At 37.9% G+C, this 66503-nt stretch overlaps 2 protein-coding genes and 1 long non-coding RNA gene across 3 annotated transcripts; all 3 read left to right on the top strand.

Annotated features, from left to right (window-relative positions):
- The first annotated feature begins 6229 nt into the window (after window positions 1-6229).
- LOC140141781 (uncharacterized) lies at window positions 6230-43964 on the top strand. The gene is made up of 5 exons (XM_072163648.1): window positions 6230-6388; window positions 30775-30945; window positions 31662-31799; window positions 40486-40608; window positions 42395-43964. The coding sequence occupies exons 1-5, from the start codon at window positions 6230-6232 to the stop codon at window positions 42599-42601; spliced, it is 798 nt and encodes a 265-aa protein (XP_072019749.1). The 3' UTR covers window positions 42602-43964.
- An 11-nt stretch (window positions 43965-43975) lies between these two features.
- LOC140146471 (uncharacterized) lies at window positions 43976-52192 on the top strand. Its single transcript, XR_011858253.1, has 3 exons — window positions 43976-46556; window positions 46602-47743; window positions 51344-52192. It is a non-coding gene; the product is annotated as an uncharacterized lncRNA (long non-coding RNA).
- Window positions 52193-54430: 2238 nt separating this feature from the next.
- Window positions 54431-56784, top strand: LOC140141769 (uncharacterized). Its single transcript, XM_072163640.1, has 2 exons — window positions 54431-54818; window positions 55010-56784. Exons 1-2 carry the CDS (start codon window positions 54431-54433, stop codon window positions 56782-56784), a joined length of 2163 nt encoding a protein of 720 aa, XP_072019741.1.
- The last annotated feature ends 9719 nt before the right edge of the window (window positions 56785-66503 follow it).

Here is a 66503-nt window from a genome sequence, read left to right as displayed (position 1 = left end):
TGCTTTATCTATTGACTTGCCGAATGTAAGGCAAAGCAACACTGAAAAGCAAACATTGAAGGAACAAAATTCAACATCTCTTTTACAAAATGCAACAGCATTGCCAGATCAAGGAGTTTGTACAGTGTTTGTAATATGATCAGCATGACAAACAGTCTGCAAAGGAGACTATTCTCTGAAATTTCATACAAATTTTCGTAACAAAATGCTCCAAAAATCACACTTCCGGTCCGAATTTTCCTAGCTAAATAAGTAACAATCAAGAACGATCATTCAAAGATCGCCCCCTCAAATTACCAGCTCCAGCTCCATTACTCAAACGATGTAGCAAGAGAAAGTAAAAAACATAGGGAAATCTAGAAACTACAAGTTTGACTATAGGCCTACTTTGTATAAAATGATTTATTACACTCAAGGAAACAAATGGTTTACCATTTTAAGCTACATTTTGCAGAAAACCCCCTTGCATTCAGGAAATCAGTTCAAAAGATATGAGCAGTTAAAAAAAATTCCAAAACAAAAGGAAACAAAAGGAAATACTTCCTTTGTTTAGCTATATCAAAATCAGTCGTACTATAATGTGGCAATGAATTGGACGGAAATGTAAGTTAGAATTATAGGATTTGTCCATGCAATTTCGTGATCATGACATGCCAGTTTTAAGCTTACCTAAATTACGATGCATGGATGTATGCTAACATGCTATTGCTACATTTTCATGCATTTTGGGAAAACAAGGGGGAACGCGAAAATTTTGAGCGGTCGCTCGGTCCCTTAGCACTCTTCAAACTTATTTGGCTTCAAATAAGATCGGGTCATTACATGTTAAATACATACACAATTTTGTAAACTTACAATTTGCACTAGCCATATGATTCCTGGAATGGACATGAAGTATGCTTTGTCAAAAGCAATTCTGCCACCACCAGCTCCGCTACCTTCCACAGCATATTGTTGGGTAGTAGTCTTAGTAGTATGACTAGTAGGGAAACCTGGGTCTACTGGGTCTGCCATAGCTCACTCACACAGGTACTTGTCTTCACACACCTGAAAAAGCCAGCATCAAAAAACGGTTACCCTTTGTTATTCTGAAGGGTTGTCATTGGGACCCGTACCCGTACTCATGACGGGTCCCAATACTACAAGTCTGAGAACTGCTATCAAAATCCCTCTAAAATTCCATGTGCGATTGTCTCATCACCATAAAAAATCATATATTTGGGACAACTTGTGAAGTATACATGTATTCTATGATGTAGAAAACATATTTATGTTTCTTTGACCTACATGTTCTTTTAAATTTCTATGTAAAATATGTATTGTGTTCTAGGCGAATTTGGTTGATTTGTGTTAATTAAGGTTTGCCTGGCATACCTAATGTATGTAATACCATACCGTAATACTATCATGACTATAGCTAAAATATTAGTTTCTCGATCATGAGAGCTCAATAGGCACGAATAGGCACAATTGCGTCGGCGTACAACGCCTACCACGCACACTTTGGGTAGCGCTGCATTTCCTGTGCGTGCACAATCGATCGCGATATTGTGTCATTCCACTAAACTTGCGACAGTACGCAGTGCACGCAGTACATTCTCATGATCGAGAAATTATTATTTTAGCTATAGTACCTGTAAAGGGAACCCATACCGCACAGTGTCGTCAACCTACACACAGTGTCATCGACCCTATATCTTCATGGCAGGAATCGCCATGGTAGGTTGAATCCACAGCCACGATTAGCCATTTGGTTCAAACCTTTAAAGCTCTTTAAAACTAATAATTAGTCGAGGGACATAACTAAGGCTACTCACAAAAGCCGGGTAATTGATCTTGGTTGTGCGTGAATAAGCTTGTATAGGCCTACCCCATTGAGGTCAATGGTCATCGACTTTTATACTGCCTACAGTGAGTGCAGCTGTACTACACGCTATAGTCCATAGGACCAACGCAATATAAAATGGTCAGATTTTGAGTTCAAAGCGCACGGCCAATGTTCAAAGCGCATTCTAGCGACTATCATATCTGTTCAACACGTATTTTCAAGTGTATGAGACCACATCTGGTTTCTTGAGAAAATTCATTTGCGGAGATATTCATCAATTTCTAACCCAGTATTCGAAGATTTTCGTCTGATATCAAAATCGTGCATAGCAATTCACGTGTATCGATCCCGTGTATTCATTTTAGTGTCTCTGCTCCACCAAATAATTATTAGTCAGGCGGTGTCGGTGTGCTACATTGTAGGCTATATGATAAATATTTTTTCCCTGAAATGAATCACGTCTTAATACGTTGGTGAGCGACGGGCGATTGGTAGTTCACCGAACGCAAGATTATGATCTTGCCAAATAAAAAACAAACAAACGCAAGATTCAGAAAAGGAGTCCTATTTGATTGGCTAGAAACCGATCGCTCAGTGATGAAGTACAAACTCAGAGATGTAGAGATGTATTCAATTACATTTAAATCATATAATTAACGCAGATAAAGAAAGTTGTATAGTTGTTCACTGTGCAGTATTGTATTATAGACTTGTGATTTAATATTCTAGCTCTGTAATAGCCAGTGTAACAGCACTGCCACTGTGGTCTGAGCAGAGTGGGCTATGCATGTTGTTTCCATTTATCAGGGATGTGAGAGTTCCTCTTTTCAGCTGATTTCCTCTTTTTTTTTGCTATGTTTTTTTTATTTTCAGCCCATATTTGGCGTTTTTACCCTGATTTTACGCTGTTTTTTAGTGATTTTCCTCGTTTTTGGTCAGTGGCGTAGCTAGGGGTGGGCAGGGTGGGCGGCCCGCCCACCATGGAAAAACGGGGGAAATTTTGGAGGGAGAAGGGAAAAAAGAGAAAGGAAAGGGGAAAGAAAAAAGAAAAGAAGGGAAAAAAGAAGGAAAAAAAAAGAGAAAGGAAAGGGAAAGAAAAAAAAAGAAAGAAAAAGGAAAAAAGAGAAAGGAAAAGGAAAAAAAAAAGAAAAAAAAAAAGAAAAGAAGGAAAAAAAAAAAAAGAAAAAAAAAGAAAGAGAAAGGAAAGGGGAAAGAAAAAAGAAAAGAAGGAAAAAAAAGAAAAAAGGATAATGGATAGAAGAGAAAAGGAAGAGGGAATGGGGAAAGAAAGGGTCAAGAGGGAAGGAAAAGGAAACGTGAATAAATATAAAAGAGGGAAATGAAACAAACAAAAGGGAAGTCCAAGAGGGATGGGGGGGGAAGGAATTGGGAAAGGGAAACGAAAGAGGAAAAAACAACTTGCAGGTTTATTGGGGGAAGCAATTCATGCACAGGGGGAAGGACTGTAAGAAAGGGAAGAAATTGAAATATATGAAGAAGGACAGGGAATTTAAGGAAGGGGACGGAAACTTAATTGAGGGGAAGTAATTTAAGTGAGTGTTATGGAATGGGGAAGGAATGAGAGAAAGGGGAAGAAACTGGAATATAATGAAGAAGAAAAGAGAAGGAAGGGAAACTTAAGGAAGAGAAGGGGAAGTAATTTAGGGGGAAGTAATTTAAAGGAAGGGGAAGGAATGAGAGAAAGGTAAGAAATTGCGAGAATGTAAAGAAGAAGGAAAGAGAACAAAGGGGAGAAAGGGAAAAATGTATGCAAGGAGGCTGCTCCACAAGGTATATAAATACCCAAAACCCATGAGCTCCCTGGATCCCCACCAGGGGCCCTATGGCGGGCCCCTGGACCCCACGCCTTTGAGCGCTACGCTCCATTGGGTTCCACAATTGGGGGGAAATTTTTTGAGCCTTGCCCACCCCGGCAGAGAGGGCTGGCTACGCCCCTGTTTTTGGTCTGTGGCCTCTTACACCCCTGATTTATAAAATAATTATAATTCTCAAACAGTTGAATATATCACATTATTAATGTACAATTTAAAAATGTTATGGTGAAAATACAGTAAAATATCTGTTTAAAGAAAACAGCAATCGCAGCTGAGTGTATTGAACTTTAGTGTATTGAAAACAAAACCTGCATTTTACAAATTTTCTTGTAATGGCAATGCCATATTTGAGGTAGCCTACCGTACTGAGCATTTGCAGATCATATAAATGTGTATCAGGGACTGCCTTTTGAGGAGAGTGAGAGCAATCGCTCTCCACTGCTCTCCTTAAATCCGATATAGGTGAGTGATTTTTAGCTCTCCTTAGTTGACCATTCTCTCCTAACATTCTATTGTAAGTGCCCTAAACAGCTCTCCTTAAAGGCTCCAGAAGAGCTATTTAGTGCTTTCCTGCAATTTCCAAAAGACCGTGTATGAATGGAAACGTTGCGGTATCCAAGGGTGAAAATAAGAAATATTGAACCAGGGGCTCCTTTTTACACAAAATGGCCCTGGTTCACTTAATTGAACATGGAACCAGGGCCACTTCTAATCAACAAGGGGCCAATATTTGTTCTGAATAAGTTCATCATGCATTTATGGCTATGGAATTGAATTTTTGGGTGTAATGACCAGGGGCCAGTTTCTGAAGAAAAGTGTCCCCTGGTCAGCTTAAATTTAGATGGAACCAGGGGTAATTTCAGGGTTTCACCCTTGGCGGTATCTCATATAGTGTAAGTGATATGTTTAGCCTGAGTCGCTCGGCCTATCTCGAACAAAATCGCCATGCGTAGCTTTTGAAGAAAGAGTGGATTCGCCGTACTATCAGTGCAGCAATTTTTGACACAAAGATATAGGGATGATGATGCTGTGTACCATAGTAGCTCTGGGGCAGCACCTAGATACGAAAATACCGATAAATGATGCGACTGTTTTGTCCGGTTTTTTAAGTTTGCGTTGTGAACTAGTACTGCACAGGGATGAGGGATCTATGTGTAAAAACATTGATTTTTTTATATGGGTAGATCAAAGTATGTAGAGGAAAGTTACGGTACATTGAAAATACAGGTAAGCCAAAAATGCGCCACACAATTGAATAGAATTGTGGCACTCTAGAGGAGAGGTCAGTAACGTTTCATTACACATGATCTTCACTCCTTTACAATTTATACAATGCCTTACGTCCTAGGGTGTGCTACTGGAATTTAACAAACCTTTACCTTGTCAATTTGGGGAATAATGACCTTTCGGAGTGTGATGTGCCCTGAGTCATTTAATTTGATGATTTATCTTTGTTTACAAAGTTACATGAGCATGACATTTTGGGGAATTCCCCTCTCAAATTGAGCAAAACAAGTTGAATCATATCTAATTTGGAATACTTGGAAACCCCCTGAAAATGATGTAATGGGATTTCCCCTCAGGAAGTGATGTAATGAGAAAGGTTAATGTTATAATTAAGGCTTGGGGAATTCCCACAATCATTTGGCTATTACTTGGGATTTCCCAGGGCCTGATATATAAGAAAAGGTAAACATATTTCTTCACAGTTAATAGTGTTGATCTGGGCTAGCTAGCTAAAATGCTTACAGTCCAATTCCTTCAAAGAAAGGAAATTGCTAACCAGAATTAATTTATGTAGTCAAAGTACTACTATTTGCCAGTGTTGTCGGAGAAGATCTAGAATACGTCCAAGAACGTACTTCTTCCAAGAAAGGAATATATATTCTTCTGCCGATTTGCTGAAGTATGGTTAAAGGAGCAACACAACTGTCAAAATAAGTGGGGACAACTGCATCGCAGTCCTGCTTCCTGAAGATATTGTGTGAAAGGTGGAAATAGCACCAAGTTTGGAGAAAACGGCACAAGGAGTAAAGAGATTTGGAGAACTGCGCAAGGGGTTTAGCATAGGAGAACGGCACAAGGAGTATGTGGATTTTATACGCAAGGATATATAAACACAAGTGTACAAAGGACTTTGCTGATTTTCGCAGGACAAGTGAATAAGGATATATTACAGCAGTCGTCCAGAACATTGCAGGAACTTTATGATCGCCAAGAAGAAAAATGCTGGCTAAGTAGAAAATAGATAAAGAGTGATTATTTTTGATTGTGCATTTGTTATCATATATTGTATCAATAATAACGTGCTTTCAATTAAAGACTTAGATTTTGTTAGCATAATCAAACAGTGTATTTGTGTTGTGCATTCGTGTGAGTTCGGGTAAAAGGTGATTTTGGCCTTGAGTCAAGTACGACTCGTAACAGGAGTAATGAATTTTTGAACCAATGACCTTTCGGACTAATGAACCTTCAGAATGACAACCCTTCAGAATAACAAAGGGTAACCGTTTTTTGATGCTGGCTTTTTCAGGTGTGTGAAGACAAGTACCTGTGTGAGTGAGCTATGGCAGACCCAGTAGACCCAGGTTTCCCTACTAGTCATACTACTAAGACTACTACCCAACAATATGCTGTGGAAGGTAGCGGAGCTGGTGGTGGCAGAATTGCTTTTGACAAGGCATACTTCATGTCCATTCCAGGAATCATACGGCTAGTGCAAATTGTAAGTTTACAAAATTGTGTAGGCCTATGTATTGTAAGTTTGAAGAGTGCTAAGGGACCGAGCGACCGCTCAAAATTTTCGCGTTCCCCCTTGTTTTCCCAAAATGCATGAAAATGTAGCAATAGCATGTTAGCATACATCCATGCATCGTAATTTGCCACATAGTACGACTGATTTTGAGAATTGAGATATAGCTAAACAAAGGAAGTATTTCCTTTTGTTTCCTTTTGTTTTGGAAACTCTTTAAGTGCTCATATCTTTTGAACTGATTTTCTGAATGCAATGGGGTTTCTGCAAAATGTAGCTTAAAATGGTAAACCATTTGTTTCCTTGAGTGTAATAAATCATTTTATACAAAGTAGGCCTATAGTCAAACTTGTAGTTTCTATGTATTACATGCCGGGATTACATGTTTTATACGGTACCAGAAAAACATTCAGGCAGCTTTTTATTTTACTGTGACCTAGATGTTGTTTTTTTTGTTTTAGAACAGGTATACATACATGTATAAAACTTTTCCACAAACATTTTTTTAAATCCTACCTACATTGTACCGACTCTTTTTTTTTTTTTTTTATGTTACAGGAAACAAAACATTATTTTTGTTAGGCAGACAAAAACTAACAAACCAAAATTTGATGACGTCCTACATGTATAAATGAAAGTACTTTTGTTGGGAGGATGATCCCCTCCCTCCCTCCTTGACATAATCTTTGTGAAATGTTGAAAATTCCTACCCGAAGCTTTGAAATGCTATGTACTTGTCAAAAAATGTTTGAAAATAAATGATTTTTGATTTTTTAGCACATTTGCAACGCAAATGATGCTATAGCCATGGTCTAGATTTCCCTATGTTTTGACTTTCTCTTGCTACATCGTTTGAGTAATGGAGCTGGAGCTGGTAATTTGAGGGGCGATCTTTGCATGATCGTTCTTGATTGTTACTTATTTAGCTAGGAAAATTCGGACCGGAAGTGAGATTTTTGGAGCATTTTGTTACGAAAATTTGTATGAAATTTCAGAGAATAGTCTCCTTTGCAGACTGTTTGTCATGCTGATCATATTACAAACACTGTACAAACTCCTTGATCTGGCAATGCTGTTGCATTTTGTAAAAGAGATGTTGAATTTTGTTCCTTCAATGTTTGCTTTTCAGTGTTGCTTTGCCTTACATTCGGCAAGTCAATAGATAAAGCACCAATTTGGGCTTGTGCTGTCTATAGGCCCCTACTTCTGTGCATGAGCCATGAGCAAGTAGTGTCTCAAATTCTCCAAATTAGTGCAAATTCAGAACTACATGTAGCAAAACTTTGTTTATATCATTGGCACTGACACATTTAATGCTAGTCCAGACTTTGTGTCTTTGTAACATATTTTAATATGTTAAAACACCTTTCTACTTTTTCAATTAACACATTTGAAGCTACAACATTTAATGGTATATTGGTCTTGCACAGATCCTGTACACTGTAAATATAAACTTAGAAATGTGAGGAAAAGTGATTGACTATAGCAAGGAAGAAATTAATGTCCAGACTTGATGTCTTTTTAACATATTAACACCTACTTGTTAGGTCATTGTTAAGGTGGTGTTAAAGGCAAGGTTTAGGGAAATCATGAATTCCAACATTTTTGCAAATATCTCCAAAACCTTTCATGATATACAATCTCAAGTGAGTTTGTACTTATGTAGGGATATGTTGGCCATGTTATGAAGGTAATAAAACCGTTGCCATGGTAACCAAGCAGTTGCTATTGGCTTCTGACCAATCACATTGAAAGTTTTTTCCTGTGAGTATACTCACATGTTGAGTCATGTTCCTGCGCACATCCACTGATTTTCCAATAAAAAAAATCCCAGTGGAATTCCCCCTGGGGGTCAAAGTGAAATTTTTGTTTTTTGGCCACAGATTCCACTGTTATTTCCACATTACTTACAAACTTTTTACGGGAAAATCAGCAGAGGTCATTCGTGGTGTTCTTGAACGATTTGACACCATTTCCGAATTTATTTGGACATATGCAATTTCAACCATATTCATTCATTTATTTCCATATATAAAAATATCCAACTACATCAAAAATAAAGAAACACAATATGGCGGAAAAGGCAGGAAGGCCAATAAGGCCTGAGAATTGCCTTTCCCTGACGAAAAAACAAAACAAAGATTATGAAATCAACAAAAATAAATAAAAATGACTAACAGACATGACAGATTACAGTGCTCGAGAATGGCCTAATTGTACTTAGAGATAAGTTTTTGTTTAAGCTGTTTGCGGAAATGTTTTATGGACTTTGAGTCTTTAATTTTTTTATCTAGAGAGTTCCAAAGTATGAGCCCGCTCGTTCGAATGGAATGGTCGGAAAAAACTCTTTTATTTTTTGTTAACTGGAGATCATTATTTCGTCTTGTCTGGTAGTCATGGATGTCTGAACGTTTTGTAAAATACCCATTAAATGAATTGGGTAACTCATGTATGGAATTCTTGTACATAAATACACCGAGTTCAAGAGAATACATATCTTCTATATTTAAAATGTTGTATTTGGCAAATAAAGGTCTGGTATGACTTCTATAATGACTATTAGAAATTGTTCTTATTGCCCATTTTGGAGTTTGGTCAGTTTATCTAAATAAAGTTTACATGTATTCCCCCAGATTAGAATTCCATAATTGAGGTACGGCAAAATAAAAGTACAATATAAGGTATATAATATTCGATCAGGAATAAAGTGTTTTAATTTGTTCATGATACCAATATTTCTCGACAAAGTTTTGGAAACGCAGTCAATATGACATTTCCAGGTGAGGTTTTCATCTATTAAGACACCTAAAAATGTGGTATGTTTCACTCGGTCCAATAGTGTGTTGTCTAGGACGATGTTTAAATCTTGCTGCACTTTGACTGATGTCATATGAGGCGTTCCTAATAACATATAATTTGTTTTGCTTGCATTTACTGATAACTTGTTTGCTCTAAACCAATTGCTTACTTCTTTCAATTCAGCATTCACGACATTTGTTTGATTTTCAATATTTTCATGCGAGTAAAGGATAGTGGTATCATCAGCAAATAGTATAAAATATTAGAGGTACTAGTGGTATCATTAACATATAATATAAAAAATAGTGGACCTAATATTGATCCTTGCGGAACACCACATACAATATCTTTAAGTTGTGAGTCACACGTGTTGTAGGATACATATTGCTTTCTATTACTTAGATCATTTGTAAACCATTCCAATACCACACCACGAAATCCATAATGCTCTAATTTATGAAGAAGTATTTTGTGGTCAATTGTATCAAACGCTTTTGATAAGTCAAGGAAAATTCCAATAGTTGTTTTATTTTTGTCCACTGCTGTATTAATTTTATCCACCAGCTGTAATATAGCCATATAGGTAGAGTGGTTGGATCGAAATCCAAATTGTTTGTCATTAAGGATTTCGTGAGTATCTATGTAGTTAACACATTTATCAAATACAAGTCTTTCTAAAATCTTTGAAAAACATGGTAAAAGTGACACTGGTCTATAATTGGAGAAGACTTCAGCTTCTTGTTTTTTGTATATTGGTATAACCTTAGCTATTTTTAGTTTTTCAGGAACAATACCTGTTGAGATTGACATATTAAATATGCTTGTAAGAGGTTTTACGATTTCCTTAGCTACTCTTTTTATAATGAAATCTCCTATGTTATCATTACCAGCACTTTTATTTTGGTTAAATTTATCAATAATTTTTATAATATCCATTTCCACAATTGGTCTCATGTACATGCTACTAAATCTTCAGTGGATCATGAAGGTAATCATAAAATTTTTTGTCGGAATCTTGAATACTGGATGCAAGTTCCGGGCCTACATTTACAAAAAAATCATTAAATTGATTTGATATATCGTCAGAGTTTGTATATATATGTTGCCATGACCATTCTTAAATTTATTCTGGGAAGATTTCTGCCTTCCTCAACCAAGAATATTATTTATTGTATTCCATGTTTGCTTCATATTATTCTTGCTATGTTCGAATTTCAAGAAATAATATTTTCTTTTAGCTTTACGTATAAGCATGTTTAATACATTTTTATAGGTTTTAAATTTTTGAAGTCCATTTTGACTTGGGGAGTGAAGATATTGTTTGTATAATTTATTTTTCTTATTGATACTTTTTAGTAGGCCTTTTGTGATCCAGGGAGACATTGGTTCCTTCTTTCTATTATTAGTGCATTTCTTAAGTGGTACGCATTCGTTATATAACTTATCAAAAGTTTCTAGGAACTTATTGTAATCGTCATCTACATTGTTGTTATCAAGAACTTCCTGCCATTTAACTTCTGATAACCTCTTTTTAAATTTTGCAATATTATCGTCAGTGTGATTCCTTTTGTAAGAAATTCTTTTAGAATTATTAGATGGACTAGTTAGGGTATTACGAGTTGTTAACACAGTTGGTAAATGATCAGTTATATCGGTAACTATTATGGAGGATTTAATAATATTTTCATCATTGGTTAAAATATTATCAATTATTGTTGCAGTAGTTTCAGTAATCCGTGTTGGTTTGTATATCGTAGGTAATAAAGAATAGGAATAAATGAGTTCAAGATAATCATGAGTAGGTCTATGGGTATCTGATTTTTTCTCTGTATTCAGTTTCTTAAAGACGGGCTCAATATCTGTCATGAAGTCATCAATAGACGTATGTGCTCTATATACAACTCCGACTACAATGTTCTTAGCATTATTACATTCAATTTCAATAAAACAGGATTCGTAATTACAGTTTGCAATACAAAGATCTTTTCGTAGTTTATAATTAATTTTGTCAGATACATACATGCATACGCCACCTTTCTCTCTTGCAATTCTATTTGTATATTCTACTTTATACCCAGATATGTTATAAAAGTCATTTGGTTTGTCTTTAAGGTGAGTTTCTGATATCCCAATTACACTAAAGTCATTCTTCAATATATTAATGCATTCTTTGAGCTTTTCGAAATTTTTTGATAGGCTTCTAATATTAACATTTAGGAAACTAAATTTGCCAATACTAGAATTAGAATCTGAGGAAAACTGTTCAGGGGTAACATATGAGCATTCATGACTCCTTTCCGTATCATCATTTACTACATCGTTATATCTTTTTCCGTTGAATTACAATCAAATCGTATAGGATTAAAAACCATTTTATCATATTTTTTAGGTCTACCTCAGTAACATTAAATTGAGGATTCTCGTTTAAGTCATTTGCATCTTCTTCAATATCTGAATCAGGAATAGTGTTGTTTGAGCACTTTGAGCACACCCACTCTTTAGGATTTAGACATTTTAGTTGTTTTGGCTTGAGTTTTGTACATTTTTTGTGCACATATCCCGTACACCTTTGGCATGATATAACTTTGTGGCATTTTTTTTACAATTTTCGAGCACACAACACAGACATCACGAGTATTTAAATTAGAAACAGACATAGAAAAATATATAAATATACACAAATATAAATAGATTAAAAAATCAAAGGTTTATGTAAAGTGAAATATGAGGATTGCTAGTGTGCGGACAAGGTTAAGCCGATTTTGAGGCGTTACCACCGCAGCCATTATATTTAATACAGGGTGTCCCAGAATGATCTGTACCGGGAAAGATGGAATTTTTTAGGTATGAAGGGCATGTTGAATGGTCATATTGTTTTGCATTTTAAGTTCTACATATATTTAGCTTTCTCAGATTTTTAGATTTTAAAAATTGGACGTTTTTAGTAGAAGTTATAGAAGATTTCGTAAATATGATGAATTCTAAGTTTTGACAACGCAACCTATTTTGAAAATCTGTAACATTACTAACCGTTCAGCACAAAGTTATTTGGAAAAAGTTATGCAGGTATTTTAGTTGTGCCCTGTTCATATTTCCACTAAATAGCCGAAATCCATCTATTATTTATGACGTTACGAATCAATCATTATATGGAATTAAGGATTTGTGGCCTAATCCCATTCTCTCTTTGGCGGTAGTTTTAAATATAGTTATTGTGGTCCATGTCATTTGAAATGCTTGCAGAGATCGAACTGTTTGTGGTACAGAAAAGACGGCTCCTTAATTTACTGTACAGCAGCGTGGATTTCTTTCAAAAACTTACTGGCAAACCGGCAGCTGTTGAGACGCAAAGAAGATTCATTATAGACGATAGTGTATAACGTAAAGAAGTTTGACGAGCACGGAACTGTCAGGAATCGGCAGAGTGAAGCTTCAGGTACTCGTAAGACTGTAAGAACTAGAGCGAACATTGCAGCTGTCCGGCAAGCTTTAAGGCACAACCCCAACAGTAGTCGTCGTTGAAATGCTGTGCCAAACATCCCACGTTCTTCATTTAATCGTATCGTGCCATTTTTCAAAGGCATGCGAGTCGTTTTTCATTGATTTTACATTATTGCATGCCACGCCAAAACAAATAAAGGTAGCGTGCTGAAATTAACAGAATAAGTAGGAGACATGTCCAACATTATAATGCTGATATCAAAAATAGATATACTGCCCGTCTTCTAATTTTAGTTATTTTTGCAAACACGGTACAAATCATTCTGGGACACCCTGTATATTCAAGTAGTAAATTGTATGAAGTTTTTAACGGGTTACTTGAGCTTCTTCATATGAGAGCAGTATCCAGGGCTGAAATTTCTCGGTCCCTGGAGAGCAATAATCAGAGGAGGTAGGGTGCTGAAAACACTGCCGAAAATTAAAAAAAAATAATTATCTTCTTCTGTGCCAATGATGAAAACGATCCATATATCTTAAATTTGCATTTTAAACCACCTGAAGTTGTAAATTTCTCAGTATCAATAAAATTACTGAGCAAACATAGATAATGGAATTATATGTGGAGCAAATTAATACACTTAATTCTAATCAGTTAATTCCAATCATTTACAATCTGATTATATTATCTTCTGTGTCAAAGATGAAAACGATCCATAGATCTTTAATTTGCATTTAAAACCACCTTAAGTTGTTGTAAATTTCTCAGTATCAATAAAATGACTGAGCAAAGACAGATAATGGAATTATCTGTGGAGCAAATTAATACTCTTAATTCCAATCAGTTAATTCCAATCATTTACAATGTGATTAAAAAAACTAAACTCATGTATAAAGGGCTGTAACTACAGATCTATAATACACTGTAAATGAAAATATCATAGGAAAGAGCAAATTCTACATGTTTCAATAAAAAAAAATTGATGTAACTGCTCACAGCAAACCCAAGAATAAAACCACCCATATTTAGCGGCACACAAAGTACACAGGTTCACTTCCCACATACCTAGTTTATGCATATTTTTAACATAATGTGACATAAAAATGAACAAATATGCTACAATTTTTATTGAACCTTACCTCTGGCAAAACTACATTTTCCCAGATTATTGTGCAATATATTATATACTTGTATGGTGCAGTTGTATACAGGTTACTGTATATTGGTTACTATATATTGGTTATAGATGGTACATTTAACTCCACAACTTCAAAAAATACGCACTCACACAACAAAAGTCCTAACATTCCCAGCAACCAATTCCACACAACTCAACCCTATAAAATACCTTCAACTATAAACTACAAACCAGCAAACATGAAACAATCCAATTATACCAAATCTACATTTCCTGCCCAATGCAACCAGCCAAAAACCTGTCAATAGCACCAAATACACTAACAAATATCTACAATCAATAAGAGAGGTACACCACTAACCACTACATCTCAAATTAACTTGTCAGTATTTGTGCAATTTCACTGGTGCTTATTTGAATTCTGTGATGTCTTGAAGTAATTTGGCAACTCAATTTTAGTATAATATTGTATTTCTAATGGATTTTATAGTGTTTTTTAAATGTGTTTATAATTATGTTCTGTGTAATTTTAGTTCTTTTATTTGGTGTGTGTATAAGGGACCTCATCTAGTGGGCCTGCGTGCCTGTTCGGGGTTGCCCTTTTGCAGCACACGCCGCAATTTGATATTTTTATGTGCAATGAAGGTAATAAACTAAACTACACTCTTTATCACAGCCCTGCCAATAAACTAATAAAAATTAACAACTGCACTTACAAACAAGATAACAAATAAAACCTGCACACAACCACCAACACAATGAATTTCAATTTCTGACCATAACCCATAACAAATGTGCTACAGCACCATTGGTGCTCTTGTTTTTAAATAGTTTCATTTTCAGACCCCAACAGCGTCCTTAAGGCTGGTCACATCTCTGATCCCTGGTACATATATAGTGCGAGTGTACAGTGATGTATGTATTTTTATGGAATCATTATTCGATTATTACCATGTATTTGTTCATTGAAATTGTGGTTTCCTCACAGCCAGCCTTATCAGTTACACATAGCTTTATCTGTGTCCTGCAATGGGGTTGTGAAATCATACTACAAGAACTTAATCTTCCACACTGGGGGTGTATGTTATAGCACAGAGCTGGAAGTTCCAGGATCTGTGGTTATACAACTTTTTGTATAGTCATCCATTCTGGTAACCCATTTCACACCCCGTGTAGAAGATTAAGGTCATGTTATCCATAGGAGTACAGATTTCAACTGGAATAGCCCCTGGTTTTTGGATACAAAACTTCACACTGCTTGTTCTACCACATTTGATTACGGTACAATCCGGGGTACAATATTTAATTAGAATTTAGTCATTTCAAGGGAGTAACTGTTAAAGTGGTAATTTTCGTGTGTGTAATTGTTCGCCTTTACCAATTTTGAACTATATTGCTCGTTTTTAATTTCGTGATTTTTGAGTTTTCTTTCATACATTTTGTAGACCTACATACATGTATACATCAAAAGAACATTAGCGTGTTTTTATTTGCTGTGTTGCGCATGAAAATAATGTACCACGAAAATTTCCACTTTAACAGTATTTTAGAACTTAGGAGATTTTGTGGGGATGGTGAATTGAAATTTTTAGGATGTTAATTATGTTTTGATCATGATATGATACAGCAGAAAATGAAAGTTTCTGAAATATTTTTATTTTATTTTGACAAAACAGCAGGAGTTTTGAAAACAGGGGCTAAATTTCGACGAGAATCATAGAATCGATTCTCGTAATGATTCTCGTAAGATTCGGTTGCGAGAATCAACTTCTATCATTGTATCATACAGTAAGTGCATCGACTATGATGGATTTTGATTCTCTCAAACCAAGACAACATTGAGCCCTGGAAAATATCTTTTAGGAAACTTGAACAAAGAGTCTATAACTGCATGTATTATAGAATATGAATGGGGCTATTTTAGAGTGAATTCTATTACCCCCATGACCCATTATTCAAAATCGCGCACTGTGATTTGTTGAAACGCGTCACGTGACAGACCATTAATTAGCGATAAAGTGTCAAGGGCAACGAACTTTATGTTCTTCTATCATCATAGCGCACAGCAGAGCGCACAGCACACCTGCTTATGTAGGGGAGAATGGAATGTCACGGGTGTGTTATTGTATGTGTATACCTGCTTATAGGGGAGGATGGAATGTTAGGTTGTGTTTTTGGAATGTGCATACGCTTTGGCTACGCGTATGCGCTCCACCTTGAGGTAAACAACTTGAAATATTTGGGCAAAAAATTTGATATTTTCTCTTTAAATCACACTATTTTGTGGTAATAGAATAGAAATAAAGGGTGCAGCATTATCCTTTACACGCAAATAATGTGTCCTCGGCAGTAAAACGTTTAAATAATGGGTTCGGCTGCGCCTCACCCATTATTTACGTTTTACTGCCTCGGACACATTATTTTCGTGTAAAGGATCATGCATTACCCTTTATTTCTTAAATAGATGGTCATTTATGCATTGGCCTTCAGGGTGGGTGCATTCTTTAAGTGTCTTTTAGGGAAGAATTTTTAAAAGAGTCGCCAAAACAAGATGGAAAAGGGTGAAAACAGCTAGCAAAAACTGTAAGCGGAATATCCTATATTTTGTACCCATAAAAAATTAAAATCTGAACTCTTACATCCCTGATAAATAATACAGAGCCTAGAGAAGTTTGACAGTCCAAGACATAGACAGCCCATCGTGGGACTTTTTTCAAACAATTCAGGCTACCGGGCGATCATGCATATCACGCTATGCATGACTGGCAGATGATTGGCCGGTAGCCTGGATTTGTTGGAAAAACGTCCCACGATGGGTTGAATCTGCTAAGATGCAATGGTTACGTGCCCAGTCTCCCGTGCCAGACCATACCATTTACTATATAGGGAAGAATTGTGAGGTTTGTGGGGAAGACAGAATTGAATACATGTAACTCGCAATTTAATAGCTAACAGTTACAAGAAAATATTCTGGGTCTGACAAATGACCTGTATTGTAACGCGGCTGGGCTGCGGGGTGAATACTGAGAATCCGGGACCTGGAACGACTGGACAAAAAGACAACTGTACGAAATGCCATCTAAATGGTGAACTATTCTTATTGAGCAAATTTCACTGGCTCTTAAAAATATTACTCATGGCGGGAGCTTTCGACTGATGCCAGCTTGTCTATCAGTCTGGCAATTGAGCAATTTAGGCCAATCAGAAGTCAAATTTCTTTGTGATATAAAAATCAATAAATAAATCAGAAAAATAATAGGCTTCAAGTTCAGCCTATTTAATTAATTTTGAAGTCACTGGCAGATTTTCCACGTACTTTCCTTGATTCTGAAGATAGAACTGCACAATTGATAGGATAAACAGGAAGTTCCTTTTTAATTCATAAACGATGAGTGTGCCTTTAATCCATAACACCTAAATTCAGAGCACAATTTCATGCCTGAAATTTAGGCCTACCACCAATCTGCATGACATGCATGCATGCACGCACATCATAACGCAAGGCCAAGCTTAGCTTTTCTAGAAGACTAGGAACTCCCCTTTTATATTCTGTCATAATTAAATTAAGATGATTAAACCATTGTTTTATCAGTCACGATGAACCAAGATGTCCAAAAGAAGCAGAAGGCCTAAGTAAGCTTAAACTTTCCAGGCCACCTACAGGCGCTAAAAGGTGCAAGGCTCAGCAGCCTAGGCCATCTAAGCTTAACAATTATGAAGATTTGTGACTGTAAAGATGCTAAAAATAGTGCAGTTCCATAGGCCTACCTTCGATGAAGACAATTAAGCATTCATGGGAACCAAATTCGCAAAGCGGAGAAAGCTAGCCTTGAAAAAGGCTCGATATGACGACATGTACACAACACAGGAGCCTACCCTGCTGACATGGCTATCGTCTGCTACATTTTGACCACCATTCAGTCTTGGCTGAATGTTCCCATAAATTGCGTTAAATGTCTTCCATATCGAAGCTGAAATTTAGTGAAACAATGTCAAGGAAAAGCGAGGCTACGGCAGTGAGTGGCAATCACTTCCAATGCCCGATGAGTCTCATTTCAAATCTGCTGTGACGGAGCTGACCAGGGGCGTGACTGCCCCTGGCAGCGTCAAACCAAAAAGTGAGCAATTTTGGCGAGCAGCCGCTTTTTATAGCACTTGAGCAATTTATCGCGAAAACACACACAAAACGAGACTTGAGTGAGCAGAAAAATCAGTTTTCCAAACTCGCGAGCAATTTATCGTCCTTTCTCGTGAGCAATAAATAGCACATTCTGCTCATGAGAACTCACTCACCGAAAAGGTTTCTGATTGACTGAAAAACATGAAAAACGAACGCTGCGCAAACCCAGACAAGCGAGAATCCGACCATAGACATCCCCAAACGGGGTCGATCTCCAGAATGAAAAGCGAGTTGCCAGGGCTGCAAATTTGACAGAATCTTTACTAGATTCAGAGAATTACACCCAAAATTGACTAAGAACTGGCAACTAGTAAACAAATAAAAACTTTCCTTGATCGAAAATATGCACGAAACACATCATTTTAAATCAATTAATTTAAAAATTCATTTTAGATTTCAATGAAAGTAATTTTGATAGTATTTCCACCTGTGCTTTGCTATAAACTTTTATTAATTTGAATAAAAGAATTTGGATCATGAAAATCTGGCGACAAAATCAGTGACTGGTGAGTAATACAATACTCTTCATTCAGTAAGCTTATAAAAATGCATGACCAGCTGCAGAACATCAAAATTGAAGACGAATCAAAATTGATAAATTTGGTTATAAAATCATGATAACTAGTCCTAGAGAGATAGGTACGTGTAACAATACAAAAATAAGACAATAAGCCTCACACGAGCTCAAATAACCAATTTTAGAGAATGAGCGAAAATCTATTTTCGTTACAGTATTCAGCTGGGGAAGGGAGGCAACAAGAAACAGTATGGCACAAGTATATAATAACAAGCATAAAATTTTCCCTTATAATGGGTCCTGTGGTTTCTGTGGGATTCTGGTTGGGGAAGGATGTGACCGCAGTACAGTAGCGTGAGGGAATAATTTCAATTTTCTGGACACCCCTGGACATTGCCTTTTTAAATGTCTCACACAGGGAGTGTTAATTTCAACTGGGGTTTCCTGAATGGGAGACTCCATTTGAAATCTACATCCCTGAGATTAAAGTCAAGATTGGATAGGCCTAGTGCGTCTATTAAAAATATAATTTTACCCAAATATGGTTTAGTTTTAAAATTAAGATTTTTTCCCCAAGTGTTCGGATACTTTTTTGGCGCAGTATACTGGTGCAGATATATAGTTGGTTGGCTGCATGGCTGCGCTCTGCAGCTTGAACGCATTTAACCAATCAACTTCAATGCAATAACCGATCAACTTCATTATTATGTTTTCAGGGTTATTAGGAGTTAAGAAAACCTAATAATGATAATATTGATGGCTTATTTCGCATGATACCATAACATATCGGATTCGTCATACAAATATCGAACTCGCCGTTGGCTCGTCCGATATTTTTATGACTCATCCGATATGTTATGGTATCATGCTCAGCCATCCAATATTATATCAAACTTGGTAGGCTGATGAAGTATGGTGACTACATACATGCTCTATGTAGTTTTGTTTCATGTTATTTGCATAAATTAATTAATGAGCATATTTGCATGTTGTGCCTAAATGTCCATCAATTCCACTCTGCAGCCAACATCTAATTATTAACTTCTATCATGTTAGGATCATATTTAGATGATCTATGGATGGTATAGCAGTCCAAGAGAGTGCCAAATATGGATCAGGAGTATTACATAATAATACCCTGCTATGACAATAGCTGCACTAGGTTAATCGTATAATCTCCTTATGTGGTTAGCATGGCTGGGCCAGGAAATCCACAAGGTCAGCCAATGTATGTACATGTATTCGGTACATGTGCCATATCTTTTACAATGGGTGATAAATTTCTGGTTTGTTTTATTTCAAAACGCAAACGTCGATATTCTAAAGCTTGGTCCAAATGCAAGAGAAGAACCAACTCTAGTAATTTATGTGGTTTCAAATTATATCGGCTGTTGCCTTTTTGATAGAAATGGTGTTTGTTGATGTGCACAGTTTCCCATTAGATCATAACATGCTGTTGTACATCCAAGGTCAAAGGTCTTTTAATCCATATTTGGCGTTGTTCTGGGACTGTATAGGATAGAGTACGTGTATGATCATCATTTGTGCTGTGTAGTTTTGTGTCGGGTTGTGTGCATATCTAAAGTTGTACTTTTGGGCTTCTAGGGGGCATGAGTTACACCTCAGTAACCTTATGAGGCGTAACAATGCAAATTAAATGTCAAAAAATTGAAATTTGGGGTGATTCATGGATATTGCTCTATTACTTTTACCTGTACAGTTTACCTTTCAAAAGTACTAATGAGTGAAAGCAGGATTGAAACTTGAGTGATTAACTTTATAATAGCCTCATTAGGCTAATTCAAACTGATTAAGACCCATCTGTGTGCCACAGTAGAGTTTCATATTTATTTTTAAAAGTTTTGCTTGACCATGATCAAGGTCCATTGGTTAACCTCATCACCACATGACCACTTGGGATGTATAGTCTTCCAGTAATGTCCATACTGCAGTTACTGTCCGTTTTCCTATACACAATACACAGTGCTCTTTCCCATTGACGCGTGACCTTTACAAATAGCCCTACGTTAAAAGTATGGGGATATGACTAGTTAACGTCGCTGTGTGAAAAATAACCGGCCAATATTAAAAGTACTCTTCTAAAGTTCTAGAAAATATAGTTTTTTAACATGTCCTAAATTTTTAGCTAATTTAGATGTTTGGAAATATTCGTACTTTGGTGTTTTAGTTAATGTTATAGGTAATAGTACATTGCCTAGTTAACGTCGCTGTGTGAAAAATAACCGGCCAATATTAAAAGTACTCTTCTAAAATTCTAGACAATATAGTTTTGTAACATGTCCTAAATTTTTAGCTAATTTAGGTGTTTGGAGAGGGTCGTACTTTTGTGTTTTAGGAAGGACATGTAAACGACAGATAACACCAAAAATATGAAGAAATTATTTCCAAACCGTGTTAAGTCAAAAATCATTATGGTGCTCATTTTCAAGAATGCTGGTTTACAAAAAGCACGCCATTGTCTCATTTCGTGAACAAAAGTACACATACCATTGTTTCCTTTCGTTTCCTTTATAATCGGTTACCCAACTGAAGCTATGAATACCAGCTTTATTGCGATATCGCACATGAAAACAGACACTTGTGCACAACCAGAGAAGATCCGATTTAATCAGTTGAGCTGTTTCAATGAGTGTTATCTTGGTTTAATAGCTTTTAATGGGGTTAAGTCCTGCAAAGGTCGAGATGAATTCTACTGTAGACATGACTGCATCATGATAGGGTTTTTTTTTCAGAAATTGGACCTTTAAAAATAGAAAGCCACGTCTGGTGAGAATCAGAAAGTTGATTCTTGCAGTGATTCTCCTAGACTACCCCGTAGTCCACTTGCCCATTGTGCATACTCTGGATATTGTATTAGCTTAAAACTCTGATTTAATTAAGGGATCTAAAATGAGCGTTTATTGCGTTTCGACAGTATTTTTGTGGGACATGAGAGCACCTCAGACCTATCGAATTGCATTCTGAATACGAAGCATGTCTTTCTGATATCAAATAATTTTCATTTTTGAAAATCACAATATAATACAAATTTTATGACAAATTATAAAAATTTGATATTTTTCAAATTTTTGATATATAACAGTCCTCGAAGTAAATTATATAAATCTAATGATATATTCTTAAAGTGTATGTAGCAGGGAGGAAAAGCCGACGGTCAATTGAAAATTTGGACCTTTCATATTGACCTTTTTTTTTTAGGTGTTTTGGGAAAAAAAAAATCCATATCTTCAATACGAAAGGTCAAAATTTTCAATTGATCGTCGGCATTTCATCCCACCTACATACACGTTAAGTATAAATCATCAGATTTATAAAGTTTACTTCGAGTACTGTTAAATATCAAAAATATCAATTTTAATGATTTGCCATAAAATTTGTATTAAATTGCGAATTTCAAAAAATCTAAATTATTTGATATCAGAATGACATTCTTCGTATTCAGAATGCAATTCGATATGTCTGATGTGCTCTAATGTCCCAAAATAAATACTGTCCAAACGTTCATACCCCAGCCCTTAATGTGTGCACAATTGATAGATATTCACATCTGATCAGTCACCCTACTCCCTCTGTTTGTTAGCTTCCCAAGTGGACTACTGACATTGCCTTGCGGTTAAGATTTTTAACACGGGACTCTATGGAGAGTTAGGCCAATTTCTGACCTAACTAAAATTGTCCATGATGTAATGCATCTTTAAATGGATCTGCCTTGTGATTGGTCGCCCATACCTCGTTATGGTTTAAATCGTCTGGGCCCGCGCCATTACCATTAACTACACCGTAAACAACTGTCTGTGGTATTTGCGGCGCTTTTGTGTTGACGCGAAAGTTAATCTCTCATCAAACATCTAGCGCGTCCATGCTTAGTACTTGTGGTTAATGGACTGATATAAACAAGTATGCTTGACAGTGTGTTTTTAAAGAGCAAAGTCCAGGGGGTAAAGTTCTGCTTACAATTCAAAGTTCATAGTCGAAATTTCGGGGTTCGCTATCAATAAACTGAGCTGGTAGATTCCAAAATTAGAATTGTTCAGTATTAAAGTGAGCCGTTATAATTATGCAAGATAATGTTGCATTCAATTACTTTTATTGTCACTAATCGTCTGATATTTTTAACTCTTTATGACCATTTTACTATTGAATACTTTAATTTTAATAAACATCAGTATAATTTTGAGTTCAACGAAATGGGTTCATCATGACTAATAATAACATATTTTTAATAAAATTCGACTATGGCATAGTCTATGATTCTCCTGAACTTAAGTTTGTGAGAAAATTGATTTGCCTAAAATCATGCTTATTCTACATGCCATAATCTCCCAAGGTGAGGCTTAAGAATTGATTCACACCAAATTTGACGACATTGGACCCCTGGGGAAAAAATGATGATGAAAGAAGGTATATTTTTACAGAAGGGCTTATTTTTGATACCTTTAGTTTTGGGAGATGTAAATATTTCCATAATTTGACAGGTTTTTCAATGGGTAAAATGGCTTTGTTCTTCCATAACTTGCTTATTTTTTCCACACCAAAAAATAGGGAATTTAGAAGTTTATCAGGGTTGCTTGATTTAAATCACCATTTAAATCACATTTAAACAATAGTAAAACAAAGAATTTCCCAACCATTTTGATTTTCTATTCCCTTTCAATCAAACAATAGGCCTATATTATCAATGTATTTTAAACGCGTATTTTGATGAGAATTAGCCTGTTCAATATTTTTATCACAAAATATTAAAATCACAAAGGTGAAGATGCTGACATTACAGCCCATTTGTGGCAGACGGACAGTCACAAATTAGATTTGAAAATTTCTCATATTTCATGTTGAAAGCTAAGGACTAATCTTGCTTGAAGATATAGAGCTGTATCAGTGTAGAGCCTAAATTCCCACACAGAGAAAATGACTTCAATGATATCCAGGTCTTCTTTTATAACAAGGTTAATAAGATGTTGAAAGCTAAGGGCTAATCTTGCTTGAAGATATAGAGCTGTATCAGTGTAGAGCCTCCCACCCAGAGAAAATGGCTCCAATGAAATCCAGGTCTTCTTTTATAACAAGGTTTTATAAGATGAAGTCATCATCTTTCATATGTGATCTGATCCACTCAGGCTTAAGTCCGAAATTTTGAAAATTGAGTTACTACCATTACTTACTTGCTTAATACCTACACTGTACACTTACTGATGTCGAATCCCCGTCTCTTGAGTATTTGTTTACAAAGTTATGTCCATTTTCTATGTTTGTTATTGTTTTTTCTCATCACTTTTTGCCTAGCTCAGTTTCATTATTGCCGACTTTAGCCTGATCGGACCAGATCTGGTCATGAATATATTATTGTAATACATCACTGTAAAGCATGACATTTTCACGGCATTAAGGCTGGTCTTAACCCGGGGGGCACTCACATGTTAAGGTGGTACGGGTATCATATGTGCGAGGGTCAAGAGTCCCTTTTTCAGGCTCTCTGGCAGTTCCTTAAGCCCCACATTTGGATCTGCTCCAGTTCTTTGAGCCTCGAATACTGACAATTGTAGCTCTTTAAGCTCAAATTTAGCTCAACAGCCTATAATTTGGCCCTAATTTCAGTTCTTCAAGCCCCTATTTTGCCCAAAAATCAGTTCTTAGTTCCCAAAGTTTGGCGCTCCGCGCCGCACACCCCTACCAAAATTTAAGTTGAGTGCCCCCCGGTCTTAACCCTGGAATTATGGAAACTTTTTGCCTCATAACTGCTAAATTGTTGTTCTAAAGTATGTAAAAGTATACATACTTTATGAATCCATCTGTGTGAGGTCAAAATGTGGGTAAAAAAGTTTTGGGAGTAAATCCAACACAAAGGAAACATTTTTTTACCCAAATTTCTTCGGACAATGTAACAATTTTTTTTAAATTCATTTTTAAAAACTATACAAATATCTAGGACCTTATTTTGGTCAACTTCACCAAAAATATTTGAAATTTAGGGCGAATCATGCTTTTTTATGATTTTTTTGTGTGTGTAAAATTAAGCATTTTTAACCATTTTTGGTGAGTCAATTGGTGAACTCAAAGTGGGGATCCTCTGGTTTATTATAAAATTAAAAACTTAAATTTACTGCAATTTTAATTACGGTATAAGCGATAAAAGGTACAGTCACACAATATTTGATGTATACATAAAAAAAATAAACGAAATAAAAAACAATCGCCCAATTAACAATTATACTGAATTTCATGAGAATAATGCACACATTATATTGGGACTTTGAAAGCTAGGGTAGTCTACTTTAAAAAAATACATTTAACTTGTCTAATAATCCCTGAAAGCATAACTTGTCTAATTATCCCTAAAAGCATAACTTGTCTAATTATCCCTGAAAGCATAACTTGTCTAATTATCCCTGAAAGCATAACTTGTCTAATTATCCCTGAAAGCATACATGTAACTTGTCTAATTATCCCTGAAAGCATAACTTGTCTAATAATCCCTGAAAGCATAACTTGTCTAATTATCCCTGAAAGCATAACTTGTCTAATTATCCCTGAAAGCATAACTTGTCTAATTATCCTGAAAGCATAACTTGTCTAATTATCCCTGAAAGCATAACTTGTCTAATTATCCATGAAAGCATAACTTGTCTAATTATCCCTGAAAGCATAACTTGTCTAATTATCCCTGAAAGCATAACTTGTCTAATTATCCCTGAAAGCATAACTTGTCTAATTATCCCTGAAAGCATAACTTGTCTAATTATCCCTGAAAGCATAACTTGTCTAATTATCCCTGAAAGCATAACTTGTCTAATTATCCCTGAAAGCATAACTTGTCTAATTATCCCTGAAAGCATAACTTGTCTAATTATCCCTCAAAGCATAACTTGTCTAATTATCCCTGAAAGCATAACTTGTCTAATTATCCCTGAAAGCATAACTTGTCTAATTATCCCTGAAAGCATAACTTGTCTAATTATCCCTGAAAGCATGACTTGTCTAATTATCCCTGAAAGCATGACTTGTCTAATTATCCCTGAAAGCATAACTTGTCTAATTATCCCTGAAAGCATAACTTGTCTAATTATCCCTGAAAGCATAACTTGTCTAATTATCCCTGAAAGCATAACTTGTCTAATTATCCGTGAAAGCATAACTTGTCTAATTATCCCTGAAAGCATAACTTGTCTAATTATCCTGAAAGCATAACTTGTCTAATTATCCCTGAAAGCATAACTTGTCTAATTATCCCTGAAAGCATAACTTGTCTAATTATCCCTGAAAGCATAACTTGTCTAATTATCCCTGAAAGCATACATGTAACTTGTCTAATTATCCCTGAAAGCATAACTTGTCTAATTATCCCTGAAAGCATAACTTGTCTAATTATCCCTGAAAGCATAACTTGTCTAATAATCCCTGAAAGCATAACTTGTCTAATTATCCCTGAAAGCATAACTTGTCTAATTATCCCTGAAAGCATAACTTGTCTAATTATCCCTGAAAGCATAACTTATCTAATTATCCCTGAAAGCATAACTTGTCTAATTATCCCTGAAAGCATAACTTGTCTAATTATCCCTGAAAGCATAACTTGTCTAATTATCCCTGAAAGCATAACTTGTCTAATTATCCCTGAAAGCATAACTTGTCTAATTATCCCTGAAAGCATAACTTGTCTAATCATCCCTGAAAGCATAACTTGTCTAATTATCCCTGAAATCATAACTTGTCTAATTATCCCTGAAAGCATAACTTGTCTAATTATCCCTGAAAGCATAACTTGTCTAATTATCCCTGAAAGCATAACTTGTCTAATTATCCCTGAAAGCAGCAGGGTAAGTTCCTCTTTCTATTCCAGGATCATTTGTGATGTGATCAAGCAAAATTAGTCGGAAATATTGATTTTGAGATATAGTCAAACAAAACAAAGGAAGTATTTCCTTTTGTTACCTAGCTGGGGTTTACACCCCCCAGCTAGGTATTGTAATCGTTCGGGTTCTTCCGCTGGAAACAAACCACTGTAATCTTCCCGTTTTCTTCCGCTGGCAACTAAGTGAAATTGCACATGGTTTTTTTTGTTACCCTTTGAGTATGAAACCCTGACTTGATGCTATGTAAGAATTATTTGACTAGTGAAGATATGGTTTGGCCTTTTTGAATCATTGTTTTTCTTGAGGAATGAATGTGTTTGTTAGTTTGTTACTGTAATTTGTTATTTAACCTAAGGCACACTTAATTAGTTGAAAAGGTAATTAATGACCTGTTGTTTCTGCAAGCCCAGGGAATGTATGTGTGGGAGGATTGATGGCTAATATGATTTTGGATGCAGTTAGTTGGAATTGAAAGGTTGTTGCAGCATACCGTATGGTTGCAGAATGTTGGTGATTGTGATAGGTGTTTACTATAGTATTATTGAGGGATTGACATGGTGACAAGAGTTTTGCGAGCTAATTACCTAGTTGGTGATATGTGTTTCAATTTTAGTATTGTTGTAGTTTGTGGTTGTAGCCTCGTTTTTGTGACATGGGTTGATTTGAGTGTGGAAGAGCATGGGTAGATTCAGTGGAAATTTAGTTACTGGGGTTTGAAATCTCATCCCCTGTGAGTGATGCTGAAGGTATGGATACACAGAGTGTGTTGGTTTAATATGTATTGAAACTGACAGAATATGAGAAGCAGTAATGGCATATTTATATAGGTTTTTTTAATAGAAATTTGATTTTTGATATGAACCATGCAGGTGTGTTAAAGGCACTCCTTAACAGTAATTGTAGTATAAATTTATGGGTTTAATATTATGTTTACTATTAAAAGTACTAGTATTAGGCTCTGGCTTATCTTTTGATTTTGATTTTGCACTCGTATTTTACAGACTTTGGTGGTATGTTTGGAAACAGGGGATTAATGAGCCAGGCTTTAAAATGTTTAGCATTTATTTCTGTATGGTTATGTCCGACCTCTTTCTTTGTATTAATGAAAGTGTTCTCTGGCCTCTTTCTTTGTAATGAATGTGTTTTTGGCTTGATTAGTAATTCCAATGTTAGTACCGGTATATGAAACTATCAGATGTGTTTCCTTTGCAGTAGGAACTTTAATTCTTTCAGTGCCATTACCATGGCAGTTAATATCAAACTCTAACTAGCATTTGTTTACAGGCTCTATGTTTTGTTTAAGTAAATGATTGTTGAGGATTTTCTTGTCTTCTGATGTTAGGGTTTTTTGTTTTATACTTATATCTTAGAGTATGTATCTTATTTTGTTTGATTAAAAACATCTTGCATTAAGTTTTATATTTGAATCCCAGTTCCTAATTTGTGTGGTTTAAAACATTAACAATTGGTGTTCTTGTATTTTACAGGGAAATTAAACATGGTTTAAGATTATGCGCAACACAAAAATAGCTTGCAAATGGAATAGGCCTACATGAATGTGGGACATGAATTCATTTGTTTTCCCTACCTTTTTTTTTTTTTTGTTTATGAAGTTGGGGAAAATATATAGTATAAAAGCCTTTAAAAGTCTAGTATTGGAAACTGTAAAAGAAGTGCAGGAACCTTTCATGATACCTCCGAGTCCACTGGGTATTATACTGTGCGTGCGGCTGAACTAATGTGGTGCCACATTACATTTGATGTAGTATATATGTCATGGACTGTAACATTTGAGCTGTTTAAGGGGTCAATTGGTCAGGGTATACAAGTAATATTGTAAATCATTTCTATTGCACAACCTTATGCCCTACAACAAGTTAAAACTGCATTTCCAAAAGGTTTCAGTGTTAGATGAATTGGTCAGTGCATCGTGGTATGATAAATGTTTATAAATGTGTACAGTTAATGGTACCAGTACATTTTATTGTTATCATGGTTATCACCCATTTGCTGTTTTCTGTAATCATGGTGATCTTGAATGAGAAATACTAGCTAGTACTAACAAGGTAAGACTGATCATAGTTTAATTAATTTAATTCTATTTAGTGATAGTTACAAGGACTATTCATGGGTATTGGAATAATTCTGGTAGACCCTGCGCACAAGTATAACCCTAACCCTAAGCAACCCCAATTATAACCCTAACCCTAATCCTCACCGTTTATAAACCTAACCCTAATCCTAACCCTAATTTAAATTTAAATTATAAGGGGCTGTCATTTTCTTTGGACGGGGGGTCATGAATATACTGGGGAGTGGGGTCATAGAATTTTTAGACCAATTATAGGGGTTATAATTTTCAACACCCAAAATAGGGGTATAGAATTATTAAGGGCTGGTGACTCAAACTTTTCGCGCGCTGTGCATGTATTCTTGCACACAATCTTTCATTATATAATGCAAATATTTTGCGCATATAGCGCGCCTTCTTTACACACACAATTAAATTTTAACGCACTCCACACAATTTCTTTGCTCTAAAGTTTTGATGCGCTCCTCGCCTTTGTTCCGGCAATGAATAATTTGTCTTGAGTCTGTGGGAGGGTCATAAAAATTTTCGACCCAAGATAGGGGGGGTCTAAAAAAATTGTGCCCGCGATAGGAGGGTCATAAAAATGTTTACTCCGGTCACCGACCCCCCCGACGAAGAAAATGACATCCCCTAACCAAACCCTAACCCTAAAACACAGGGTGCACAGGGTAAACCAGAATTATACCTGGGTAATAATAATAATTCCTATTCATGTTTTAGTCCAAGACACAATATGTTTATCATCACCGTTCAACATCTTTATTAACCACTCCCGTTTACTAACTGCTCCTGTTTACTCTACTAGCTCCCGCTAGTTTTGAATAAAATAAACACACTATCTGTGGTCATCTTGTGACTCCCTACATTTTGGTCATCAAAAGTATTATGCCCCCCCGTATTTTTCTTTCCGAAAATTTATGACCCCCTGTATATTTGGGATCCTCCTTCCAAAGAAAATGATAGCCCCCTAAGGGGTATTTATGGGGCTCAAACTCAGTGACAACAAACCTCACAACCAGGGGAACATTTTGCAGGGGTCATGTCAAATCTTAGAATTGCTGCATTTTCTGGCAATATGTAGGGGGTACGGAGCTCAAACTCAGTGACAATAAACTTGATGAGAAGAGTAACATTTTGGAATATTTTGCATGGATCAGGTCAAAGGTCAGCTGGGGTCAAATCTTCGAATTTCAATATCTGGACATCTGTAAGGGAACGGGGCTCAATCTCGGCGACAACCTCATGACCAGGGAACATGTTGGAACATTTTGCAGGGGGCAGGTCAAAGGTCAGCTGGGGTCAAATCTTCGAATTTCAATATCTGGACATCTGTAAGGGGTACGGGGCTCAATCTCGGTGACAACCTCATGACCTGGGGAACATATTGGAACATTTTGCACGGGTCAGCTCAAAAGACATCATTCTGGGGCCAAATCTTAGAATTGCGTTATCTGGACATCTGTAAGAGGTACAGGGCTCAAACTCAGTGACAACTCATGACCAGGGGTGAATTCTGGAACATCTTGCAGGGGTCTGGTCAAAGGTCATCTGGGTCAAATCTTAGAATTGCATTTTCTGGACATCTGTGAGGAGTACAGGACTCAAAACTCGGTGACAACAAACCTCATGACAGGGGAACATTTTTGGAACATTTTGCAGGGGTCAGATACCTCCACAACACCAACATGCCCCAGCTAGGTTTGTGGTCTATGACCACCATTTGCCTCTAGTTTTCTACTGTTTTGGAAACTCTTTTTACAACTCATATCTTTTGAACTGATTGTCCAAATTCAATGGGGTTTCTACAAAATGTAGCTTTGCAAATACTGTTTACAATCCTATAAGAAACAGGAAATTGAATATGTCCGACTTCAGACTGATTTTGCTTGATAATAAGGTTTCACACCACATGTATGAAAAAGCAATGCTCATCCTCAATGTAATTAATTCAGGTTTTGTTTTTTTGGTCACCTAACTGAGATTTTAACAAAATTATCCGGAGTTACAATGTACACTATTTGCTAGGGCTGCTAGCAATACATAATTTTGGAGGCTTCAAAAACGCACCTCAAAATCCAGGAACAAAATATAAAAAATAGCAAAAAAATTATAATTATTTCCCAAATGTCAAAAAAGCATTTGGAGGCAAAATATGCAAATTGCATCGCAAAATAACGCAATTACGTCTTCAGCCCTGCTATTTGGCCTCCATGAGCGACAACGCAATCATAGCGGAGTCGGTACTCCTTGGGTTCTACCTCATTGTTGAAATCACTTTCTCTGTTATTTTACTCATTTTGCATTTTTTCCTGTCTCTTCTTAGTTAGTTGGATTCTTATACTGGGAGGTTCTTATCAGCTACGAGTGTGTGTTTGGTGGTGTCGTCTGGGCGCTGTTTGTTGGCGTATCATGTTGGGTCTTCACTGTCATATTCTACATTATATTTGTACTGGGTGTGCAGCGTAAAGTGACTGTCATCAATTGGGTATTTACGGTAAGTGTATAGGGTGTGGTTTGGTGGTGTAGGCTGGGCGTTGTTTGTTGGCATATCATGTTGGGTCTTCACTGTCATATTCTACATTATATTTGTACTGGGTGTGCAGCGTAAAGTGACTGTCATCAATTGGGTATTTACGGTAAGTGTATAGGGTGTGGTTTGGTGGTGTAGGCTGGGCGTTGTTTGTTGGCATATCATGTTGGGTCTTCACTGTCATATTCTACATTATATTTGTACTGGGTGTGCAGCGTAAAGTGACTGTCATCAATTGGGTATTTACGGTAAGTGTATAGGGTGTGGTTTGGTGGTGTCGGCTGGGCGCTGTTTGTTGGCGTATCATGTTGGGTCTTCACTGTCATATTCTACATTATATTTGTACTGGGTGTGCAGCGTAAAGTGACTGTCATCAATTGGGTATTTACGGTAAGTGTATAGGGTGTGTGTTTGGCGGTGTAGGCTGGGCGTTGTTTGTTGGCGTATCATGTTGGGTCTTCACTGTCATATTCTACATTATATTTGTACTGGGTGTGCAGCGTAAAGTGACTGTCATCAATTGGGTATTTACGGTAAGTGTATAGGGTGTGGTTTGGTGGTGTCGGCTGGGCGCTGTTTGTTGGCGTATCATGTTGGGTCTTCACTGTCATATTCTACATTATATTTGTACTGGGTGTGCAGCGTAAAGTGACTGTCATCAATTGGGTATTTACGGTAAGTATATAGGGTGTGTGTTTGGTGGTGTAGGCTGGGCGTTGTTTGTTGGCATATCATGTTGGGTCTTCACCGTCATATTCTACATTATATTTGTACTGGGTGTGCAGCGTAAAGTGACTGTCATCAATTGGGTATTTACGGTAAGTGTATAGGGTGTGGTTTGGTGGTGTAGGCTGGGCGTTGTTTGTTGGCATATCATGTTGGGTCTTCACTGTCATATTCTACATTATATTTGTACTGGGTGTGCAGCGTAAAGTGACTGTCATCAATTGGGTATTTACGGTAAGTGTATAGGGGTGTGGTTTGGTGGTGTCGGCTGGGCGCTGTTTGTTGGCGTATCATGTTGGGTCTTCACTGTCATATTCTACATTATATTTGTACTGGGTGTGCAGCGTAAAGTGACTGTCATCAATTGGGTATTTACGGTAAGTGTATAGGGTGTGGTTTGGTGGTGTCGGCTGGGCGCTGTTTGTTGGCATATCATGTTGGGTCTTCACTGTCATATTCTACATTATATTTGTACTGGGTGTGCAGCGTAAAGTGACTGTCATCAATTGGGTATTTACGGTAAGTGTATAGGGGTGTGGTTTAGGGGTGTCGGCTAGGCGCTGTTTGTTGTGTATCATATATATTGGGTGTTCACATTATATTTGTACTGGGTGTGCAGCGTAAAGTGACTCATCAATTGGGTATTTACTGGAAGTGTGATGTGCCCTGAGTAATTTAATTTAATTTAATTATTTAACTTTGTTTACAAGCTGAAAGTATGTCATGAGATGGGAAAACCCCTTGTACGTGCAAGATAATGATGTGGAAAGTCGTTTTGGAATTCCCCCAAATTATTGTAAACAAAGTCAGATCTATGTTTGGAACTTGGAAAGCCCCAGTTCATTGTTGCACCATCAGGAAAACCCCCCCAGGAAGTGATGTAATGTGAATGTGTATAATTAATCTTGGGAAATCCCAAGATTGCAGCAATGTTGTGAAAATGTGATTGAAGTAATGGTTTATTAATAGGTGATGGGTTTTTTGCATGAGTACTGCTATAAAAAGCTGGAGGCTTTTGTTGGGACTTTACAGAATGCCATGGGAGATTGAGATATTCCACATGTGTGTGATGGTCTTCGTGCTTCAAAAAAGAAGTACATTTTAACCAGTTATATAGCCAATAATATTGAGCTAATTTTAATACAGCAACGAAGAAGACAGCGAGCACACAAAAGTGCTCTTCCTCATCAAAGGATTAAAAGTTCTTCTGTCAAATTGCTGGAGTTTGCTGGGTTTGTGAAGGCCACGCATCTGTCAAAGAACAGCGGAGCTGTGTTAACGAAACCTGTTCCCTGGAAAAGAGTGATTGGTGAAAGAAACACCATTTTTGGAGAAAGCAGCGCAAAGAGATATATTGCGGAGAGAGCAGCGCAAGAAGATAAGCAATAGAAGAAAGCAGCATCATTTTCGTGTGAGGATTTCATACGCAAGGATATTTATAAACGCAAGAGTACACTGGACTTCGCTGGTTTTCGCATAACAATTGAATAAGGATATAATACATCAGTCGTCCAGAACATTGCAAGAACTCTAGGATCACCAACAAGAAGACAGCTGGTTAAGTACTGATATAGTAAAACTGTCATTGTGTGATTTTATTGTATATGCGATATTGTTATTATATGTACCAATCATACTCTGTTTTCAATTAAAGACTTAGATTTTGTTAGCTTAAACAAACAGTGTATTTGTGTTGTGCATTCGTGTGAGTTCGGGAAAAAGGTGATTTTGGCCTTGAGTCAAGTACGACTCGTAACAAAAATTGGGGGCTCGTCCGGGAGAAATACACTGTAAAAAAGTTGACATTAATATACTGAGTCTTGAAAGTGAAAGTACAGTATGGCAGAGTTCAAAGCAGAAGAGTTTCTTGAAACTGTAAATTGGGAGAAGTTTGATGAGTTGAAGAAGCCTGATTTATTGGCATTTGCCAAACATTATGACTTGAAAGTAAAGCAAGCTACAAGAAAGCAATTAATCAAAAATGCCTTGATTGATGTTTTGGTCGGGGAGGACATTTTTGATGAATCCTATTTGGAAGAGAACTAGCAATGGAAGAAAAAGCACGCCAAGAAAAGATGGCGCTTGAGCACCACAAATTAGAAACAGAAGAAAAGGAAAAGGTAGCAAAATTGGAACTTGAAAAACAAAAATTGGATATGGAAGAAAAGGAAAAACTAGCTAAGATTCAAATGGAAGCACATTTGAAAGAAAAAGAAATTGAGTTTGAACAAGAGAAGTTAGCAAAACTAGGTGACAAATACTCATCAAGTTTCTCCTCAAAGTCAAAGTCAGGGTTTGATGTTACAAAGTATGTAAAGCTTGTGCCTAAATTCAAAGAGAAAGAAGTTGACGAGTACTTTCAACATTTTGAAAAGGTAGCTACAAATTTGAAATGGCCTCCAGAGCATTGGACCCTACTGTTACAAAGTAGTTTTGTGGGGAAGGCCAGGAGACTTACTCAGCTCTACCAATAGAGAAGTGTAATAATTATGAAGAAGTCAAACAGGCAGTTCTCAAGGCCTATGAACTGGTGCCTGAAGCATACAGACAAAAGTTCAGAGATTCAAGAAAGCAAGCAGATCAAACCCATGTAGAATTTGCTAGAGTAAAAGAACAAATGTTTGACAGATGGCTTGGGTCAAAAGAAGTCAAAGTCATTTGGATGAAAGCGCTAGCAAAATTAAGACGCTAAATGAAGCGGCGACAATGGCGGACGACTATGGCTTAACTCACAAATTGAATGGGAGTAAATTTAGTCATAACAGAAGTTATTCAAACAGGTTCAGCCATAACCAACCTAGAGCAAATCAGGGTGGTACACAAGATGTGAAACCTCAGTCTAATTCACAGCATAGTGCTGGTGGTAGAGGGACCCCAGGGAGTTCAGGTAACAGAGCAAAATTTGGGACTGAATTTAAAGCCAAAGTAACTTGTACTCATTGTAAGAGACCAGGGCATACGATGACCCAGTGTTATTTCTTAAAAGGCAGACAAGATGCACAAAAACAGCAGCAAACTGCTAGTAATACTGTAGGATGTGCAGTGTCACTTGAGTCAAAGAAACAAGTCAGTCAAATCAAGAAACAAGAATTCCCACAAAAGGGAGGTGAGACAGACAAGGTGTGTCAAGAATTTGAACCATTTGTGTTAGAGGGAGTGGTATCACTTGGTGAGAATGGTAGTCCAAAGCCCATTAAGATTGTGCGAGATACGTGTTGTGCACGGTCTATGATTCTGGAAGGAACTTTGCCCTTTAATGAGGCTAGTTCAGCAGGTAATGCTTTGATCCAGGGTATTGGGATGGAAATAATTAGTGTACCTCTCCACAAAATTAACTTGACATCTGACTTGGTTTCTGGTCCTGTAACCATAGGAGTTAGACATGAATTGCCAGTCAAGGGAGTGTCCATGTTGCTAGGAAATGATCTGGCAGGGGGAAGGTTTTCCTGACCCAATAGTCACAGATAAGCCCTGTTTACAGGATGATAATAGTGAGGAAAAGGAGATATTTCCTGCATGTGCAGTGACACGGGCAATGAGTAAGAAGGCCTCATTAGAAACAATTGAGGACAACCAAATTGATGACTTAGGCTACAATTTGGAAGACACATTTGTGTCACAGTTGAATGAGAAAGAAGATAAACTTCCTTCTCCTGGGGATAAAAATACCCCTAAAAATGACACAGCCTCTGAGCATGAACAAATTGGGGAAACCATGAAAGACCCATTAAGTCATGACAAGCTGATTCTGGAGCAACAAAATGACCCAGAACTCAAAGAGATCAATCAAAGGGCATTGACCCTAGAAGAAGCAGAACAAAATTCTGTCTGTTTTACAAACAAGATGGTGTGCTAATGAGAAAATGGCGGCCACCTGATGTACCTGCCGATGAAGAGTGGAAGGTAGTGCACCAAATTGTGGTACCAAAAGTATACCACACTGAAGTAATTAACATAGCACATGACAGTCCAATGGCAGGGCATCTGGGTGTTAAGAAAACTCATGAAAGAATTCTGAGACATTTCTGGTGGCCCACTCTCAGAAAAGATGTTTCTGAATATTGCAAAACATGTCACATATGCCAAGTAGTAGGGAAGCCAAATCAGAAAATACCTCCTGCTCCATTAAAGCCAATTCCAGCCTTTGATGAACCATTTAGTAGGGTTATTATTGATTGTGTAGGCCCCTACCAAAGACTAAGTCAGGTAATCAATACCTTCTGACAATTATGTGCGCGTCAACACGCTTTCCTGAAGCCATACCCTTGAGAAATATTAAAGCAGTGACAATAGTGAAAGCTTTAACCAAGTTCTTCACATTTGTGGGGCTCCCCAAGTCCATACAGTCAGACCAAGGATCAAACTTTACTTCTGGAGTATTTCAGCAGGTCATGTATCAATTAGGTATAGAACAGTATACCTCAAGTGCTTACCATCCAGAATCACAAGGTGCACTAGAAAGGTTCCACCAAACATTGAAAAACATGATCAGGACATACTGTTTGGAATTTCAGAGGGACTGGGATGAGGGAGTACACTTGTTGTTGTTTGCTGCTAGGGAAGCTGTTCAGGAAACTTTAGGATTTAGTCCTTTTGAGTTAGTGTTTGGACACACAGTGCGCGGGCCCTTAAAGTTGTTGAAAGAAAAGTGGCTCAATGAGAAATCAGATATCAATTTATTGGATTATGTCTCCAATTTTAAGCATAGGCTTAACAGAGTAACTGATATCGCCAAAGAAAACTTGAAACAGAGTCAAGCCAAAATGAAACAGTGGTATGATAAACATGCCAAAGAGAGAGTGTTCAAACCAGGTGACAAAGTTCTAGTACTGTTTCCAATTCCAGGACACCCATTACAAGCCAGATATCATGGCCCATGTGAGGTAGAGTCAAAAGTGGGTGAAGTAGATTATATTATCAAGACTCCTGGTAGACGCAAGAGCAGGCAGTTATGCCACATAAATATGCTCAAAGAGTATGTTGAAAGAAGTGACAGTGGCATTCCAAACCCTGTGTGTACAGTAAAACATGCTGATAATGTAGACAAACATGCCGATGTAGACAAAATCGCCAATGTAGACAAGAGTAAAGATGACAATTCTGATGTCACATTTGACCAGGATAAAGAGCTGGAGCACAAAGAGTATAATGTACAATTGAACAATTCTGATGTGCTCACTAATTTGGACTCAAAGTTAGGTCATCTTTCTCAAGATCAACAAAGTCAAATTGCAAATTTGATTCATAAATTTGACAATATATTTCCTGATACGCCAAGTAGAACAAATGCTGCATTTCATGATGTAGATGTTGGTGATACAAAACCAATCAAGCAGCATCCTTACAGAGTCAATCCATTGAAAATGGAACATCTCAAAAATGAGATCAATTATATGCTAGACAATGATATCATAGAACCAAGTAGTAGTGAATGGAGTTCACCGTGTATACTTGTTCCCAAGCCTGATGGTTCATACCGATTGGTCGCAGACATGAGAGCTGCAAATGTTCATTCAAAGACAGACTCGTACCCAATTCCAAGAATTGATGATTGCATAGACAAAATTGGGAATGCAAAATTTGTTAGCAAATTTGATCTTTTGAAAGGGTACTGGCAGGTTCCACTCACAGACCGTGCCAAAGAGATTTCTGCTTTTTGTACACCATTTGGTCTTTACCAATACAAAGTTATGCCATTCGGGTTGAAAAACGCCCCAGCAACATTTCAGAGAATGGTGAACCAAATTGTGGCAGACATAGAGGGATGTGAAGCGTATGTAGATGATTTGATTGTTTACAGTCAAACTTGGGAACAACACATGGAACAACTCCATCAATTGTTTGAGAAGCTGTCTGAAGTACAGTTGACAGTCAATCTGGTAAAAAGTGAGTTTTGCCATGCCACAGTCACATACTTAGGATATGTTGTGGGTCAAGGTCAGGTGAAACCTATCAAAGCCAACGTTGAAGCAATTGAGCAATACCCCACACCTGTAAACAAGAAGGCGCTCATGAGATTTCTAGGAATGGTTGGCTATTATAGAAAGTTCTGTCCAAACTTTTCAGAGATAGCAAGTCCTTTGACTGATTTGTTGAAGAAAGATGCAAAATTCATGTGGTCAGAACAGTGTGAAAATGCTTTTCACAAAGTCAAATCAATACTCATGAGTTCACCAGTGCTTACTGCACCTGATTTTCAGAAGCAGTTCAAGTTGACTGTTGATGCCAGCGACAGAGGCTGTGGAGGTGTTGTGATGCAAGAGGGTGAAGATCAAATAGATCACCCCATTTGTTACTTTTCAAGGAAATTCAACAAGCACCAGAGAAATTACTCCACAATTGAGAAGGAGTGTCTAGCATTGCTATTAGCATTGCTACATTTTGATGTGTATTTGGGTACCACAGTATACCCTGTGCTTGTTTTCACAGATCACAATCCCTCACCTTCATCAACAGGATGAAGAACAAAAACCAAAGACTGGTGAGGTGGAGTTTGACCTTGCAAGAGTACAATCTGGACATCAAACATATTAAGGGAAAAGACAATGTAATGGCTGATGCCCTGTCCAGAATTGCATAAAACCTGACAAACAAAAATTTCCTTTAAAAGGGAAGATGTGTGTGACAAGTAGTCACTGTGTATGATGAGTTAAATACTCAAAGTTGATAATATGTTGAAGTTGATGTAAAAGAAGAAAACATTTAAGAAAGTTTTCATTACATTCGAACTTTCTTCTTTTAAGGGGGAGGGTGTGATGTGCCCTGAGTAATTTAATTTAATTTAATTATTTAACTTTGTTTACAAGCTGAAAGTATGTCATGAGATGGGAAAACCCTTGTACGTGCAAGATAATGATGTGGAAAGTCGTTTTGAATTCCCCAAATTATTGTAAACAAAGTCAGATCTATGTTTGGAACTTGGAAAGCCCCAGTTCATTGTTGCACCATCAGGAAAACCCCCAGGAAGTGATGTAATGTGAATGTGTATAATTAATCTTGGGAAATCCCAAGATTGCAGCAATGTTGTGAAAATGTGATTGAAGTAATGGTTTATTAATAGGTGATGGGTTTTTTGCATGAGTACTGCTATAAAAAGCTGGAGGCTTTTGTTGGGACTTTACAGAATGCCATGGTAGATTGAGATATTCCACATGTGTGTGATGGTCTTCGTGCTTCAAAAAAGAAGTACATTTTAACCAGTTATATAGCCAATAATTGAGCTAATTTTAATACAGCAACGAAGAAGACAGCGAGCACACAAAAGTGCTCTTCCTCATCAAAGGATTAAAAGTTCTTCTGTCAAATTGCTGGAGTTTGCTGGGTTTGTGAAGGCCACGCATCTGTCAAAGAACAGCGGAGCTGTGTTAACGAAACCTGTTCCCTGGAAAAGAGTGATTGGTGAAAGAAACACCATTTTGGAGAAAGCAGCGCAAAGAGATATATTGCGGAGAGAGCAGCGCAAGACGATAAGCAATAGAAGAAAGCAGCATCATTTTCGTGTGAGGATTTCATACGCAAGGATATTTATAAACGCAAGAGTACACTGGACTTCGCTGGTTTTCGCAGGACAAGTGAATAAGGATATAATACATCAGTCGTCCAGAACATTGCAAGAACTCTAGGATCACCAACAAGAAGACAGCTGGTTAAGTACTGATATAGTAAAACTGTCATTGTGTGATTTTATTGTATATGCGATATTGTTATTATATGTACCAATCATACTCTGTTTTCAATTAAAGACTTAGATTTTGTTAGCTTAAACAAACAGTGTATTTGTGTTGTGCATTCGTGTGAGTTCGGGAAAAAGGTGATTTTGGCCTTGAGTCAAGTACGACTCGTAACAGAAGTGTTTAGGGTGTGGCTTAGGGTGGGCGCTCACTGTCATGTTCTACGTTATACTTGAATTGGGTATTTCGACAGGTGTGGGGTGTGTGTTAGGGGCGTCGGCTACAAATGTAGGCTCTATTGGTAAGCTTATCATGCTGGGAGGGCAGGGTAAAGTAACTGTCATTAATTGGGCATTTACAGTAGTGTATATGTAGTATATATGTGACCGTACATGGCGAATTGAGCCGTAAATTCCTCCCCCGGTCAATTTTGTTTTATTTCATGTTTAGAAAATATACATCATAAGCTTTAAAATGGTATATCATTGGACTTCAAACGATATCTAGAAGCAGGGTTATGATTTGTTGAACTTTGCTCCTTCAATAAAATGGTAGCTTTTTTCGTTTCTACATGTGTCTCTTTTTCCACATTGCTGGCAATAAATATCAAACAGTCATAATTGGCGGTCATTTCAAATCATCCCCAAGTCAACGAGGTTCAAGAAAGTTCTCTCAAATGTTGTTAATTGTTGGTTATACATACCTGTACAAAATACAATGCCTGGTAACCCACCACTTGAACAGGATTTAGCCAAAGCAAACAAAGACCAGAGCTATTAAAAATTCTATAGCCATCTAAGGTAGAAGCTTATTATCCTCTTCAACAATAGGATTATTGATTGATGTTTGACTATCAAAATGAGATAGATATCGCGCCAGCTTGCGCTACCGATGAATACGACCTTCATGCACATTTTACACTGTAACTCAGAATACAATTTAGGGAATTTACGGCTCATTCGTGCTGTACGGTCACATGTAAGTATATGTAGTGTGGGTGTTGGCTGGCCCACTCTGTGTGAGTGAGTATATTCATTCACCTTCTTTCTGACTATAATTTATTATTAATTGATTAATTGATTGATTTCACTGATTGATTGACTTTCAGGAATTGATTAACAATGCTATTTGGTGTTTCCTACACCTGATTGCAGCCATTGTGGTCAGTGTAACAGCTGGTAAGCGGTGGACATGTTTATTGGGCATAGATGGAAAACTGGATTTTGTAGCAGTAAGTATCCCATGATTTAGAAGGGCATGGTCTGAATTCTGTTTCTATCTTTCATTGAAGACTATCATTAAAATAATATGTTTCCAAATTTTGAGTTGTATTGCTCCAGCGATTTTCATTTGAGAAGCAAAAACGTGTATAAAGATGTCCCTTATTGTACATACTTCCAGTTTTGGTTACCACAAATCACCATGTTTTTGTTCATAGGATCTCAACAATACTTATCTTGGGCATTAAATTTTACCGGGGTAATGGGAAAAATATGAGCCACCTTCTGATACCAAAATCTTTAGTTATGATGAAGAAAAATGGGGGATGAGACTGTCAATCAGGTTACACCCCTGTAAATATGTACATGTAATGGCAGTGTCATTTAATGGATGCACCCCCTCTGCAAGGATTTGGAGTTTTTTAATATTTGAGGATAATCATGAACTTGATAATTTTTATGCGTCCTCCGCGAGGCATACTGTTTTTCAATGTCCGTTCTTCCGTCCTTCCATGCTTCCGTCCGGATGCAATATCTCGGGCATGGATGGGCGGATTGACTTCAGATTTTCAGGATAGGTGGGTCATGGTCAAAAACTCTGGCTACTTTTTTTGGGGCGAGGTTCAAGGTCAATACTGAGGTTAAAGGTCATTTGAGGTCAGGGGGCCCATAGTTTCCTTATTTACCTCATTTCTCTGAGACTAGGGGTCGCACGTTCCTCAAACTTGGTGGGTGGGTGCATCTTGATCCCAGGCAGAACAAGTTTGTATTGGTTAGTGGGTCAAGGTCACCTGAGGTCATGCAGGGGTCATTTGAGGTCAAATTAGCAAAAACTTTCATATGGCCATGAAACTTGGTAGGTACAGTCAACATTTAGAGCCAAATTTTTGGAATGTCATTTTGGGGTCATCTGGAGTCACCCAGGGGTCATCTGAGGTCAAATTAGTAAAGACTGTCATATGGGCATGAAACTTGGTGAGTACAGTCAACATTTAGAGCCTAATTTTTGGAAGGTCATTTTGGGGTCATCCAGGGTCACCCAGGGGTCATATGAGGTCAAATTAGTAAAAACTGTTGGATGGGCATGAAACTTGGTGGGTACAGTCAACATTTAGAGCCACATTTTTGGAAGGTCATTTTGAGGTCAGCAGGGTTCATCTAAGGTCAAATTCAGTCTCCTCTTTTAGGCTTGAAGCTTTTTGTCAACTTGTGAGTGCCACATCGCTCACTTTGGTGGAGGCATCACGGTCGACACTGTGCGTCGAAAACCGCGACATCCGAGAACCGCGGTCCATTTTAGTTAATACCAGTGATTTTGCAGAGGAAAGTAATAGATCTAACACATGAGAATCATGAGGCAGTGAAGGAAATTTTTGTTGGAAAAGATAGCAGAGTAAATTAAATGTTTCTCTTAAAAATTCCAATGACTTCACATGCAAAAGTTCCAAGTTCAGTAGCATCCTCTAAAACTTGATTCAAAAGTGAAAACATTTTGCATGGGGTATTTTCCATTTTTAAATGTGAACCATTTTGAGGCGATGAGCTGATAAAGATCAAAACTTGTTTTCTTTGTTTTATCAGAATCAGTCTATTATTCATAGAGTGTTTTGTTTGGTCTGTTACTTTATTTTGCAGGCCAGTATTCTCTACACAGTGGGGGGTAGTCCTATAGGGTTTACACAGAATTGGGGTCGAAGGTTATTGTCTCCATTTTTATTTTTCACCATAGATTACAGGCTGTGTACACAGAATTGGGGGTCAAAGGTCATTTGTTTCTGTTTTTGTTTTTCACCATAGATTGCAGGCTTTGTATTGTGTATTCTCTACGGCGTTAGTCTTTTCTTCAACGTCCGTGACTTTCATGGAATGGGAGGTATTAACAGCGTACGCTTTGGTGGTGGCACTACAACAGCCACAAGAACCACCACAACAACCCACCAATCAACGGTTGTTACATCTAATGAAGGGACAGTGGAGCCACCACCGCCATACCCATACCCTTAAAATGGATTCACATGACTAGGTTTGGGATTTGCTTCACATTAGCAACACCAGCAGGTGGATCCTTTATATAAAAAAGCTTGTAAACACCTGCTGGGACTAACTGTTTTTCTTTAAACAAGACAAGAATGATCACTGTTCAGGATATTTCATTGGTGACTTAACACTCTCCACACAGCTGTCGACTGCAGACAACAAGTTTCAAATTTTGTTTTAAAAATTCAAAAATGTAAATTTTCATGACCATATTTGGAATTAGCATGAAAAATGCATTAAAATGAGTACAAACAAGCCTAGTATTGGTTCAGTTCTTCTTACGTAGTTCTTGATATTTTGAGAAAATATCACTTTTGTTGAATATGGTTAGCACGCACAATATTAAAGCATAGATCATAAAGAAAGGGACAACAAACAGTGGTATCTCGTTGGTGTGTCTTACCTGAACACAAAGACATGCCATCAAATCAATTTATCAATTTAATCAAAGTGCAATAACACATACATCTCTCATCCACTCAATTGCATTATCAATGGCAATCCAATGGAATGTTGTGCTATGGGTAGGGGGTCTTCAAAGAAGAAGTGAAACTGGGTCTGAATCACAGAATTGGAGAAAGAGAATCTGGAATCGATCGCCATCTTTATACAGGCATGGAGCAAAAATTTAGGGGTATTTGGTTTCCCTCGGAATGCACTCGAGGCATCATCGTTGTCATGCACACGCGACATGGATAATAGGCACATTTGAGTGACGCACTTAATGCGACCTGCACATGAGTACTAAGACGCTTCAGATGAGACGCAGAATTGTTTTTGGTCATCTCCGCGCACCGTCGGCAAGGACCCGAATACCCCAATTTCCTCCCCATGGCTGACAGCGCGATGGTACGTGGTGGTATAGGGAGTCCCAGTTCTCCTTCTCTAATTCTGTGGTCTGAATAAATAGCAGGGAGGCTACACATTAATATTGAATGTAAGCAGTTGCTGCCTTTGAAATATGCAAGAAACAGTGAAATGCAGTCTTGTTTAAGGAGCTGTAATTATCCTAGCTGTACACATATTTATACTCATTTACTGCCTGTGGATACCCCTCTCACTAAAATAGTATAATTCGGTGCAGACTCACTTCATAGCCATAGTTCAACGACCTCCATAAATCTGTGTAATTAGCTTTAAGTTTGACATCATTTTATAGAGTAATATATTTTGGTTGTACCCAACAAGGGGTCTTCTTTAAATTTTCAGACATACATTTGTATAGGGGTTATGAACCACGTTTTAACTGGAATGTACTATAAGGCACTGATGTCTTGCGGGAGGGGTAAATTGGGCTATTTTCAGGTGAAATCCATACACCCCTTATAGTAGACATCCCACACAGGGGGTGCAGATTTCGCATATGGGATCACCCATTCACTATTTCAGGTAACCCCATTTGACATTCACACCCCCTGTGTGGAAGATTAAGGTCATGTCTTGTATGGATTTCTACTGGAATAGCCTGATCTTTACACTAGGTAGTTACAGGTCTGCAATCTAGTTCTGTTCAAATAAATTTGATGTGTTGTAATCTCAGACCTAATATTATTCACTGCGGATCACTTGGTCATGATTGTTACCACGTTGAACTATTCCAGTTGAAATCCATACACCCCCGTATGGAACACATTCACCTATTAATCTCCCACCAGGGAAGACTTCAAATGGAGTTGCCCATTCAGTTAACCACATTATTTTCACAACCCCTGTGTGGGTGATTAATGTCTTCCATAGGGTGTAAGGATTTAAACTGGAATGGCCCAATTGGAAGAATAATGACTGGAAGTAATTCAAGTAACATAAAATATGCTTATAAATGTAAGCACTCATAATCATATAATCTTATTGATTTATTATTATCAAAGAAATTTGTAAAGTATGAAATTCTAAACTTTAATACCATTTTACGTTTGGCTGAAAAGATCAGTTATTTTGTTCTTGAAAATGATTTGTTTTTGTATTTATTGTGCTTGATAGCTAGAGGCAGAGAAGATGAGAATATTCTCATCTTCTCTGCTAGAGGTAATAACCCATTTTTTATTTGCATTATACAATCATGTACGTAGAAATTTATAATTTTTTTTAAGTTAAAACCAAATCATTGATACAAATTTTATAGTTCATGTCTCTGTGATCAATGATCATCCTTGGTGAAGGTGTTCATTGTCACTACTTCTTGGCCTCTAATAAGAACTATATTGATTGGTTACTATTATGTATTGAGCCAATCAGAGATATGGTAAGATTAGTCAGTAGGGCTGAAGGGATTAAGCTTAAAATTGGTGAGAGATCTAAGAGTTATGTTTTGATTGGTTAATCAGATGATTATATCATGCAGTTAACCAATCAGGGGCTCTGTTAGAAAGTCAATAGTGCCCACAGGATTATAACAACTTATGGCTTGCTAAAATCAGTGAATCAGACACATAGAGTTAACTCTCTCCAATGCAATAGTTTGGGTCTCTAAATAGTTTACGACTGACAGCAAGAAGAAAATGTGACTTAGATAGACATCTATGTCTAGAATTCACATATATGGTATCACGCTCCTTGCAGAAAATAAATTGTGCACTATTAATCAGTGACAGTTAGTGCTCAGTGCCAGAAGTGGGTAAGTGCAATAGCTGCCATGTGTAGATGAGTACAATATACTATGTGTAAATTGCCAAATGTTCACAGGGCAGCTATTACTCTTACCCATTTCTGGCACTGAGCAGTCGTCAAGGACTTGGATTACAAAAGTGTCAGAATTTTAAAATCTGGAATATACTACTAATGCTTAGATGATGTAGATAAATTATATTTTATTTGTGTGGTTAATGTTGTCATAGAAACAGATCAGTTTAATCTGTGACTGAAAAATTTCCTGATCTAAAGAGGATTTTGTTTAATATTATATAAGTGTGTGGATTTGAATACATACATTCTACATAATCATAAGGCACTATGAGAAGAAAGCATGTATGTAAAGTGTTCATCATATGACACTGTATTCTTATGGTATCGCACAATTGAACACAAATTAACCATTTTGAAGCCTAGCTATGAAGTTTTACTCAGAGATGGCAATCTTGCTTTGCCGCTTATACTATTATTAGGTCAGTTACAATAAGCAACATAGCAATTTGAAGTCTATTCTCTGCTATAGAAGCAAAATCAGCAACCTGTACGGCAAAATTGATTATGTATAGAACATACATTCTGGTTAAGTTAAGGATATCCCATGCATTCACACAGGAAAACAACAGCTCAAGAAATTCATATGTCATCACTGGACGGGAAAAACCTCATGTTGTTTTTGCCCATGAACATGGATGAAGCAACCTCTTCAATAAAAGGTCTACACTTACAAGGCTTTATCCATGTTCAAGGGCCAAAAGTACATATGTTTTTCCCGCCCAGTGACGATGTGCAATGGCTGCCTCCAGCTGTATTTTGCATTTGCAGAGAAATCCTACCACATGAGAAATGTGTATCTCATGAGGCATAGGCTTTTGAGATTGGTCACCGGGTATTTGATGTTGCTCCCATTACCCCGACATGAACCGATCGGTCAAAAGATTTGATTCTCGTTCATTGCTACATTATTATCCTCTATAGTACACCATTGTGGTTTGGTTCTATGGCAACCTGAAAGTAAATAATGAAATGTATATATAAATGATGTCAAGAATATAAGATTGTGCAAATTCAGGGTTGCCAAAAACATTTAGCCCAAATCACGGGTCAAATCATCCAAAGTCGCCCAATTTTTCACTTAAACCATTGGTTTCTATGGGACAGGAAACTACTGAAAGTCACAGGACCCAATGTTAAAAAGTCGCCCAATTTGTTTCTTAACCATTGGATTACATGGGACTGGAAATGTTCAAAAGTCACGGGCAAAATCTTGAAGCCCAATTTGGCTACCAAATCACAGGTTACGGGCAAAATCTTGAAGCCCAATTTGGCTACCAAATCGCAGGTTGGCAACCCTGTGTAAATTATGTATGATATGTTGTTGATTGTAAACCATATGATCTTGCCTACAGTGTTGCCAGTTTTGTCAGCAAATAGTTGACAACTATATACTAACATGACCCAGTAATTAATATATTCCTAATTGTACTAGCTAACTAGATGACATCAAATATTATGACGGGGGTTCATTTGCAGTTGATTTGTTGGTTGGTTGATTGATTGATTGATTGATTGATTGATTGATTGATTGATTGATTGATTGATTGGTAGTTCCCATACAGCAAATTTAATCAAACCTTAATAATCATCCCCTTCAGAAAACAGACAGACCTACTATGAAGAAAAAGGGTGGCTTCAAGGCAATTTATAGAGACTGCTTTTGTTTATCAATTAAAAGGTTGATTTATTGTATCTGATAATTATGAAGAATATGTAATAAGAATAGTTCATGAGTTTGGCCTGGATCTTAACATGCATAGAAAATGTTTGGAAAATTGTGCTATTCCAGCTGAAATCCATACACCCCTATGGAAGACATGACCTTAAACTCAGGGAGTGTAGATTTCTGTAGAGTGTAGATTTCAAATGGAGTCACTAATTCAGGTTCAACCTCATTTGAAATTCACACTCCTTGTGTGGGAGATTAAGATCATGTCTTCCATAGGGGGTGTATGGATTTCAACTGGACTAGCCCATTGGTGCAGGGGTTAGCCAGGATCCAAAAACTGCCTGTCCACAGACCCGTTGGCTATTCATCAGAAATTGACTTGTAGACATTATAGAGGCTTTAAGATGATTTTAAGAAAACTTTTGAAAGGAAATCTACTATAAATGAATCTCTTGTGGGATTTTATTGGATGGGTTTATGTACAGCCTAAACATTTTTCAGGTTGTCCAAATTTGCCATCGCCCATTTTATAAGATGGATGGGTGGGTCCCAGGCTAATGCTGGTTTCATACTTTTCCTACCGCTTACTGCTCTGACGACGATTTTGCTTCACTGCAAAGTCCCACCAGAAACACTAGCGGTGATCAGCGGCAAGCCGATATATAGATCCCTCCACCACTTTGCCCAAAGTGGCAGATCGCTAGGACTTGAATTCAAATCACTCAGGAGCAGTGCCGCTCTGACATATATGAGAAAAGGTACGGTGTACCATCTCCGCCAATTTCCCTTTTTTAATTCCCCCTTTTTTTTTATTTTCCCCTTTTTTTTTTTATTTTCCCCCTTTTTTTTTTATTTTCACTTTTTTTTTTAATTCCCCCTTTTTTTTTTGAATTTCCTTTTTTTTGAATTTCCCTTTTTTTTTGAATTTCCCTTTTTTTTTTTTTTGAATTTTTTTTTTTGAATTTCACCTTTTTTTTGTTTTGAATTTCACCTTTTTTTTTTAATTTCCCCAAGTAAAATAAAGTTTGGCAGAGGCGGGGTTCGAACTCACGGCGCAGGGCTTTGGATACTCTGTGGGCCTAGCGCCGTAGACCAGTCGGCCACTTGTCATATTGTTATGCTTTTGAAAATTATTTGAACATATGGTCGCAACTTCAACATAGGCCTACCACGTGACAAGCAAAGGCAGAAAATGCGGGAGAAAATGTACCATATTTTGGAATTTTATTTGTTAAAAACATTAATGTGTATTAATAGCGCTCAATTGTTGAGAAATCCGACAATAATAAACATGATAAATGGGCAATTATTATACATGCATTATGGATTTGAACTCGCTAGGCCGTATGGCCGCATCGGCTAGCGGCTGCACGTGCTGTAATACTCCTATATACCGGGCCCGGGATACCGGGTATATACATGTTATGTGGTTCACATTATAGAACCTGCCATTTTTCGTGCATACACGGTCTGGATTTTCGCAATTTATAGGATAATTACACGTAGGTCCCCCAAAGTTTCTTCCAGTTATTGAAGTGCTTATATAATGAGTAATGATGTTGCATTCAATCCCGGGCATTCAATAATATAAGCCTACGTATACTTTTATACTTTACCTTTACTGTCACTATTATAATTTATATAGGCCTAAACTTTTTCATAACCATTTTATACTAGTATTTTGATGTAATAAATATCAGTATAATTTCGAGTTCAACTGAATGCTTTCATCATGATTAATAACATGTTTTATTTATCAAAAATCGACTATGGCATAGTCTAGGACCTACGTAAAATTTTCATAAAATTTTTACCATCAATAGAGTGTTAATTTTGACTAAATTCAGAAAATATTTTGGCGTATATAATTATAAAATTGAAATAAAATTCTCTGCCTTGATTTATTTGTTTGTTTATGTATTTATTTAACAATTACCGGTAATTGATTATTTGCTTATTTATGTGTTTATTTATCAATCAATGAATTCTTTTATTTAGGCTATTAATTTATTGATCAATTAATGATTTATTTTATTTATATTTATTTCTTTATTTAATCGTTTTCATTTAATAAATTAATTGATAACAACCGTATTCATTCCAATAAGCGCCCATGCCCCAATATAAAGCGCCCACCCAGGGAAGCTTAGGGATTAAGTTTAAAATGTAGCTCCTGGATGACCTTTGACCTCGGATGACCTCGATTTTAAGTTTTACGTGCTCCCCTCATATCAAGGATTCCACCCACCAAATTTGAGCCCGATCGGACAAAGTTTGAAATTTGACCCCTCCATAATGACCTTTGACCTCGCTTGACCTCAATTTTATTTCGGGAATATATTCCCTCGTATCAAGGATTCCACCCACCAAATTTGAGCCCGATCGGACAAAGTTTGAAATTTGACCCCTCCGTAATGACCTTTGACCTTGGTTGACCTCGATTTTATTTCGCGCATTATATTCCCCTTGTATCAAGGATGTCACCCACCAAATTTGGGCCCGATCGGACAAAGTTTAATTTTTTGATGAATATGCATTTTTTTTGAAATAATTTCCCTTTTTTTTTAATTTCCTTTTTTTAATTTCCCCGATATTTTTTTTTGATGTGCGTATAATGTTGCAGCTAGTGGATTCATGTTAGTATACCGCGGGGAGCATTAGCCTTAGTCAAGGCTTCGTCCGTACTTTATATTTGAACACAGCTGTCCAACATGGATAGCGCTCGCATAGCGTTCTATTTTTTTTTTATATCTTGGCCTATAGTGAAGACAAAATTAAATCCAAACCTAGTAAAACAATCCGAATCCAATAGAGTGATCACGAGGCTTATATTAAAAGAGGCCTAATTTGAATTAGGTTAGAATAATAATTGTTAATAATATATTAAATATTTAGACCCTTCCACTGTATAAGTCTTTATTAGGCCTATAGCTAAAGCCACAATTTCTCCGTGTTCATGGTGTTCCAAAATCTAAAATCCGTCTTGCAAATTGGACGATTCCGTGATTTTCCGTGTCCACTGTAACTTAGCACTAGGCCTATGGCCAGAATCTTGGATCGTAGGCCTAAAATTAATGCTAGAATTGATTGTTTAATGGTTGATTACTGCTAAATAATCACTTTTCTTTGTTTTATTTTACAAATCAACACAAAAGTTAGACATTTTATACAGTTTTTCACTATTTGGTGGCATTTTCAAATTTCCCTGAGCAAACCCCGACATAAGATGAGTTTTTAACATCTTTTTAAACAGTTACATTTTTAGCAGTTCTAAAATATATAGGCAATTCATTCCATGACGTGGAGCTGCAATTTCAAATGACTCATGTGCTCTTATTTTGTTTCTTGAAGAAGTTGCATGTTTCCAGATCGAAGAGTAGGCCTACGAGTGGGAACATAATTTGAAAGAAGTTCAGATAAATATGACGGAGCAATAGGCCTATCATTATTACATTTATATACAATCAACATTAAACAACAATTCATTGGAACACAGGAAGCCAATGCAGTTCCTTACCAGTGTCTTATTAGTTTGTGAGAAAAATGCAAAAATAGTCACATAGGCCTAATAGTCATAAAATAGCTCTATTAAATAGTACGTCCCTTTACATGGCAATTTTAATGGCAATTTTATAACATTTGGCATGTGCAAAGGAGGGGGGGGGGGCGAAGATTTTTTTTGGCAGGCCGAGAAGGGAAGCAAGCAATTTTTTGGCACGCCTTGGGAAAATTACACCCCCCCCCCTCACGGGCCGGGATAAAACCACTGCGATTTATATAGGCCTACTAGTATTCTTATGGTTTTCCCGTGACTTGAAATAAGTCTACGGCCCTAGCACACAGGCTCCGGCACAGGCTATATCAGTGGTGTAAATAATACACACACATGGTCTGACCACTGACTTCTACACAGTGGGTCTGTCCATATACTATATCCATGGTCTGTCACACGTAAAGACTACAGTGCGAGCAAATTCTTGGACAACTATTGAGTATGTGTCTCGGCCAAGATTCTGCTTTGTGAGAAAATAAAAGGGGAATTAAAGAAAAGAGGGAAAATAAAAAATAAAAAAAGAGAAATTAAAAAAAAAAGGGGGAAATAAAAGAAAAAGGAGAAATTAAAAAAAAAAGAGGAAATTAAAAAAAAAAGTGGAAATTAAAAAAATAGTGGAAATTAAAAAAAAAGGGAAATTAAAAAAAGGAAATTAAAAAAAAAGGGGAAATTAAAAAAGGGAAATTAAAAAAAGAGGAAATTAAAACAAAAGGGAAATTAAAAAAAAGGGGAATTAAAAAAAAGGGGAAATAAAAAAAGGGGGGAATTAAAAAGGAAATTGGCGGAGATGGTACACCGTAAAAAGGATACAAGGAGCACAGAACGGTGATGAGTGGCAACATTGGCTTTCATGCCGCTCCGCTTGCAGAAAAGTGCAAGCGGCATGATAAGCGTCACGCTGCTCAGCAGTATGAAATCGGCGTAAGCCCTTGCTTGCATATAGAGGGTCAAACTGGATTTTCTCCCTTATGTACGAAAGTATAGTTCTACCACTAAACAGAAAAACAGTCGCCCATAAGTCCTTCATTTTATACCTGCATTGGTGTTTTTTTTACCTTTGTACATATATAGAGGATTACACTTAATCATACATATATTTGACTATTTAAGTGATATTAGTATTCAGAACAGTTGATCCGCTGATGGGAATGGCCTTTTGATAAATGATACATTACGAGTTCAAAAATGCATTAAAATTCTTGTTTAGATGAAATAGGCTATTGATAAAAACATGACTTACTGAAAAGGTGCGTTAAAAATGTTTATAATCCCCCTTTTAATCCTCAAAAGTTTCATGTAATAATCATAACAAGAACGTGCCTAATACTGCATCCATATGTATGCAATTTTAGGGTCCCCTATTTATGAAAAAACATTTGCTTGTTTTTATCTATAACATCTAAAAAAACACAAGAATTTTAATCGTAATAAATAAATTTTGATTGTTATGTCAAAAGGTCGTCCCTCTTTAGGATCATCTATTAATGTATTAATACAATTATGTAGTTTGCGTACATTATTGGCTAGTATTAATAGGCCCCAATGTAGTTTATTAACAAATTAAATGGTGTGCTACAGTTTGATCAGCTCGTAATCGGCAGGCCTTATAGCATTGCGGATCAATTTCAGTATATTTTATTTGGGGAATTGTCTTATGACAAGTAGTAGGTTTTTGCCGTTTCTGGAACACCCCTTGTCATTTCCCGTGTAAATCATCCCCAACCATCAAATACACATAAAATCACAGAAACCTGTCTATTTCTGTGTAAATCGTCCCAACCATCAAATACACAGTAAAATCACAGAAACCTGTGTAACTGCCGTGTAAATCGCCCCCAACCACACATAAAATCACAAAACCCGCGTAAATCGACTCAACCACCAAATACACAGTAAAATCACAAAAACCTGTGTAACTGCCGTGTACACAGGATTACACAGAAAAACATCCTTGCATTTTTAATTCACCCCAATCCAAATTACACAAAAAAATTCCCCCTGCATTTCAACTTATCCACAAAAAAAAATGCAGGGGAAAAAAATTCCCTACATTTTTTTAACCTCTTCATTTTATTCATTTAAGAAAAAAATATTTAAAAAAATAAATATAATAAAAAAATGGAATCATTCAAAAATCATTACAACGTTAAAAAAGAAATAACTCTCGAATCGAAAGTAGAAAATAACCGTCTGTTCGTATTTTACAACAACCAGTGGGTTCAACTCAGTCAAAAATCCAAACAAATTTTACAAACCCGTAACATTGCAGAATCGTTACAATGTCGGTCTATGTAAAGAGTTGGGAATTCCGACAAATAAGGGTAAAAAATATAGTTCGACTTATTACCAGAAAAATAGAGAGAAGTATTGTATGGCTTCAAAAAATATTATGAAAAATGAAATCCTCACGATAATTTTGATATTGATTTTTTTTTGAAAATAAAAAAAAAGAGCATAAGAAAATAAAACATTGTATATAATAAAAGAAGATGAGAAGAATACTAAAATTTTCATCGAACGCTGAATGGGAGCGTTTTAAAAAAATCAAGAGTGAATATACGGTAAAGGGTCTACGAGCCATTGTGAAAAATGCTGGCCTGCAAGGAGATTGGAGACACACCCGCAAAACCGATCTGATAAAATTTCTTCAAGAAAACTATGTCTTAGATCCGCTGGATGCTCCGATACAAAATATCGATGTACCCATTCTTGAACCACCGCCATATACCTCCCCCGCACCACCGCTGGATGCTCCGATACAAAATATCGATGTACCCATTCTTGAACCAACGCCGTATACCACCACCCCCGTTCCACCCCAGATAGAAATAAAGCCAACGCAAGATTGGTCATTCTTGGATACCCCCAAACCACCTCCCAGACGAACCAGATTTCAACGAAAGATTGCAAAGCTTTACAAACAGAAGGAAAAACCATTCGAAATTCAAGAAACCGAATCTGCTCTCAATCATTTTACGACTCGGTACAAAATCGGTGGACGGGCTAATTATGCGCCAAACACATTTTTAGCAGCAACTAAACAACCTGTTGTGAACCTTTTAACCAACAATCGTCAAACAAAGGTTGTGCTAGTTCTTCGCTGCATGATGGAAAAGACGAATCTCCAAACGGGAGAACTTATCACCAAAGAAGCCGTATTTACCTCCACTACGGATGTTAATCTGGAGGCAACTGATCTTGATGAATTATACAAAAGGTGGTCTGAAAGAATTTTGGAAAACATTGCGACATTTCAAAACAGCGGAAGCGGATGGGTATTCAAATCGATCGTAGACTTGAGCATTCACACAGTTAAATACAAACCGATGAGTGGTTCGTCATACATTCCGACTCCAAAAGATCTAGCCAAAAAGAAAGCGATCATCAATCTTAAAAATGAGGACAACCAATGCTCTAAGTATTCTATCACTCGAGCCCTCAATCCAACTGACGATAATCCACATCGGGTAGACAACAATCTTATAGAACAAGCCGAAGAGCACAACTGGGATGGTATCCCCTTTCCAACCGCCCCTAAAGATTTTGCCAAGTTTGAAAGGAACAATTCTACAATTTTCGTCAATGTCTTGGGATTCTCCGAAAAAAATTCATCCAAGAGGTTGTACAAAAATGAAGTCTACCCGCTGAGAGTAGGTGCTAGCAATCGAAAACACGAAGTTAATCTTCTTTTAATTTCGGGCAAAAATAAGGATGGCCATGACACCCAACATTACTGCGTCATCAAGAGTATGAGCAGACTAATGGCGTCACAAGAGAGTAAAAATAGTCATGCTAGATATTATTGTATGCGATGTCTTACGTCCTACATCTCCAAACAAAATTGGTGAAACATAAAGAGCTATGTCAAAATAATGAAACCGTGAAAATTGAAATGCCGGATCCAGAGAAGGATTCATCTCAGTATTTTAAACATCATTTCAAGTCTCAGAACGTATCCTTTGTCGTGTACGCCGATTTTGAATCTTTTCCAAAACCGAATCAAACTTGTCAACCGGAAGTTTCTCAGAAGACGACGAAATACCAAAAGCACGAACCATCGGGCATTTTCTATTATATCAAGTGTTTCGATGACTCGGTGTACACTCAAGAACCAGTGATCTTCACCAAGGAATCCGAGGACCAAGATGTGGCTCAGATTTTTGTGGAAACTCTAGAGCAAAACATCAAAGAGATCCATCAACAATTCAAGTTCCAAAAGGAGATGATCTTCGGGGAGCAAGAGCGAGAGATCTTAAAAAAATCCACCCATTGCCACATCTGTAAGGATCCACTGACTCCCGATGATAAAGATAATTACAACGTCAGAGACCACTGTCACTATAAGGGAACCTTTAGAGGAGCTGCCCACAATATCTGCAATATAAAATATAGGAAACCAAATTTCTTTCCCGTGATTTTCCATAATCTAGCCGGATATGACGCTCATCTGTTCATCAAGAATCTTGGCAAGACCGAGGAGAGATCGACTGTATTCCTTCCAACGAAGAGAAGTACATCTCATTCACCAAGAAGATATTGGTTGACACCTTTACCAATAAGGAAGGAAAAGAAGTCGATGTCAAGCGTGATCTCAGATTTATCGACAGCTTCAAATTCATGGCTGCTGGACTTGGCAAACTCGTCGAAAATTTGGATGAGTTTTTTGAATTACCGAAATTTTATCAGGATGAACAACTTCAGCTGCTCTTGAGAAAAGGGGTGTATCCGTACGATCACGTCAACTCTTTGGAAAAACTCCAGGAGACTAGTCTTCCACCCAAAGACACCTTCTACTCCAAACTCAACGAAGAACACATTTCCGATGAGGATTATGAACACGCTCAAAAGGTGTGGAATACCTTCGAGATGAAAACCATGAGGGAGTACCACGATTTGTATCTCAAGTCGGACGTTCTTCGTCTAGCGGATGTTTTTGAGAGTTTTAGGAAACTATGCTTGAAAAATTACAAATTAGATCCTTGTTGGTACTACACAGCTCCTGGACTTTCCTACGACGCCATGCTGAAAACGACGGGTGTAAAATTGGAACTCCTCGTGGATTATGACATGGCTATGATGATCGAAAAAGGGATCAGAGGTGGGGTTTCCATGATATCAACCAGATATTCAGAAGCAAATAACAAATACATGGGATCCGATTACGATCCGAGCAAGCCCTCCAAGTATATCCAATACCTCGACAATAATAACCTTTATGGCTCGGCGATGAGTCAACCATTGCCAACCGGAGGTTTTGAGTGGATGACTCCGAAACAGCTAGACTCTTGGGATGAAATCCCATGCATTCTTGAAGTGGATCTGGAATACCCTAAGAAGCTACACGACCTCCATAACGACTATCCCCTAGCTCCTGAGAGAGTCACCGTAAACAGGGTGGAAAAACTCATTCCAAATCTTGGAGATAAGGAAAAGTACGTCATTCACCACACGGCTTTGAAACAATGTCTAGACCTTGGACTCAAATTAACCAAGATTCACAGAGGAATCACATTTAATGAGAGTCCCTTTATGAAAAAGTACATCGATCTGAATACCGAGCTTCGCAAAAATGCAAACTCGGAGTTTGAAAAGGATTTTTTCAAGTTGATGAATAACTCGGTTTTTGGCAAAACTATGGAAAACATCAGAAATCGCGTCAATATCCATCTCGTGAATTCGGAACACAAAGCCATCAAATTAGCCGCAAAACCCAACTACGAGCGAAACACAATCTTTGATGAAAATCTTATAGCGGTTCACATGAAGAAAATCAAACTGTACTTCAACAAGCCGATCTATCTCGGAATGAGCATCCTGGATATCTCAAAGACAATGATGTACGACTTCCACTACAATTACATCAAGAAAAAGTACGGAAACAAAGCGAAGCTCTGTCTGACAGACACGGACTCGCTACTTTATGAAATCGAGACCGAAGATTTCTACAAGGATATCGCTCAAGACGTGGACCGCTACTTTGATACTTCCAACTACCCAGCTGATCATCCGTCGGGAATTCCGACTGGAAAGAACAAAAAAGTTCCCGGCATGTTCAAGGACGAAGCCGGAGGAAAGCAGATAGTGGAATTTGTTGGACTGAGAGCAAAGTTGTACTCTTTCAGAATGCACGAGGGAAACGAGGAAAAGAGGTGCAAAGGAGTAAGAAAGCGGTCGTCGAAAGAAAGATTACCTTCGACGACTACAAACGCTGTCTCTTCGATGAGAAACCTCAGACGAGAACGATGAATGTGATTAGGAGTTACAAGCACGAGGTGTACACTGAAACCGTTAACAAAGTCGCGCTCGATTCCAAAGATGATAAGAGAAGTATACTTGAGGACAAAATTCACACACATGCGATTGGACACTACGCCGTAAAACTTGAATAAGAAAATTTACTTCAAAACTCTGTCGGGTGGCAACTGTGTGCCCTCGGGTACTATCATAAGCTCCTGTCTAACAAACGCTCTTTTGGTGCACCTTCACTCAAATAGTACAAAATTGGATCACCCGGTGTTCTCACGATACTATCAACCGTGTAAGTTTCCAGAGACCAAATGGGATCGGTTGCGCGTCTTCTCTCACCTCCTCCAACTCTCCGGGAGCGTACAAATACCTTAATCTCACGTTACCTGGAATTTTAATCTCATTTTTCAACTTCTGTGGAGCTGAAGATATCGTTTCAATCTTTTTCTTCTTGATAGCATCAACCGGTTTCATTCCTATCAGCCGAGTCTCTTCGCTGTTCAAAGCTCTGATCACATCCGGAAGCCTACCCACCCACTCGGTAGACCTCACATTTTTCTGACCACGAGCTTCCATCAGTATTTCCTGCGAGTACTGATGGCCAAACAGTCTTTCAGCCAAAGTTCTGTTGAATCTTTCAACAATTGCCTGAGCTCTATGTTGACCAGGCAACCCTCTTCTGATATCGACCTTGTGCTTTTTCATCACTTCGTTCACTTTGCCCATGAATTCTCTTCCAGGATCGACCTGCAGAAGCTTCGGCCACTTTAAAACTCGAGAGTAAATTTTTCAAATGCCTTAGCCACCTCCCCAGATTCCTTCGAGCTCAGAGGCTCAGCTTCCTTGTATCTGCTCGCGCCATCCACCACAGTCAACGCGTACTTGTAAAGCTTTTTCCTTTACTCGGTCTGTCGTGAGGAAGAAACAACAAATCGGCTTGATGAACTTCATTAGGTACACTTACGTTAAATTTTGCTCTGGGAATGTACTTTGGAGGTGGTAGGTAAATTTGCCACTGAGTCTGCTTTTTTAAACAATTTCTAGCTTTTTCTTTCGTCACTCCAGCCTCTTTCGCCAGCTTGTCTATCGCAGAAACACCCTTCCAATACCCTCTCGGACTGTAGTAAACCTTAGACATTTTAGTTTCAGCCATCTTTTATTTTTAGCCCGATTTAAAAATAGAAACAGTTTAAGAAAATCCCGGCTATTAAAAAAACAGTTTAAGAAAATCCCGGCTAATAAAAAACAAACAAAATGGCAAAACAAGCAAGCATACTGAAGGTGGAATTTGAGCACTTGTTAGAAGAGCAAAAGGATCCTCAATTTTGAAATGGGTTGAACTAGAAGAAGGTGGAATTTACGAAATTACCAATTTTGAGATCATGGAAACCAGGGTTGGAAAATCCGGAGTTATCACTCTCAGTGATAACACTCGAGTTTGGAGTTGTTCTACCCTAACAAAAAGGCTAGAGAACTTGGACTTGGACTTCGGTAAATCAATAGCTTTTGTTAAACCCACGGGCAAAAAAGAAAGCAAAACAACCGGGAACATGTACCACAGTTTTGACCTTGTAGTGAAAGAGTTGGAATATGATGAAGACTCAGACTAGTCGTACAGTCTACCATAACCAACAAAAAAAATCTCCTTTAGACATTCAGTCTAAAGGAGATTTTTTTATTGTTACAAAAATGAAGTGTACGAGTAAATACAAGCGTTGTTTTTGCAAATTGTGTAAAAAGAAAACCCGCCTTCGAAAACAGAGCAAAAAACCGATTTGTCTATACGGTACCGAATTCACTCGGTTGTTTAAAGAACCCGCACGAGTGGAGCAAAGAGTTCCGCCAAAATGTAAAAATTGCAACTCAGAATACATAGTAGACGATGTGTGTTATGATTGTGGTTTTGAAAATGACGCGCCTCTTACCACGAACTCACCCCGAGTTAACATCGACCAAATTCAACAACCAATAAAATACTGCGAAACCAAGACCTACCAGTTTGAAGAATACATCGAAATCTATCGAGGAAATGTTACGAGTACTTCTGAGATTTTGATCGACGAGTTTGTTACAAAAATGAAGTGTACGAGTAAATATAAGCGCTGTTTTTGCAAATTGTGTAAAAAGAAAACTTGCCTCCGAAAACAGAACAAAAACCGATTTGTCTATACGGTACTGAATTTAATCAGTTGTTTAAAGAACCCGCGCGAGTGCAAAGCATACCAAAATGTAACTCAAAATACAGTGGAAATGTTACGAGTACTTCTGAGATTTTGATCGACGAGTTTGTTAAAAAATTTAAAAAAAATAAAAAATGTTCGAGTCCCTGAGTAAAAAAGACTTGTTAAAAGTCTTGAGATCAGACCCAAAAGCTGTTCACAAGATTTACTACAAAGTTACGGGCAATTCTCCCGTTGATTTTTGTCATGATCGCATTAATTTGTTATGCGATCTTGATAATATACTGAAAATTTATCTACAAAATAAACCCAAGAGAAATAATTTCAATATTCACTACGTTCTCTTCTACCTACTCAAGCGAAGAAATTATCCCGTAACTCTCGATGATTTTCCAGAGATTAGAGGCTCAGCTCCCACCCAAATACTTTTATCCAAAGTATTTGATAGCGACCACACCGGTTCCGAGCAATCCCAGTCCGAGCAAAGCTAATTCCCCATTTTGGATCGATTTTGTTTGATCTTCGTCGAGATACTCTCCATCATAAAGTTGTGGTTCGGGTGGAAAAGAATCCATCAAAATTCCCGTTAAATTATAATACTGTCTCATCGCGTCATCGACGTCCGAAAAGGTTCTCTCCGCGTGACCCTGTTTTTTAATTGATCGTTGATGTAATCTATTCTTGAAAGACGCGCTAGATTCCAAGAATCTCGGTCGTGCTGAAGTTTTTCGAGAGCGAGATCGTGTCTTTTGCGTTCTTCCGAACTACTGAGAGAGTTGAACAAATAATTGCTCCCTGAAAATGCCAAAGCGTTAACCATGGCTCCACCAACCATGAATGCGATCGACGCCATTTTTCTCTTTATTTTCACAAAAAAACCCTCTTAGCACAGATAGTGCTAAGAGGGTTTTTAATATACCTACCTTGACAGAATGTTTTCCTTGGACTAAGCCATAATTTGATCCGGAAGAATTCCTTGATTCACGAGCCAATCTCTGAGCATCGTAGCCGAATAGACGCTCAAAGTCAACTTTACAATATCCTCCACATCAAGCTGCGAGAGATTAGCCGGCTTCATTTTTAGGAACTTTTTCATAACGAACGAGTTAGCCCATATACCGAGACTTATCGTTGTTGCGTGATACGCGCCGTTTACGATCATTTTTACGTTTGGATTGGTTTCTGCCATCTTCTTTATTGCAACTAAAAATCATCGAAAGGATCGACTTTTGGTTGATGATCGACCACTGTGGTCACGGTGGGTGGGCTTTCAGTCGTACCGTTTAAGGTAGAATACCCATATGCCACTATCCCTCCAACGACGACGACCGCTCCTCCAACAAGAACTGGACCTGACAACCAGTTTGACACGTCTGAAGGTGTACGTGACGTTTTGTCTATGGTGGACGGGTTCTCCCGTGTCGTTTCCTCTGCTTCAAAGGCTTTCATTTTGCTACCCTTTCTTTGTTTCTTGCGGCTAATGCTTTTCCAGCGGCAACCGGGTTCGGGTTTTTGCCTTTTGCTTGATTCTCTCCTGCCGTCACTTTTGTCGGAGGTGTCGTGTCCGCTGCTGGAACGTCTACTGATTTGGTTTCTAGATCACTCATCTTTTATTATTAGAAAAATCTATAGATACCTGTAGAATCATCTATAGATACCTGTAGAATCATCTATAGATACCTGTAGAATCATCTATAGATACCTGTAGAATTATCTATAGATACCTGTAGAATCATCTATAGATACCTGTAGACTCTTGCGAAAGCTGAAATTTTCTTTGAAACTTCATTTTAAAGTTTTGATAAATAATTATAAACAAAAATCAGGCATTGATCATCGGAACCGAGATTGGTGTTTTAATAGCGGACACGGAAACTCAGTAAGATGACGGATTCGTTCTCCGAAGAATCAGATTTCAGCGACGAATGCGACGCGTTCGATCCGCTGTACTGCGATTCAAAAGGGGGGCATCTCACCTTATCGCAGAGGGTAAAAAGAAGCAGAGAGAGGATCGCCGAGAAAAGAGAGGTCGAGCTCCTAAAGACGCGACTTCTGGTGGAAGAGATCGCTCAGAGCAAATTTCCCAGAAAAAAAATGCCCTACAAAGAGGACGAACCCCCGGTGACGCTGGTTCACGTCCTCTCGTTCGGTTGCAAGAACTCGGTCTACGAAAAAGAGATAACCTGGGAAAGACAGTGCGACTGCAAGAGACCGGATCTGCATAAAAAATCGCACGGTATTCCAAAACCCGAGCCGGCGATCGTGATCCAAAAAGCAACCCAAAGACGTGGAGCAACCTCTTCAAGACCGAAGCCACCATCGTGGAGGAAGATAGAAGAAGGGAGGAAAGCGCAAAGAAGTTAGAACGGCAACGTCTCGAAAGGCTCGAGCGCGAAAAACGACGCGCCCCCAGGGTGATAATCCGACTGTGCAAGTTTTACCAACAAAATAAGCCGTGCCCCAACATTAAAGAATGCAAAGACGCTCACTCTCCCAGAGATTTTGAACAAGAGTGTAGATTTGGAAAGAGTTGTAAATTTTAAAAAATAAAAGTGTAAAAATTTACACGGTAAATTATAAAGAAGTTGCCGCGACTCATAAAAAAAATGTTCGAGGATATTTTTCTCGAACATTTTTTTTTAGTTTTGAAACTTTTGTAATTTTTTTTTTTTTTAATTTAATAATATATCCATTAAGATAAAAACAGCATGACACTTTTAAAATTTGAAGATTTAGAATTGGGCAAGGATTACAAAGTTACCGAAGTGGATTTTAAAACTGGAATCCACACCCTTGCCAATGGCGATCGAGTTCGGGTGGAGGATGAAGCGCTGGTATGCCTTCAAAAGCTTCAAGGAAAAGATATTAGCGTAAAAAGTGTCAGAAGAAGAGATCCTGAGGATAAAAGTACTTTTGCAATCGTTCAAAATGGTCAAATAGTAAACGAAAAATTTGAAAATTTGCGAGGAGGAACGTATTATATTCTTCCTCTGCATACAAACGTCGAAGATATGATGGAAGATATTGATTCTCAACTAGCCTCCATCAAACAAAGAAAAATGGAAGACAATAAGTCACAGACATCTTAGACTCGGCCTTGATAATAATTTTTTTTAAAGTTTAGTCAAACCAAAAAAAATGCTCGAGAGGAATCGTCCCTCTCGAGCATTTTTTTTTTTTAACCCTTTGAATACTAACGGCGACTCGAGTCGCCGTTAGTTTCAGGATCTTAATCAATCACATCAATACTTGGGGAGTCGTCTACTGTGCACTTCGCTTCTGGTGGAAAGTCAACTTTTTAACACCGTTGCTAGTTAACAGAATAGCCTCCAACGGAGCTAGCATACGTCCAAAACTATGATACAGCCCACAGGTCCATTTGTTTAAAGCTAAATCAATAAAGGGTCCTTCGTTCAGAGACTCTTCCAGAGCATCGCGATCGGTAATCGCCAAATTTTTTGGAAGGAAGAGTCCGACCAAATTTACGTAAGCGGTAACGAAGTGCTTTTTCATTGACCTGGTCACTATCCCACCCATGTGAGCCTCGTATCTGGCGTAGAGTCTCATCAGGCTCTTTTGATCAAGCCTATCGATCTCAGCGGAGGTTATGGTCTTTCCCAAATACTCTTTGCTTTTTCCTGCCTCTGCTACGCCGATCAACCGTTCCCGCAGCTGTTCCGTTTTAGCAGAGTCCGTGTTGACAGGTTCCTCCCGTGTAGCCGTACCGTCTAAGGTAGACATTCCGCCTATGGTAGACGTTTCGCTCAGGGTGGGCAGAACGTCCACGGTCATCGCCTCGTTAACTATATCTTCAATTTCAGTCATCTTGCTTTTTTATCTTAAGATTATTTTTGCCACCAGTACTCAGTCGGTTGCTCGGTAATTAGAATTAGTTTGGAATGTTTTTGTTTAGCTAGCTTTTTTTATCTCTTTCTTCTCTTCTAGAGTTGGGATTATATCGTTCTCCTTAGAGTCTCGCCAAAACTATCTTGATCTTTTGTGTAAAACAGGGCTGTCCATTTTGTCTGCTCTCTGAGATCGGTAACGATGGAGTTATATTTTGTGTAAGCACCCAAACGGAGCAATTATCGTGTCTTCCGAGAATGCTAGCTGAGAAAGCATCTGTTTCTTTTTGGTTAATGATCTGTCAGAGCTGCAGTCGTCGATAATAAAAAGTGTGTGTCCGTCTTGTATTCCATAAGTTTTGTAGCCAAATTTCAAACAATCGTTCAGCCAATCGTCGGACTTTGGACACCAGTTAGGATCCATTGGAATGACATCAACGTCCTTAAAAACCAGGATCTGTTTAAGTACGCTTTGTTGCGCGTCCAGGTAGGGCAAACGATTATGATGTATTCAAAGAAATTCTTGTATTCCCTCTCGAGTAAATCCAGAACAAATTCAGTCTTGCCACAGCCGGTGGCTCCGCAGATTATAGCCGAGTGCGCGTGTTTTGGAAACATCTTTTATTCTAGTAGTTCACGCTCTGCAATTTTCCGGCTTCGATATTCACCCGTGCATCCTGTATGTAGTACACGTTAGCGTTCAACGCTCCTGCCGTCTCGGCTTCTTTTTCGATCTCGATCTGAATACTCTGACTAGCTCCTTCAATTTTCCTACCAGATCCATGCAACGTGTCATCATCCGTGGTTCTCATGTCCAACCAAAGACCATACTTGGTCGTGAGATAATCTCGCCTCCTCACATCAGCCAATCCCGCTTCCTTGATTACGTGTGGAACGGTTCTGAATTTTCCATCCGCGAAGTGCTTTTGAATTTCTTTGAAGTGATGGTGAGACAGCATCCCAGAGGAGTACAGCTGATTTGGAACACCGTCGAGCGTTGTTGAAACTTTCTTGATCTTTGGGTTGTAGAACTTTTCGGTATCTCGAGCGTAATTGGCTCCTCCTCCATCCGCAGCTGGGTCTACGAAGAGAATCAGAATACCTTTCATGGACTTTGCTCGCGGTGCTAGAGCGATATTCCAGACGGTGTCTGACTTGTTCAGCGACTCTTTGCTGTGTCTGATGACTCTGTCGTACATGACAACGCTTTTTCCATTCACCTTGTTCCTGATATCCATCGCTAGCTCAGGATCATTGACTACATCAAACTCAAGGGTAATATCTGAGATGGAATAGCTGGCTGCTGTATCCGTGGACACCACGACTTTTCCGTAATTGTTGAACGTCAGCTCGTAACTCAGCCTGTCCTTCATCTCGTACTGGAAATATGGATTATGAGAATTCAGCATCTCAAAGTCCAGAGGGATGCAAAACATGTTGTCGCCGAAGGACTTTCCTTCGGCGACATCCTTGGCATCTGTACCTTTGTCACCAGCGTCGATTCTTATTTTTCGACCTGCCGCAGACTGGATGCCCTGATCAGCGGCGTTCTCTCTTTCCTCGCTCGTCTTCCAGAGATCTTGGTAGCATAGGAATATATCAGCATCGTTCAGAGTGAAGATGCTCTGTCCTTCAATTTAACCTCAATTTTTGACACTATCGCTCTTCCGAGATTATTTACGATAGTCCTGTTAAGATCTTGATTTCCACCAGAGGCGGAATTTAGAGCAATCTTGAACCAAAGAAAACTCGTTCCAGGGTATATTACGTCATCTTTTCCAAGACCAGGAAATCTCACCGTGAGAATTCCGGTTTGGTCGATGGTACTCGGAACGTGCGTATTCCGAATGCTACGTCTATCACCTTTAACTCCTCGCGCTTTGCGAAGTTGTCGGTATGGGTCCAATTTGTATCCGTATTCAGTCGCCATCTTTTATTTATACGTAAAATAAAACCAAAAGATGGCAGATTTTAATCCTCGAGAAGACATTCAGATGGATGACTTCGATGAATTCGAAGATACGATCGGAGATACCACGGGAGCAGTTGGTGGTACACCGGCTGAGACTGATTTTGGTGATGAGCAAATACAAACGGAGGGTCAGAGACGACGAGGAAGCGTCGGTTGGGAAAATCCCGATGTGAGTTTCGTTTCCGATAAGAGTCGAAATTCCATCGAAGATCTCAACGAACGACTCGATCTATTAAAAATGCGCGACAGCAGTCCTTCCCTGAGGAGAACCATCAAAACATTGAATCGACAAAAGGCGGAACTGGCTAGGGACGAGTTTCGGGATTACGTGAAACGCTTAGGATACACGCAACAAGGAACGATCTTTGCTACTGAAGCGGTTTTTGCGGTAGATGAAACCGGAAGAATCAAAGTTAGTTACAGAAAAAAAACAAGTTTGTTTAACCAAACAAAATTCGAGCGAATTTTACCCCCTAGAATCGATAGCTAAACAAGTCAAAGGCAAAGATCCAGGAGGTACCAATTTTGTCAAAGTAGGTCTCGGAATCAAGGATTTCAAACGAGGATTAACGCCGCAAGTGCAGGAAAGTGCCGAAAAAGCGTCAACTAGCGCGAGAGATGTATCACCCCTAACCACTACACCCACTGGTAGACCAAACAACACTAAAAGAGTTTTGGAGGGTCTTCAAAAACAAACCAAGACATGGAAGGTTTAGCCAATGAATTGCCAAATGATCCTCACGAAGAAATCCGAAATTTTTAACCGAACGAGGACAACTCAAGAAGCTGTCTGATGTCTATGAGCACCTTGTCCGAAGAAGGAATGAAAAGGAAACTGAACTGAAAGAATTAAAGTCTAAAGGACGCGGTTCGGTCAGTTTACTAACCCAACTTACGAAGGTGATGAAGAAGAGCCTCTGCTACCTGTCAGCGAAGAAGATGCTGAAAGAGCTAGGGAGCTTGAAAGCGATATCAAAGAGTTTGACAACGCCATCGCGGATCAAGATGCCAAGGTCAGAAATTCGCTTCAGCGTCTGCGAAGATCGATCGAAAGTTTCATAGACAGCGATGCTACCACGGGAAGTCGGATTCGAGAACTCTTTAGACGAGAGGGTGTTACCATAGTTTCGCTGCTCACGGCCGTGGGATTGGCGGTAGCGGCAGTCGTCGAGGGTATTCTGTTAGCCACCAAATCCGCAGTCTCAGCGATTACGCCGAAGCCTCCAGAACCAAAACCAGGTCCTCCTAAACCAGGCCCAGGTCCTGAACCTGGACCATCACCAGGACCCCCACCAAAGCCTAAAACTTGGACCGATTGGATTAAGGATCAGCTCAAAAAATAGCCAATCTCCTTTTGAAACTTGGAGACAAAGCTTTGATCGCACTTCCAGGGATCATCAGGGCTGTTGTGAATTTCTGTCTCAAAGCTGCGGGGTCTGTTGCTGGATTTCTAGCTGATCACATATGGACATTAGCTTTGGGTGTTGGAATTTTGTTGTACACTACAGTTATGGAATTTGTCAAAGAAGTAAAAAAATCTTCTCACTAGAATTTAGTGAGAAGACTTTTTAATGTGTATCAACTTATTTTTTTTAAACCCAGAAAAATAAGAAAATTGCAGCGGCTGCCAAAAATAGAAAAGCTTTTTCTCATCATGCATTAGAGGCTCTTCAGTCAAGGGTGGACTTTCAGTCAAGGGTGGACTTTCAACCTCCGCTAAAA

This window comes from Amphiura filiformis, chromosome 2 (genome assembly GCF_039555335.1).
Source record: "Amphiura filiformis chromosome 2, Afil_fr2py, whole genome shotgun sequence".
In the NCBI taxonomy this organism is placed as follows: domain Eukaryota; kingdom Metazoa; phylum Echinodermata; class Ophiuroidea; order Amphilepidida; family Amphiuridae; genus Amphiura; species Amphiura filiformis.
Note: the sequence above shows the minus strand (reverse complement) of the source record. Positions and strands in the feature narration are given on the sequence as shown.

Bases quoted from the DNA above. Each gene is read 5' to 3' on its own strand.
- LOC140141781 (XM_072163648.1), top strand. From the start codon at position 6,230: ATGGCAGACCCAGTAGACCCAGGTTTCCCTACTAGTCATACTACTAAG. The intron at 6,389-30,774 runs GTAAGTTTACAA...GTCTCTTCTTAG, and splicing joins TCATACGGCTAGTGCAAATT to TTAGTTGGATTCTTATACTG. The intron at 31,800-40,485 runs GTAAGTGTATAG...ATTGACTTTCAG, and splicing joins TCATCAATTGGGTATTTACG to GAATTGATTAACAATGCTAT.
- LOC140141769 (XM_072163640.1), top strand. From the start codon at position 54,431: ATGCCGGATCCAGAGAAGGATTCATCTCAGTATTTTAAACATCATTTC. The intron at 54,819-55,009 runs GTAAGGATCCAC...AATCTTGGCAAG, and splicing joins ATCCACCCATTGCCACATCT to ACCGAGGAGAGATCGACTGT.